The sequence below is a fragment of the Arachis hypogaea genome, chromosome 17, assembly GCF_003086295.3.
Source record: "Arachis hypogaea cultivar Tifrunner chromosome 17, arahy.Tifrunner.gnm2.J5K5, whole genome shotgun sequence".
In the NCBI taxonomy this organism is placed as follows: domain Eukaryota; kingdom Viridiplantae; phylum Streptophyta; class Magnoliopsida; order Fabales; family Fabaceae; genus Arachis; species Arachis hypogaea.
In genome coordinates this window covers 69,983,079-70,055,167 of record NC_092052.1, presented here as the reverse complement: position 1 = coordinate 70,055,167, position 72,089 = coordinate 69,983,079, and the positions used below count along the sequence as shown (strand labels likewise).

The 72,089-nt window shown below is 38.0% G+C and overlaps 1 long non-coding RNA gene and 3 other non-coding genes across 4 annotated transcripts; 3 read left to right on the top strand and 1 right to left on the bottom strand.

Annotated features, from left to right (window-relative positions):
- Window positions 1–5,981: 5,981 nt before the first annotated feature.
- LOC112768258 (small nucleolar RNA R71) lies at window positions 5,982–6,089 on the bottom strand. Its single transcript, XR_003185695.1, has one exon. It is a non-coding gene; the product is annotated as a small nucleolar RNA R71 (small nucleolar RNA).
- Window positions 6,090–36,408: 30,319 nt separating this feature from the next.
- LOC112767633 (small nucleolar RNA R71) lies at window positions 36,409–36,516 on the top strand. The gene has a single exon (XR_003185074.1). It is a non-coding gene; the product is annotated as a small nucleolar RNA R71 (small nucleolar RNA).
- A 6,403-nt stretch (window positions 36,517–42,919) lies between these two features.
- Window positions 42,920–44,920, top strand: LOC140180810 (uncharacterized). The gene is made up of 4 exons (XR_011874789.1): window positions 42,920–43,099; window positions 43,258–43,341; window positions 44,285–44,388; window positions 44,505–44,920. It is a non-coding gene; the product is annotated as an uncharacterized lncRNA (long non-coding RNA).
- Window positions 44,921–69,058: 24,138 nt separating this feature from the next.
- LOC112767981 (small nucleolar RNA R71) lies at window positions 69,059–69,166 on the top strand. The gene has a single exon (XR_003185421.1). It is a non-coding gene; the product is annotated as a small nucleolar RNA R71 (small nucleolar RNA).
- Window positions 69,167–72,089: the final 2,923 nt, after the last annotated feature.

The following is a 72,089-nucleotide window of genomic DNA, read 5'->3' as shown; positions in this document are numbered from 1 at the left end:
CAAGACACTTTGTTGAAATTCCTAGGGAGAACGACCCGAGGTTCAATACTTCGATTTATAAATTTAGGGGTTTGTACTAGTGACAAACACAATTTTTGTATGAAAGGACTATTGCTTGGTTTAGGAACTATATTACAACGAGCTTTCAATTGTGAATTCTAAACCACACAAAAGTCTAATCATCAAAATGGCGCCGTTGCCGGGGAATTACAATGGTGTTGTGTTATTGGTTATTGTATATATGTGAATATTGTGAATATGTTTTTCTTTTGCTTCTTTGTTAGTTCTTGCTAGTTTTAGGATTTGGTTTCCTTTGTTTTCTTATTTGATTTTATTTTTATTTTCTCTTGCTATTATGAATTCTCACTTTGGCTATGAGTGTGATTACAACTTTGTTGTAAGTAATAGGAGCTACCATGAGGATGTGTATCAAGGAAGGGATAATCAAAGGTGGAGGAGCCATATGCATATGATCAATCTTCATGGCAACAACCTCCACCAATGCACTATGAAGAAGAGCCATTCTATGATGCATATCAATCCAATAGCTATGGTGAATCTCCTTGTGACTTTCAAGAACCACCACCATATGCCTTTGAGTCATATCCTCAACATGAACCTCAACCACACTCACAAGCCTATTTTCACCAAACACCTCCATGTGACCTTAATCTATATCCATCCTACCAACCACTTTTTGAACCATATGAGCCATACATGGAACCACCATTCCAAGATCACTACTCCCAAGAACCACTTCAATATACACCACCACTTTACCAAGAAGAATCACCTTCCTATTATGAATCCTTTCTCCAAGACAATGAACCCTCCTATCCACTCCAATCCTCAATGAATGAAATCCTTAGCCTTATACTTCAAGGGTAAGGAGAAATGCAAAGGGAGACACTAGAATTTGTGGCTACCTTGACCAAGGTGGTAAGCACTCTAGCCTCCCAATACTTGAGCGCTCAAAGCACTCCCATGGTCACATGTGGAGAATCAATTGAAGAGCAAAGCATGAAGGAGAGATTGGAAACTCCGGTGGAGAATGAGGAATGCCACTTTGTGTTAGAACAATTGGAGGAGCCTATGATCATTGAAGAACAGGAAGAAGTGGTTGAAGACTTCGGGGATGCGGAACCTCCTTGGGAACCTAGAGTTGAAGAGAACCTCTCCAAGAAGAGTGAATTTGATGTTGAGGAAGAATGTGCACAACCTCCAAGGCATATTCCATATGAAGACTTGGAAGGAGTGGAGCAAGAATTGAGTTCCCTTGGTGATGAAGATCATGCATCCAACCTTCTTGGTGGTGAATCCTTTGAATTTGATGAACCTTCTCCCAATGAGATAGAAAGCAATGTGGAGGTAGATTTTTCTCTTCCTCCCATTTATGATTTGAGTGATGGAGAAGAGTGGGATAAAATTGATAAAATAAAGATTGGAAGTGAAGAAGCTTATGAAGAGGTGGAGATTAACAAGGAAGAACACAAGGGAGTAAAGCTTGCTAGCACATTAGAGATACCTCTCCCCAAGCCACCACCATTCATTCTTTCATTCAAGTGGGTGAATTCCTTATACTCAAGCTTTATTATTCCCCTTGAATATGGTTTGCTTGAAACGGATGGTCAACTTAGACATATTTGTGGCTTTAAGAGCAAAAGGGAGATGGCTAGTGGTTGGAAATATCATTCTAGGTGCATGATGGCTACATGTTCAAAGCTTAATTGCAATGGTTGGTGTAGAACTAGATTACTTGGGTCTAGGATGTTGTTTGGTTGCTTAAATGAGAATTCCAAAACTATGGCACCCTGATGAGCGGATAATTTATACGCTTTTTGGCATTGTCTTTAGTATGTTTTTAGTAGGATCTAGTTACTTTTAGGGATGTTTTCATTAGTTTTTATGTTAAATACATTTCTGGACTCTACTATGAGTTTGTGTATTTTTCTGTGATTTCAGGTATTTTCTGGCTGAAATTGAGGGACTTGAGCAAAAATCAGATTCAGAGGTTGAAGAAGGACTGCTGATGCTGTTGGATTCTGACCTCCTTGCACTCAAAGTAGATTTTCTGGACCTACAGAACTCAAAATGGCGCGCTTCTAATTGTGTTGGAAAGTAGACATCCAAGGCTTTCCAGAAATGTATAATAGTCCATACTTTAGCCAAGTTTAGATGACGCAAACTGGCGTTCAACGCCAGCACTCTGCCCAAATCTGGCATCCAGCGCCAGAAAAGGATCCAAAACCAGAGTTGAACGCTCAAACTGGCACAAAAGCTGGAGTTGAACCCCAAGAAGGACCTCTACACGTGCAACACTCAAGCTCAGCCCAAGCACACACCAAGTGGGCCCCGGAAGTGGATTTATGCATCAATTACTTATTTCTGTAAACCCTAGTAGCTAGTTTATTATAAATAGGACATTTTACTATTGTATTAGAGATCCTGAGTTTTATCTTTGGACGCCTGGTTCTTAGATCAGAGGGGCTGGCCATTCGGCCATGCCTGGACCTTTCACTTATGTATTTTTAACGGTAGAGTTTTTACACTCCATAGATTAAGGTGTGGAGCTCTGCTGTTCCTCAAAGATTAATGCAAAGTACTACTGTTTTCTATTCAATTCATCTTATTTCGCTTCCAAGATATTCATTCGCACTTCAACCTGAATGTGATGAACGTGACAATCATCATCATTCCCTATGAACACGTGCCTGACAACCACTTCCGTTCTACATTAGAATTGAATGAGTATCTCTTAGATCTCTTAATCGGAATCTTCGTGGTGTAAGCTAGAATGATGGCGGCATTCATGAGAATCCGGAAGGTCTAAACCTTGTCTGTGGTATTCCGAGTAGGATTCAATGATTGAATGACTGTGACGAGCTTCAAACTCGCGATTGCCAGGCGTAGTGACAGACGCAAAAGGATAGTAAATCCTATTCCAGCAGGATCGAGAACCGACAGATGAATAGCCGTGCCGTGACAGGGTGCGTTGACCATTTTCACTGAGAGGATAAGATGAAACCATTGACAAGGGTGATGCCTCCAGACGATTAGCCGTGCCGTGACAGGGCATTTGGATCATTTTCCCGAGAGAAGACCGAAAGTAGCCATTGACAATGGTGATGTATCACATAAAGCCAGCCATGAAAAGGAGTAAGACTGATTGGATGAAGACAGCAGGAAAGCAAAGATTCAGAGGAACGAAAGCATCTCTACACGCTTATCTGAAATTCTCACCAATGAATTACATAAGTATTTCCATCCTTATTTTATTATATTATTTTCGAAAACTCCATAACTATTTTATATCCGCCTGACTGAGATTTACAAGGTGACCATAGCTTGCTTTATACCAACAATCTCCGTGGGATTCGACCCTTACTCACGTAAGGTATTACTTGGACGACCCAGTGCACTTGCTGGTTAGTTGTGCGAAGTTGTGAACCATGGTATTGGCATCATGTTTTTGGCGCCATTACCAGGGAAAGAAAGAGTGATGAATTTTACATAATTAAAGTGTAATCACAATTTCTGCGCACTAGGTTTTTGGCGCCGTTGCCGGGGATTGTTCGAGTTTGGACAACTGACGGTTCATCTTGTTGCTAAGATTAGGTATTTTTCTTTTTGTTTTATTTTCAAAAATTTTTCGAAAATATTTTAAAATTTTCTCACCTGTTTTCAAAAAAAAAAAAAATTAGATTCAAAATTTTTAAGAATGAATTCTAGTGTTTCATGAAGCATGTGAAGCCTAGCTGGCTGCAAAGCCATGTCTAAATTCTTTTGGACTGAGGCTTCCAAACCATCAGCATAGAGGCAAGTTACATATTTGATAAGTAATGAGCAGTATATTCTGATATCTTGCTGAAGCTTGGCTGGCCATTGGCCATGTCTAGTGTTTTGGACTGGAGCTTTCATTGAAAGCTTGGCTGGCTAGTGAGCCATGTCCAATTCCTGGACTGAAGCTTTAGACTAAGAATGCAAGATTCCTGGAATTCATATTAAAAATTTTGGAATCCTTATTTTCCTTTTTCAATTAATTTTCGAAAAATCCAAAAAAATTAGAAAATCATAAAAATAAAAAATATTTTTCTGTTCCTTGTTTGAGTCTTGAGTCATGTTATAAGTTTGGTGTCAATTGCATGTGCATCTTGCATTTTTTTTCGAAAATAATCATACATTCATAGTGTTCTTCATGATCTTCAAGTTGTTCTTGGTAAGTCTTCTTGTTTGATCTTTGCATTTGCATGTTTTGTGTCTTTTCTTGTTTTTCATATGCATTCTTGGATTCTTAGTGTCTAAGCATTAAAGAATTCTAAGTTTGGTGTCTTGCATGTTTTCCCTGCATTAAAAATTTTTTTCAAAAATATGTTCTTGATGTTCATCATGACATTCAAAGTGTTCTTGGTGTTCATCTTGACATTCATAGCATTCTTGCATGCATCACATATTTTGATCTAAAATTCTCATGCATTGCATCATTTTTCTTGTTTTTCCCTCTCTTCATTAAAAATTCAAAAATCAAAAGAAATATCTTTCCCTTTTTCTCTCATAAATTCGAAAATTAGATTTGACTTTTTCAAAAATTTTTAAAATTTAGTTGTTTTTATGAGTCAAATCAAATTTTCAATTTAAAAATCTCATCTTTTTCAAAATCTTCTTCAAAAATAAAATCTTTTTCAAATTTCTTAGTTATTTTCGAAAATTCCAAAAATGTTTTTCAAAAATGCTTTTCTTATTTTTTATATCAAATTTTCGAAAATAACAATACCAATTAATGTTTTGATTCAAAAATTTCAAGTTTGTTACTTGCTTGTTAAGAAAGATTCAAACTTTAAGTTCTAGAATCATATCTTGTGATTTCTTGTGAATCAAGTCATTAATTGTGATTTTAAAAATCAAATCTTTTTCAAAACTAATTTCTATCATATCTTTTCAAAAATATCTTCTCATCTTATCTTTTTCAAAAATTTGATTTCAAAATATCTTTTCTAACTTCCTAACTTCTTATCTTTTCAAAATTTGTTTCAACTAACTAACTAACTAACTTTTTGTTTGTTTCTTATCTTTTTCAAAACCACCTAACTAACTCTCTCTCTCTAATTTTCGAAAATATCTTCCCTCTTTTTCAAAATTTCTTAACTAATTATTTCAATTTTTAAAATCTTAATTTTCGAAAATTACTAACATTTTTCAAAAAAGTATTTTCGAAAATTACTAACTCTTTTTCAAAAATTATTTTCGAAAATTCCTTCTCTCTCATCCCCTTCCATTTATTTATTCATCTACTAACATCTCTTCCTCACACCACCAAAAAATCCGAACCCTCTCTTTCTCTAAGTTCAGATTTTTTCTTCTTTTCTTCTACTAACACAAGGACCTCTATATTGTGGTATAAAGGATCCATATTATTATTTTTTTTTCTGTGCCCTCTTCTTTGTCATATGAGCAGGAGCAAGGACAAGAATATTCTTGTTGAAGCAGATCCAGAACCTGAAAGGACTCTGAAGAGAAAACTAAGAGAAGCTAAAATACAACAATCCAGAGATAACCTTTCAGAAATTTTCGAACAGGAAGAGGAGATGGCAGCCGAAAATAATAATAATAATGCAAGGAGGATGCTTGGTGACTTTACTGCACCTAATTCCAATTTACATGGAAGAAGCATCTCCATTCCTGCCATTGGAGCAAACAACTTTGAGCTGAAACCTCAATTAGTTTCTCTGATGTAGCAGAACTGCAAGTTTCATGGACTTCCATCTGAAGATCCTTTTCAGTTCTTAACTGAATTCCTGCAGATATGTGATACTGTTAAGACTAATGGAGTAGATCCTGAAGTCTACAGGCTCATGCTTTTCCCTTTTGCTGTAAGAGACAGAGCTAGAATATGGTTGGACTCTCAACCCAAGGACAGCCTGAACTCTTGGGATAAGCTGGTCACGGCTTTCTTAGCCAAGTTTTTTCCTCCTCAAAAGCTGAGCAAGCTTAGAGTGGATGTTCAAACCTTCAAACAGAAGGAAGGTGAATCCCTCTATGAAGCTTGGGAAAGATACAAACAGCTGACCAAAAAGTGTCCTTCTGACATGCTTTCAGAATGGACCATCCTGGATATATTCTATGATGGTTTATCTGAGCTATCAAAGATGTCATTGGACACCTCTGCAGGTGGATCCATTCACCTAAAGAAAACGCCTGCAGAAGCTCAAGAGCTCATTGACATGGTTGCTAATAACCAGTTCATGTACACTTCTGAAAGGAATCCTGTGAGTAATGGGACGCCTATGAAGAAGGGAGTTCTTGAAGTTGATACTCTGAATGCCATATTGGCTCAGAACAAAATATTGACTCAGCAAGTCAATATGATTTCTCAGAGTCTGAATGGAATGCAAGCTGCATCCAACAGTACTCAAGAGGCTTCTTATGCAGAAGAAGCTTATGATCCTGAAAACTCTGCAATAGCAGAGGTGGATTACTTAGGTGAACCTTATGGAAACACCTATAATCCATCATGGAAGGATCAAAATCATCAACAAGGCTTTAATAATGGTGGAAGAAACAGGTTTAGCAATAGCAAGCCTTTTCTATCATCTACTCAGCAACAGACAGAGAACTCTGAACAAAATACTTCTAACTTAGCAAATCTAGTCTCTGATCTATCTAAGGCCACTGTGAGTTTCATGAATGAAACAAGGTCTTCCATTAGAAATTTGGAAGCACAAGTGGGCCAGCTGAGTAAAAGAATCACTGAAATCCCTCCTAGTACTCTCCCAAGCAATACAGAAGAGAATCCAAAAGGAGAGTGCAAGGCCATTGACATAAGCACCATGGCCGAACCTGTAAGGGAAGGAGAGGACGTGAATCCCAAGGAGGAAGACCTCCTGAGACATCCAGTGATCAATAAGGAGCTTCCCTCTGAGGAACCAAAGGACTCTGAGGCTCATCTAGAGACCATAGAGATTCCATTGAACCTCCTTATGCCCTTCATGAGCTCTGATGAGTATTCCTCTTCTGAAGAGAATGAGGATGTTACTGAAGAGCAAACTACCAAGTTTCTTGGTGCAATCATGAAGCTGAATGCCAAATTATTTGGTATTGAGACTTGGGAAGATGAACCTCCCTTGTTCACCAATGAACTAAGTGATCTGGATCAACTGACATTGCCTCAGAAGAAACAGGATCCTAGAAAGTTCATAATACCTTGTACCATAGGCACCATGATCTTTAAGGCTCTGTGTGACCTTGGTTCAGGGATAAACCTCATGCCCCTCTCTGTAATAGAGAAACTGGGAATCTATGGTGTGCAAGCTGCTAAAATCTCATTAGAGATGGCAGATAATTCCAGAAAACAGGCTTATGGACAAGTAGAGGACGTGTTAGTAAAGGTGGAAGGCCTTTACATCCCTGCTGATTTCATAGTCCTGGATACTGGAAAGGAAGAGGATGAATCCATCATCCTAGGAAGACCTTTCCTAGCCACATCAAGAGCTGTGATTGATGTGGACAGAGGAGAACTAGTCATTCAATTGAATGAGGACAACCTTGTGTTTACAACGCAAGGATCTCTCTCTGCATCCATGGAGAGGAAGCATAAAAAGCTTCTCTCAAAGCAGAGTCAAACAAAGCCCCCACAGTCAAACTCTAAGTTTGGTGTTGGGAGGCCACAACCAAACTCTAAGTTTGGTGTTGAACTCCCATATCCAAACTCTAAGTTTGGTGTTGGAGAGTCTCAACAATGCTCTGCACATCTGTGAGGCTCCATGAGAGCCCACTGTCAAGCTATTGACATTAAAGAAGCGCTTGTTGGGAGGCAACCCAATTTTTATTTATCTAACTATATTTTTCTTAGTTATATGTCTTTATAGGTTCATGATCATGTGGAGTCACAAAATAAACAAAAAAATTAAAAACGGAATCAAAAACAGCAGAAGAAAAATCACACCCTGGAGGAAGCATCTACCTGACGTTCAACGCCAGAACAGAGCATGGTTCTGGCGCTGAACGCCCAAAATGGGCAGCATCCTGGCGCTGAACGCCCAGAACAAGCATGGTTCTGGCGTTCAACGCCAGAAATGGCTAGTAAATGGGCGTTGAACGCCCAAAATGGGCACCAACCTGGCGCTGAACGCCCAGAGTTGTGTGCAAGGGCATTTTACATGCCTAATTTGGTGCAAGGGTGTAAATCCTTGAACACCTCAGGATCTGTGGATCCCATAGGATCATCTCAGGATCTGTGGACCCCACAGGATCATCTCAGAATCTGTGGACCCCACAGGATCCCCACCTACCTCCACTCACTTCTTCTCACCTCTCTTTCACACAATTCCATAAACACCCTTCCCCAAAAACCCTTCACCAATCACCTCAATCTCTCTTCCCCATCACCTCTTCACCACTCACATCCATCCACTCTTCCCCATAGACCTACCTCATAAACTCCACCTACCTTCAAAATTCAAAACCAATTTCCCACTCAAACCCACCCTAAATGGCCGAACCTTAACTCCCCTCCCTCCCCTATATATAGCCCTCCATTCTTCCTCATTTTCACACAACACAACCCTCTCCTCTCTACTTGGCCGAAACACACTTCACCCCTCTTCTCCATATTTTCTTCTTCTTCTTCCTCTATTCTTTCTTTTATTGCTCGAGGGCGAGCAATATTCTAAGTTTGGTGTGGTAAAAGCATAAGCTTTTTGTTTTTCCATTACCATTGATGGCACCTAAGACCGGAGAATCCTCTAGAAAGGGAAAAGGGAAGACAAAAACTTCCACCTCCGAGTCATGGGAGATGGAAAGGTTCATCTCCAAAGCCCATCAAGACCACTTCTATGATGTTGTGGCCAAGAAGAAGGTGATCCCTGAGGTCCCTTTCAAACTCAAAAGAAATGAGTATCCGGAGATCCGACATGAAATTCAAAGAAGAGGTTGGGAAGTTCTAACAAATCCCATCCAACAAGTCGGCATCCTAATGGTTCAAGAGTTCTATGCCAATGCATGGATCACCAAGAACCATGATCAAAGTAAGAACCCGGATCCAAAGAAATATGTTACAATGGTTCGGGGGAAATACTTAGATTTTAGTCCAAAAAATGTGAGGTTGGCGTTCAACTTGCCAAACATGGCAGAGAACGCACGCCCCTACACAAGGAGAGTCAACTTTGATCAAAGGTTGGACCAAGTCCTTATGGACATATGTGTAGAAGGAGCTCAATGGAAGATTGACTCCAAAGGCAAGCCGGTTCAACTAAGAAGATTGGACCTCAAGCCTGTAGCTAGAGGATGGTTGGAGTTCATTCAATGCTCAATCATTCCCACTAGCAACCGGTCTGAAGTTACTATAGACCGGGCCATCATGATCTATAGCATCATGATTAGAGAAGAGGTGGAAGTTCATGAGATTATACCTCAAGAACTCTACAAGGTGGCTGACAAGTCCTCCACTATGGCAAGGTTAGCCTTTCCTCACCTCATTTGCCACCTATGCAATTCGGCTGAGATTGACATAGAGGGAGATATCCTTATCAAAGAGGACAAGCCCATCACTAAGAAAAAGATGGAGCAAGCAAGAGAGCTCATTCATGGAGCTCAAGAGGCGCAAGAAGCTCATCACCATGAGATCCCGGAGATGCCTCAAATGCACTTTCCTCCACAAAACTATTGGGAGCAAATCAACACCTCCCTAGGAGAATTGAGTTCCAATATGGGACAACTAAAGGTGGAACATCAAGAGCACTCCATCATGCTTCATGAAATAAGAGAAGATCAAAAAGCAATGAGGGAGGAGCAACAAAGACAAGGAAGAGATATAGAAGAGCTCAAGGACATCATTGGTTCCTCAAGAAGGAAACGCCACCATCACTAAGGTGGATTCATTCCTTGCTCTTAATTCTTCTGTTTTTCGTTTTCTATGTTATGTGCTTATCTATGTTTGTGTCTTCATTACATGATCATTAGTAGTTAGTAACTTTGTCTTAAAAGTTATGAATGTCCTATGAATCCATCACCTCTCTTAAATGAAAAATGTTTTAATTCAAAAGAACAAGAAGTACATGAGTTTTGAATTTATCCTTGAACTTAGCTTAATTATATTGATGTGGTGACAATGCTTCTTGTTTTCTGAATGAATGCTTGAACAGTGCATATGTCTTTTGAAGTTGTTGTTTAAGAATGTTAAATATGTTGGCTCTTGAAAGAATGATGACTAGGAGACATGTTATTTGATAATCTGAAAAATCATAAAAATGATTCTTGAAGCAAGAAAAAGCAGCAAAGAACAAAGCTTGCAGAAAAAAAAAAAAATAGGCGAAAAAAAAAAAAGAAAAAGCAAGCAGAAAAAGCCAAAAAGCTCTTAAAACCAAGAGGCAAGAGCAAAAAGCCAATAACCCTTAAAACCAAAAGGCAAGGGAAATAAAAAGGATCCCAAGGCTTTGAGCATCAGTGGATAGGAGGGCCTAAAGGAATAAAATCCTGGCCTAAGCGGCTAAACCAAGCTGTCCCTAACCATGTGCTTGTGGCGTGTAGGTGTCAAGTGAAAACTTGAGACTGAGCGGTTAAAGTCAAGGTCCAAAGCAAAAAAAGAGTGTGCTTAAGAACCCTGGACACCTCTAATTGGGGTCTCTAGCAAAGCTGAGTCACAATCTGAAAAGGTTCACCCAATTATGTGTCTGTGACATTTATGTATCCGGTGGTAATACTGGAAAACAAAGTGCTTAGGGCCACGGCCAAGACTCATAAAATAGCTGTGTTCAAGAATCATCATACTGAACTAGGAGAATCAATAACACTATCTGAACTCTGAGTTCCTATAGATGCCAATCATTCTGAACCTCAATGGATAAAGTGAGATGCCAAAACTATTCAAGAGGCAAAAAGCTATAAGTCCCGCTCATTTGATTGGAGCTATGTTTCATTGATAGTTTGGAATTTATAGTATATTCTCTTCTTTTTATCCTATTTGATTTTCAGTTGCTTGGGGACAAGCAACAATTTAAGTTTGGTGTTGTGATGAGCGGATAATTTATACGCTTTTTGGCATTGTCTTTAGTATGTTTTTAGTAGGATCTAGTTACTTTTAGGGATGTTTTCATTAGTTTTTATGTTAAATTCACATTTCTGGACTTTACTATGAGTTTGTGTGTTTTTCTGTGATTTCAGGTATTTTCTGGCTGAAATTGAGGGACTTGAGCAAAAATCAGATTCAGAGGTTGAAGAAGGACTGCTGATGCTGTTGGATTCTGACCTCCCTGCATTCAAAGTGGATTTTCTGGAGCTACATAACTCGAAATGGTGCGCTTCCAATTGTGTTGGAAAGTAGACATCCAGGGCTTACCAGCAATATATAATAGTCCATACTTTGGCCAAGTTTAGATGACGCAAACTGGCGTTCAACGCCAGCTCTCTGCCCAAATCTGGCGTCCAGCGCCAGAAAAGGATCCAAAACCAGAGTTGAATGCCCAAACTGGCACAAAAGCTGGTGTTCAACTCCAAGAAGGACCTCTACACGTGCAACACTCAAGCTCAGCCCAAGCACACACCAAGTGGGCCCTGGAAGTGGATTTATGCATCAATTACTTACTTCTATAAACCCTAGTAGCTAGTTTATTATAAATAGGACATTTTACTATTGTATTAGAGATCCTGAGTTTTATCTTTGGACGCCTGGTTCTTAGATCAGAGGGGCTGGCCATTCGGCCATGCCTGGACCTTTCACTTATGTATTTTTAACGGTAGAGTTTCTACACTCCATAGATTAAGGTGTGGAGCTCTGCTATTCCTCAAAGATTAATGCAAAGTACTACTGTTTTCTATTCAATTCATCTTATTTCGCTTCCAAGATATTCATTCTACTTCAATCTGAATGTGATGAACATGACAATCATCATCATTCCCTATGAACGTGTGCCTGACAACCACTTCCGTTCTACATTAGAATTGAATGAGTATCTCTTAGATCTCTTAATCGGAATCTTCGTGGTGTAAGCTAGAATGATGGCGGCATTCATGAGAATCCAGAAGGTCTAAACCTTGTCTGTGGTATTCTGAGTAGGATTCAATGATTGAATGACTGTGACGAGCTTCAAACTCGTGATTGCCAGGCATAGTGACAGACGCAAAAGGATAGTAAATCCTATTCCAGCAGGATCGAGAACCGACAGATGAATAGCCGTGCCGTGACAGGGTGCGTTGACCATTTTCACTGAGAGGATAAGATGAAACCATTGACAAGGGTGATGCCTCCAGACGATTAGCCGTGCCGTGACAGGGCATTTGGATTATTTTCCCGAGAGAAGACCGAAAGTAGCCATTGACAATGGTGATATATCACATAAAGCCAGCCATGGAAAGGAGTAAGAATGATTGGATGAAGACAGCAGGAAAGCAGAGATTCAGAGGAATGAAAGCATCTCTACACGCTTATCTGAAATTCTCACCAATGAATTACATAAGTATTTCTATCCTTATTTTATTATATTATTTTCGAAAACTCCATAACTATTTTATATCCGCCTGACTGAGATTTACAAGGTGACCATAGCTTGCTTCATACCAACAATCTCCGTGGGATTCGACCCTTACTCACGTAAGGTATTACTTGGACGACCCAGTGCACTTGCTGGTTAGTTGTGCGAAGTTGTGAACCATGGTATTGGCATCATGTTTTTGGCGCCATTGCCAGGGAAAGAAAGAGCGATGAATTTTACATAATTAAAGTGTAGTCACAATTTCTGCGCACCACACCCATATGGATCAATGAGAATCAACTTCAAGACGGGTGTGAAAATAAGGTGTGGGATCCCGGATTACAAGAAGAGGATCAAATTTGGGAGCCCCAAGCTTGTGAAGAACTCCATCAACACTTGGTGCAACAAATAAGAAATCTTGGGGAACAATGGTGAACCAAGCATTGGTGGGAGTTTCAAGATGAATTCAAGCACAAGCCACCTTGAGAAGAGCTCCCCATAAGTCCAACTTAAGGACAATAAACAAAAGTACTAGGTGGGAGACACCCCACCATGGTAACTTCTTTTCATTTTCTCTTTTTGTACATATTGGTAATTAGTTTAAATTCATGTTTTTAGTTGATTTGTTGAGTATAATTGATAGTTTAGTATCTTAAATAAGGTTTTATGGTGTTTTGGTAGCTGTTTGGAGGTTTGGAATGCTTGGATTGGTGCAAAAACATAAAATTTTTTTTGAAAAAATAGAGCACCATCCGTGTGTACGTGCACTGCGCGCGTACGCGTGCATCAAGCATTTTCGCCTACCCATGCGGATGCGCGATGTACGCGTACGCGTGGATTGAGAAATTCCACCCCTAAGCCAAAAACACGAGAGTTGTGCGAACGTTGCGCGCGCATTGTGCCTTTCGCACAAACCAACTCGCGCGTACGCGCACATGACGCGTACGCGTCACTCTCGAAATAAAGCATCGACGCGGACGCACCATGTACGCGTATGCGTCCGTCCATTGCACCACCATCCACGCACGCGCGCCATGCGTGCGTACACGCAGATGTCCTTCCTTCAACACATTTCTTTTCTTCTCCTCTTTCCATTTCTTTCCTTCTCCTTTCTTCTTCCCTTCTTTTACCCCTCATCCAACACTCCCAAACACCATTGATAACCATTTATTTTAGTTAACTAATTAGTTAGTTAGTTATTTAATTAGTTAGTTTTAGTTAGTTTTCATTTCATTTTCTCTTTTTCATTGTAAGTGTTAGATTGTTATTCTTGTTTACCATTAATTGCTGCTGAGTATTAAAAAGGGATGTTATCTTAACATCATTATGTTTATAATCTTTGTTGGATTCTATTGTTGAGGTTATATTTTGCTACTTGGTTTTGAGTTTTTCATGCTTACCTTTTAAGAATACCAAGTGATGAGAATTGCCTTCAAGCTTGTAACTCTTCTTGAATTGCATGATTTGGCCACCATGAGATTTGAATCCTATTCTTTGATTAGGCAATCTCTCGACATTGGATAGTGTGCATTTACCCTAATTCATTGTAGTTAATGATCATATGCAACCATATGCTTATAGCTTGAATGCTTTCATGCTTCTTTAATACTTGTTTTACCTTACAAGTTTACTTAAAGCATCTCAAGCACATTAGAATGAGTAAATTGCATGCTTCTTTTGTGACATCGCTTTTTATGCTAATGTGTGTTCTAAAAGGCACAATTTAGAATTCACACACCTCTTTGTCATTAATGTCCCACTAACTCACTCACTCAATCCTAGTGATTAATACCTCATCCCAACAACATATGCTTCCTTGCTTTGTCTTTTCTTATCTTATGGTGTTATTTTATCCTTTTCATGAATGATGCACCGCAAGCAAAAATGGAAGTGGAAGAAAGAACGCGCAGCAACCGGTTGACCTACCAGCTGAAGGTAGCAACCCGGAGAGTCGCCGTACCCCCTTGCTCATCTTTAAGTGCACCGAGGACGGTGCAAACTTTTAAGTGTGGGGAGGTCGTCCGACCGATCGGCGATTTTGGGTGACAAGTTTCTAATCTCAACACTTTTGCATTTCATTTTTAGGTTTTTACTTGCACTTTCTTATTTTGCATACATATACACAATAAGCTTAATCAAAATAATGAGATTTTTCAAGATTTCTATCTATAGGGCACCAATTGATTTGAGTGAAAACTTTTCATAGAACTTGCATGAATTATTTATATTGTGGATCATGTTTTTGAGCTAAGAACACAAGCTTGTGAGATTTGAGCCTAATGGTGTGGTTACATCTTATAACCACTTATTTTTCTTCTTGTGTGCATTATTCTCTTTCTATGATTGCAATCCTTGATTTGTTTGATTCTTTATGTCCATTATTTTGTGTATTCATGCATTTATATGATTAAGGCCATCATTTCATGTAGCTCACTTACCCAAATAGCCTTACCTTTTATCTTCCATTGTTAGCCAATTTTGAGCCTACGATTAACCCACTTGTTCTTAATTTAGCACATTACAAGCCTTGAAGCGAAAAAAAATAAATGTCCTCTATTTGGATCTTTGATTAGCTTAGGCTAGTGTGTGTGTGTAACATTCAAGTGTGGGAAAACTTGGGATATTGGTTGAGAAAAATGGTAGTTTTGTATTTTTGTTATAAATATTAGGAATTGGGTGTATGCTCATGTATTAATCAAATGTAAAACCTTATGCATTGATATTCTTGTATATAGTTTGAAAAAAAATGAGAAAAACAAAATAAAAAAAAAGAAAGAAAAAAATTTATATAGAAAAGAAATAAAAATAGAAAAAAAATAGAAAAAGAAAGAAAAAAAGAAGAAAAAGAAAGAAATAAAAAGGGGACAAAATGCCCCAAAGCAAAGTAAAGCTCAATAAAATCAATGCATATGAGTTATAATCAAGAAGAGAATGCATGAGTATGTGAAAAGTGGAAAAAATGGGTAGTTAGGTTAGTTTTGAATTGTATAGGATGTCATAGGTTAGGTGGGAAGTTTATGCATATCAAAGATTCAAATTTCAAGTCCACTAGACCAAATATGCATCCTACCTTAACCCTAACCCCATTATAACCAATGAAAAGACCTCATGATAATTGTGTGCATGCATAAAATATATGTTGGTTGTTAGAAGAAAAACAAATCTTAGAAAGCATGAAATAGGGGAGAATTGAGTGAATCAACCCTACACATTTGAGCGAATAGAGTGCAAACACATCCGGTGAGGGTTTGATGCTCAATTACATGTTTTCACCTATGATCATCATTCTTCATGCAAGTTTATAAAAATACTTAATAGCTCAATTCGATTGTGGTTTGGCACGGTTGTTAATACCTTTAGCCCTTGTGTATATATATGCTTCTTGGGAATTGATTTATTTTGACTAAGCAATTACATTCATTTAGATAGTTGGATATAGGTAGATTGCATTTAGTTAGATTTCATTGAATAAATGTTGATCCCTATGCTTTCTCTTGGTTCAAGCATGAGGACATGCTTGGTTTAAGTGTGGGGAGGTTGATAAACTCCATTTGGAGGGTTTATCTTGTGTTGAATTTAGAGGATTTTATAACCTTTTAACCCACATTTATCCAATGAAATAGCATGGTTTTATAACTTCTCCTTTAATTGTGCTTAAGAGTGAAAACATGCTTTCTAGGTCTTTAACTAGCTAAAATTAATTCACCTTTTGATTCCATTAGATGACTTGATATGTTTGTTAAGTAATTTCTGATTTAGGAGGCAAAGATTGGATCAAGGAAATGAACGAAAAGCATGTAAAAATGGAGAACTCATGAAGAAATGAAGGAATCGCAAAAGCTGTCAAGCCGACCTCTTCGCACTTAATCAGCCATAACTTGAGCTACAGAGGTCCAAATGATACGGTTCCAGTTGTGCTGAAAATCTAACATCCGGGGCTTCGAAACGATATAAGATTTGCCATATTTTCTAGACGTATGGTTAGGTGTAAGCACAATGTACGCGCACGCGTCGTTGCTGCCATATGATCCACTTAAAGCAATACGTGGCTAGCGAATTCTAAAGCCTTGTGGGACCAATCTAACTCATTTCTGATGCTATTTAAGCCAAGGATTGAAGGGGAATCAATGTACTTTACATACTTTCACACACTAGTTTAGTTTAGGTTAGTTTTAGAGAGAGAAGCTCTCACTTCTCTCTAGGATTAGGATTAGGTTTTAGATCTAGATTAGGAACTCTTAGATCTAGTTTAATTTCATGATTTGATTTACTTTTCTCTTTGCAATTCTTCTTCTTCTACCTTTTCTCTCTCTAGTTTAGAATTTAATTCATGTAATTCTCTACTTTTATATTGATGCACTTTTGTTCTTCTATTTTCATTTCAATGCAATTTATGATTCATGTCTCTTTATTGTTCATTTGATTTGTTGTGTTTAATTTCTTGCAATTGAGTAGTGTAGATTTACTTTCCTTGCACTCTTTACTATGCTTTCTTTTTATGCCTTCTAAGTGTTTGATAAAATGCTTAGTTGGATTCTAGAGTAGATTTTAGTGGTCTTGGCTTGGGAAGGTAACTTAGGAACTCTTGAGTTACTAATGTGCAAGTGATTGACGGTTGGGAGCCATTAACTCTAGATCTCACTAATTGATTTAGTTTAGAACTAGGACTTATGGTCTTGGATTGACATAGCTCACTTGACTATCCTTTATTAGTTAGAGGATGACTTAGTGGGGTTGATCCTTGCCAATTTTCATGTTGTGGTTAGTGATTAGGATAGAGATCCTTGACCACCAACCCTTGCCAAGGCCTTTGTTAGTTGTTAGTTTATTTTCATTGCATTTTACATTTCTTGTCTATAATCCCCAAAAACCCCAAACATAACTCATAACCAATAACAAGACACTTTATTGCAATTCCTAGGGAGAACGACCCGAGGTTCAATACTTCGGTTTATCAATTTAGGGGTTTGTACTAGTGACAAACACAATTTTTGTATGAAAGGACTATTGCTTGGTTTAGGAACTATATTACAACGAGCTTTCAATTGTGAATTCTAAACCACACAAAAGTATAATCATCAAAATGGCGCCGTTGCCGGAGAATTGCAATGGTGTTGTATTATTGCTTATTGTATATATGTGAATATTGTGAATATGTTTTCCTTTTGCTTCTTTGTTAGTTCTTGCTAGTTTTAGGATTTGTTTTCCTTTGTTTTCTTATTTAATTTTATTTTCATTTTCTCTTGCTATCATGAATTCTCACTTTGGCTATGAGTGTGATTACAACTACGTTGTATGTAATGGGAGCTACCATGAGGATGTGTATCAAGGAAGGGATAATCAAAGGTGGGAGGAGCCATATGCATATGATCAATCTTCATGGCAACAACCTCCACCAATGCACTATGAAGAAGAGCCATTCTATGATGCATATCAATCCAATGGCTATGGTAAATCTCCTTGTGACTTTCAAGAACCACCACCATATGCCTTTGAGTCATATCCTCAACATGAACCTCAACCACACTCACAAGCCTATTTTCACCAAACACCTCCATGTGACCTTAATCTATATCCATCCTACCAACCACCTTCTGAACCATATGAGCCATACATGGAACCACCATTCCAGGATCACTACTCCCAAGAACCACTTCAATATACACCACCACTTTACCAAGAAGAACTACCTTCTTATTATGAATCCTTTCTCCAAGACAATGAACCCTCCTATCCACTCCAATCCTCAATGAATGAAATCCTTAGCCTTATACTTAAAGGGCAAGGAGAAATGCAAAGGAAGACACTAGAATTTGTGGCTACCTTGACCAAGGTGGTAAGCACTCTAGCCTACCAATACTTGAGTGCTCAAAGCACTCCCATGGTCACATGTGGAGAATCAATTGAAGAGCAAAGCATGAAGGAGAGATTGGAAACTCCGGTGGAGAATGAGGAATGCCACTTTGTGTTAGAACAATTGGAGGAGCCTATGATCATTGAAGAACAGGAAGAAGTGGTTGAAGACTTCGGGGATGCGAAACCTCCTTGGGAACCTAGAGTTGAAGAGAACCTCTCCAAGAAGAGTGAATTTGATGTTGAGGAAGAATGTGCACAACCTCCAAGGCATATTCCATATGAAGACTTGGAAGGAGTGGAGCAAGAATTGAGTTCCCTTGGTGATGAAGATCATGCATCCAACCTTCTTGGTGGTGAATCCTTTGAATTTGATGAACCTTCTCCCAATGAGATAGAAAGCAATGTGGAGGTAGATTTTTCTCTTCCTCCCATTTATGATTTGAGTGATGGAGAAGAGTGGGATGAAATTGATGAACAAAGGATTGGAAGTGAAGAAGCTTATGAAGAGGTGGAGATTAACAAGGAAGAACACAAGGGAGTAAAGCTTGCTAGCACATTGGAGATACCTCTCCCCAAGCCACCACCATCCATTCTTTCATTCAAGTGGGTGAATTCCTTATACTCAAGCTTTATTATTCCCCTTGAATATGGTTTGCTTGAAACGGATGGTCAACTTAGACATATTTGTGGCTTTAAGAGCAAAAGGGAGATGGCTAGTGGTTGGAAATATCATTCTAGGTGCATGATGGCTACACGTTCAAAGCTTAATTGCAATGGTTGCTGTAGAACTAGATTACTTGGGTCTAGGATGTTGTTCGGTTACTTAAATGAGAATTCCAAAACAATGGCACCCATATGGATCAATGAGAATCAACTTCAAGACGAGTGTGAAAATAAAGTGTGGGATCCCGGATTACAAGAAGAGGATCAAATTTGGGAGCCCCAAGCTTGTGAAGAACTCCATCAACACTTGGTGCAACAAATAAGAAATCTTGGGGCACAATGGAGAACCAAGCATTGGTGGGAGTTCCAAGATGAATTCAAGCACAAGCCACCTTGAGAGGAGCTCCCCATAAGTCCAACTTAAGGACAATAAACAAAAGTACTAGGTGGGAGACACCCCACCATGGTAACTTATTTTCATTTTCTCTTTTTGTAAATATTGGTAATTAGTTTAAATCCATGTTTTTGGTTGATTTGTTGAGTATAATTGATAGTTTAGTGTCTTAAATAAGGTTTTATGGTGTTTTGGTAGCTGTTTGGAGGTTTGGAATGCTTGGATTGGTGCAAAAACATAACTTTTTTTTTGAAAAAACAGAGCACCATCCGTGCGTATGCGCATTGCGCGCGTACGCGTGCATCAAGCATTTTCGCCTACCCATGCGGACGCGCAATGTACGCGTACGCGTGGATTGAGAAATTCCACCCCTAAGCCAAAAACCCGAGAGTTGTGCGAACGTTGCGCGCGCATTGTGCCTTTCGCAAAAACCAACTCACGCGTACGCGCACATGACGCGTACGCGTCACTCTCGAAATAAGGCATCGACGCGGACACACCATGTACGCGTACGCGTTGCGTCCATTGCACCACCATCCGTGCGTGCGCGCCATGCGTGCGTACGCGCAGATGTCTTTCCTTCAACACATCTCTTTTCTTCTCCTCTTTCCATTTCTTTCCTTCTCCTTTCTTCTTCCCTTCTTGTACCCCTCATCCAACACTCCCAAACACCATTGATAACCATTTATTTTAGTTAACTAATTAGTTAGTTAGTTAGTTGATTAGTTAGTTTTCATTTCATTTTCTCTTTTTCATTGTAAGTGTTAGATTGTTATTCTTGTTTACCATTAATTGCTGCTGAGTATTAAAAAGGGATGTTATCTTAACATCATTATGTTTATAATCTTTGTTAGATTCTATTGTTGAGGTTATATTCTGCTACTTGGTTTTGAGTTTTTCATGCTTACCTTTTAAGAATACCAAGTGATGAGAATTGCCTTCAAGCTTGTAACTCTTCTTGAATTGCATGATTTGGCCATCATGAGATTTGAACCCTATTCTTTGATTAGGCAATCTCTTGACATTGGATGGTGTGCATTTACCCTAATGCATTGTAGTTAATGATCATATGCATCCATATGCTTATGGCTTGAATGCTTTCATGCTTCTTTAATACTTGTTTTACCTTACAAGTTTACTTAAAGCATCTCAAGCACACTAGAATGAGTAAATTGCATTCTTCTTTTGTGACATCGCTTTTTATGCTAATGTGTGTTCTAAAAGGCACAATTTAGAATTCACACACCTCTTTGTCATTAATGTCACACTAACTCACTCACTCAATCCTAGTGATTAATACCTCATCCCAACAACGTATGCTTCCTTGCTTTGTCTTTTCTTATCTTATGGTGTTATTTTCTCCTTTTCATGAATGATGCACCGCAAGCAAAAATGGAAGCGGAAGAAAGAACGCGCAGCAACCGGTTGACCTACCAGCTGAAGGTAGCAACCCGGAGAGTCGCCATACCCCCTTGCACATCTTTAAGTGCACCGAGGACGGCGCAAACTTTTAAGTGTGGGGAGGTCGTCCGACCGATCGGCAATTTTGGGTGACAAGTTTCTAATCTCAACACTTTTGCATTTCATTTTTAGGTTTTTACTTGCAATTTCTTATTTTGCATACATATACACAATAAGCTTAGTCAAAATAATGAGATTTTTGATGATTTCTATCTATAGGGCACCAATTGATTTGAGTGAAAACTTTTCATAGAACTTGCATGAATTATATATATTGTGGATCATGTTTTTGAGCTAAGAACACAAGCTTGTGAGATTTGAGCCTAATGGTGTGGTTACATCTTATAACCACTTATTTTCCTTCTTGTGTGCATTATTCTCTTTCTATGATTGCAATCCTTGATTTGTTTGATTCTTTATGTCCATTATTTTGTGTATTCATGCATTTATATGATTGAGGCCATCATTTCATGTAGCTCACTTACCCAAATAGCCTTACCTTTTATCTTCCATTGTTAGCCAATTTTGAGCCTACGATTAACCCACTTGTTCTTAATTTAGCACATTACAAGCCTTGAAGCGAAAAATAATAAATATCCTCTATTTGGATCTTTGATTAGCTTAGGCTAGTGTGTGTGTGTGTGTGTAACATTCAAGTGTGGGAAAATTTGGGACATTGGTTGAAAAAAATGGTAGTTTTGTATTTTTGTTGTAAATATTGGAAATTGGGTGTATGCTCATGTATTAATCAAATGTAAACCCTTATGCATTGATATTCTTGTATATAGTTTGAAAAAAAATGAGAAAAACAAAAGAAAAAAAATGAAAGAAAAAAAAGAAGGAAAAAAAAATTTATATAGAAAAGAAAAAAATATAGAAAAAAATAGAAAAAGAAAGAAAAAAAGAAGAAAAAGAAAGAAATAAAAAGGGGACAAAATTCTCCAAAGCAAAGTAAAGCTCAATAAAATCAATGCATATGAGTTATAATCAAGAAGAGAATGCATGAGTATGTGAAAAGTGGAAAAAATGGGTAGTTAGGTTAGTTTTGAATTGTATAGGATGTCATAGGTTAGGTGGAAAGTTTAAGCTTATCAAAGATTCAAATTTCAAGTCCACTTGACCAAATATGCATCCTACCTTGACCCTAGTCCCATTACAACCAATGAAAAGACCTCATGATAATTGTATGCATGCATGAAATATATGTTGATTGTTAAAAGAAAAACAAATCTTAGAAAGCATGAAATTGGGGAGAATTGAGTGAATCAACCCTAAATACTTGAGCGAATACAGTGCAAACACATCCGGTGAGGGTTTGATGCTTAATTACATGTTTTCACCTATGATCATCATTCTTCATGCAAGTTTATAAAAATACTTAATAGCTCAATTTGATTGTGGTTTGGCACGGTTGTTAATACCTTTAGCCCTTGTGTATATATATGCTTCTTGGGAATTGATTTATTTTGACTAAGCAATTATATTCATTTAGATAGTTGCATATAGGTAGATTGCATTTAGTTAGATTTCATTGAATAAATGTTGATCCCTATGCTTTCTCTTGGTTCAAGCATGAGGACATGCTTGGTTTAAGTGTGGGGAGGTTGATAAACTCCATTTGGAGGGTTTATCTTGTGTTGAATTTAGAGGATTTTATAACCTTTTAACCCACATTTATCCAATGAAATAGCATGATTTTATAACTTCTCCTTTAATTGTGCTTAAGAGTGAAAACATGCTTTCTAGTTCTTTAACTAGCTAAAATTAATTCACCTTTTGATTCCATTAGATGACTTGATATGTTTGTTAAGTAATTTCTGATTTAGGAGGCAAAGATTGGATCAAGGAAATGAACGAAAAGCATGTAAAAATGGAGAACTCATGAAGAAATGAAGGAATCGCAAAAGCTGTCAAGCCGACCTCTTCGCACTTAATCAGCCATAACTTGAGCTACAGAGGTCCAAATGATACGGTTTCAGTTGCGTTGAAAATCTAACATCCGGGGATTTGAAAACATATAAGATTTTCCATAGTTGCTACACGTATGGTTAGGCGTACACGCAATGTACGTGCACGCGTCGATGCTGCCATATGATCCACTTAAAGAAATACGTGGCTAGCGAATTCTAAAGCCTTTTGGGCCCAATCTAACTCATTTCTGATGCTATTTAAGCCAAGGATTGAAGGGGAATCAATATACTTTACATACTTTCACACATTATATTAGTTTAGGTTAGTTTTAGAGAGAGAAGCTCTCACTTCTCTCTAGGATTACGATTAGGTTTTAGATCTAGATTAGGAACTCTTAGATCTAGTTTAATTTCATGATTTGATTTACTTTTCTCTTTGTAATTCTTCTTCTTCTACCTTTTCTCTCTCTAGTTTAGAATTTAATTCATGTAATTCTCTACTTTTATATTGATGCACTTTTGTTCTTCTATTTTCATTTTAATGCAATTTATGATTCATGTCTCTTTATTGTTCATTTGATTTGTTGTGTTTAATTTCTTGCAATTGAGTAGTGTAGATTTACTTTCCTTGAACTCTTTACTATGCTTTTCTTTTATGCCTTCTAAGTATTTGATAAAATGCTTAGTTGGTTTCTAGAGTAGATTTTAGTGATCTTGGCTTGGGAAGGTAACTTAGGAACTCTTGAGTTACTAATGTCCAAGTGATTGACGGTTGGGAGCCATTAACTCTAGATCTCACTAATTGGTTTAGTGTAGAACTAGGACTTATGGTCTTGGATTGACATAGCTCATTTGACTTTCCTTTATTAGTTAGAGGATGACTTAGTGGGGTTGATCCTTTCCAATTCTCATATTGTGGTTAGTGATTAGGATAGAGATCCTTGACCACCAACCCTTGCCAAGGCCTTTGTTAGTTGTTAGTTTATTTTCATTGCATTTTACATTTCTTGTCTATAATCCCCAAAAACCCCAAACATAACTCATAACCAATAACAAGACACTTTATTGCAATTCCTAGGGAGAACGACCCGAGGTTCAATACTTCGGTTTATAAATTTAGGGGTTTGTACCAGTGACAAACACAATTTTTGTATGAAAGGACTATTGCTTGGTTTAGGAACTATATTACAACGAGCTTTCAATTGTGAATTCTAAACCACACAAAACTATAATCATCAAAATGGCGCCGTTGCCGGGAAATTGCAATGGTGTTGTGTTATTGGTTATTGTATATATGTGAATATTGTGAATATGTTTTCCTTTTGCTTCTTTGTTAGTTCTTGCTAGTTTTAGGATTTATTTTCCTTTGTTTTCTTATTTAATTTTATTTTCATTTTCTCTTGCTATCATGAATTCTCACTTTGGCTATGAGTGTGATTACAACTACGTTGTATGTAATGGGAGCTACCATGAGGATGTGTATCAAGGAAGGGATAATCAAAGGTGGGAGGAGCCATATGCATATGAGCAATCTTCATGGCAACAACCTCCACCAATGCACTATGAAGAAGAGCCATTCTATGAGGCATATCAATCCAATGGCTATGGTAAATCTCCTTGTGACTTTCAAGAATCACCACCATATGCCTTTGAGTCATATCCTCAACATGAACCTCAACCACACTCACAACCCTATTTTCACCAAACACCTACATGTGACCTTAATCTATATCCATCCTACCAACCACCTTTTGAACCATATGAGCCATACATGGAACCACCATTCCAAGAACACTACTCCCAAGAACCACTTCAATATACACCACCACTTTACCAAGAAGAACCACCATCCTATTATGAATCCTTTCTCCAAGACAATGAACCCTCCTATCTACTCCAATCCTCAATGAATGAAATCCTTAGCCTTATACTTCAAGGGCAAGGAGAAATGTAAAGGAAGACACTAGAATTTGTGGCTACCTTGACCAAGGTGGTAAGCACTCTAGCCTCCCAATACTTGAGCGCTCAAAGCACTCCCATGGTCACATGTGGAGATTCAATTGAAGAGCAAAGCATGAAGGAGAGATTGGAAACTCCGGTGGAGAATGAGGAATGCCACTTTGTGTTAGAACAATTGGAGGAGCCTATGATCATTGAAGAACAGGAAGAAGTGGTTGAAGACTTCGGGGATGCGAAACCTCCTTGGGAACCTAGAGTTGAAGAGAACCTCTCCAAGAAGAGTGAATTTGATGTTGAGGAAGAATGTGCACAACCTCCAAGGCATATTCCATATGAAGACTTGGAAGGAGTGGAGCAAGAATTGAGTTCCCTTGGTGATGAAGATCATGCATCCAACCTTCTTGGTGGTGAATCCTTTGAATTTGATGAACCTTCTCTTAATGAGATAAAAAGCAATGTGGAGGTAGATTTTTCTCTTCCTCCCATTTATGATTTGAGTGATGGAGAAGAGTGGGATGAAATTGATGAACAAAGAATTGGAAGTGAAGAAGCTTATGAAGAGGTGGAGATTAACAAGGAAGAACACAAGGGAGTAAAGCTTGCTAGCACATTGGAGATACCTCTCCCCAAGCCACCACCATCCATTCTTTCATTCAAGTGGGTGAATTCCTTATACTCAAGCTTTATTATTCCCCTTGAATATGATTTGCTTGAAACGGATGGTCAACTTAGACATATTTGTGGCTTTAAGAGCAAAAGGGAGATGGCTAGTGGTTGAAAATATCATTCTAGGTGCATGATGGCTACATGTTCAAAGCTTAATTACAATGGTTGGTGTAGAACTAGATTACTTGGGTCTAGGATGTTGTTTGGTTGCTTAAATGAGAATTCCAAAACTATGGCACCCATATGGATCAATCAGAATCAACTTCAAGACGAGTCTGAAAATAGAGTGTGGGATCCCGGATTACAAGAAGAGGATCAAATTTGGGAGCCCCATGCTTGTGAAGAACTCCATCAACACTTGGTGCAACAAATAAGAAATCTTGGGGCACAATGGAGAACCAAGCATTGGTGGGAGTTCCAAGATGAATTCAAGCACAAGCCACCTTGAGAGGAGCTCCCCATAAGTCCAACTTAAGGACAATAAACAAAAGTACAAGGTGGAAGACACCCCACCATGGTAACTTATTTTCATTTTCTCTTTTTGTACATATTGGTAATTAGTTTAAATCCATGTTTTTGGTTGATTTGTTGAGTATAATTGATAGTTTAGTATCTTAAATAAGGTTTTATGGTATTTTGGTAGCTGTTTGGAGGTTTGGAATGCTTGGATTGGTGCAAAAACATAAATTTTTTTTTGAAAAAACAGAGCACCATCCGCGCGTACGCGCACTGCGCGCGTATGCGTGCATCAAGCATTTTGCCAACCCACACGGACGCGCGATGTACGCGTACGCGTGGATTGAGAAATTCCACCCCTAAGCCAAAACCCAAGAGTTGTGCGAACGTTGCATGCGCATTGTGCCTTTCGCACAAACCAACTCGCGCGTACACTTACATGACGCGTACGCGTCACTCTCGAAATAAGGCATCGACGCGGACGCATCATGTATGCGTATGCGTCGCGTCCATTGGACCACCATCCGTGCGCGCGCCATGCGTGCGTACGCGCAGATGTCCTTCCTTCAACACATTTCTTTTCTTTTCCTCTTTCCATTTCTTTCCTTCTCCTTTCTTCTTCCATTCTTCTACCCTTCATCCAACACTCCTAAACACCATTGATAACCATTTATTTTAGTTAACTAATTAGTTAGTTAGTTAGTTGATTAGTTAGTTTTAGTTAGTTTTCATTTCATTTTCTCTTTTTCATTGTAAGTGTTAGATTGTTATTCTTGTTTACCATTAATTGCTGCTGAGTATTAAAAAGGGATGTTATCTTAACATCATTATATTTATAATCTTTGTTAGATTCTATTGTTGAGGTTATATTTTGCTACTTGGTTTTGAGTTTTTCATGCTTACCTTTTAAGAATACCAAGTGATGAGAATTGCCTTCAAGCTTGTAACTCTTCTTGAATTGCATGATTTGGCCACCATGAGATTTGAACCCTATTCTTTGATTAGGCAATCTCTTGACATTGGATGGTGTGCATTTACCCTAATGCATTGTAGTTAATGATCATATGCATCCATATGCTTATAGCTTGAATGCTTTCATGCTTCTTTAATACTTGTTTTACCTTACAAGTTTACTTAAAGCATCTCAAGCACACTAGAATGAGTAAATTGCATGCTTCTTTTGTGACATCGCTTTTTATGCTAATGTGTGTTCTAAAAGGCACAATTTAGAATTCACACACCTCTTTGTCATTAATGTCACACTAACTCACTCACTCAATCCTAGTGATTAATACCTCATCCCAACAACGTATGCTTCCTTGCTTTGTCTTTTCTTATCTTATGGTGTTATTTTCTCCTTTTCATGAATGATGCACCGCAAGCAAACATGGAAGAGGAAGAAAGAACGCGCAGCAACCGGTTGACCTACCAGCTGAAGGTAGCAACCCGGAGAGTCGCCGTACCTCCTTGCTCATCTTTAAGTGCATAGAGGACGGTGAAAACTTTTAAGTGTGGGGAGGTCGTCCGACCGATCGGCGATTTTAGGTGACAAGTTTCTAATCTCAACACTTTTGCATTTCATTTTTAGGTTTTTACTTGCAATTTCTTATTTTGCATACATATACACAATAAGCTTAGTCAAAATAATGAGATTTTTGAAGATTTCTATCTATAGGGCACCAATCGATTTGAGTGAAAACTTTTCATAGAACTTGCATGAATTATATATAATGTGGATCATGTTTTTGAGCTAAGAACACAAGCTTGTGAGATTTGAGCCTAATGGTGTGGTTACATCTTATAACCACTTATTTTCCTTCTTGTGTGCATTATTCTCTTTCTATGATTGCAATCCTTGATTTGTTTGATTCTTTATGTCCGTTATTTTGTATATTCATCCATTTATATGATTGAGGCCATCATTTCATGTAGCTCACTTACCCAAATAGTCTTACCTTTTATCTTCCATTGTTAGCCAATTTTGAGCCTACGATTAACCCACTTGTTCTTAATTTAGCGCATTACAAGCCTTGAAGTGAAAAACAATAAATGTCCTCTATTTGGAACTTTGATTAGCTTAGGCTAGTGTGTGTGTGTAACATTCAAGTGTGGGAAAACTTGGGATATTGGTTGAGAAAAATGGTAGTTTTGTATTTTTGTTATAAATATTGGGAATTAGGTGTATGCTCATGTATTAATCAAATGTAAAACCTTATGCATTGTTATTCATGTATATAGTTTAAAAAAAATGAGAAAAACAAAAGAAAAAAAAAGAAAGAAAAAAATTTATATAGAAAAGAAAAAAATATAGAAAAAAATAGAAAAAGAAAGAAAAAAAGAAGAAATAAGAAGAAATAAAAAGGGGACAAAAAGCCCCAAAGCAAAGTAAAGCTCAATAAAATCAATGCGTATGAGTTATAATCAAGAAGAGAACGTATGAGTATGTGAAAAGTGGAAAAAAATAGGTAGTTAGGTTAGTTTTGAATTGTATAGGATGTCATAGGTTAGGTGGGAAGTTTAAGCTTATCAAAAATTCAAATTTCAAATCCACTTGACCAAATATGCATCCTACCTTGACCCTAGCCCCATTACAACCAATGAAAAGACCTCATGATAATTGTATGCATGCATGAAATATATGTTGATTGTTAGAAGAAAAACAAATCTTAGAAAGCTTGAAATAGGGGAGAATTGAGTGAATCAACCCTAAACACTTGAGCGAATAGAGTGCAAACACATCCGGTGAGGGTTTGATGCTCAATTACATATTTTCACCTATGATCATCATTCTTCATGCAAGTTTATAAAAATACTTAATAGCTCAATTTGATTGTGGTTTGGCACGGTTGTTAATACCTTTAGCCCTTGTGTATATATATGCTTCTTGAGAATTGATTTATTTTGACTAAGCAATTATATTCATTTAGATAGTTGCATATAGGTAGATTGCATTTAGTTAGATTTCATTGAATAAATGTTGATCCCTATGCTTTCTCTTGGTTCAATCATGAGGACATGCTTGGTTTAAGTGCGGGGAGGTTGATAAACCCCATTTGGAGGGTTTATCTTGTGTTGAATTTAGAGGATTTTATAACCTTTTAACCCACATTGGTCCAATGAAATAGCATGGTTTTATAACTTCTCCTTTGATTGTGCTTAAGAGTGAAAACATGCTTTCTAGGTCTTTAATTAGCTAAAATTAATTCACCTTTTGATTCCATTAGATCCCTTGATATGTTTGTTAAGTAATTTCAGATTTAGGAGGCAAAGATTGGATCAAGGGAATGAACAAAAAGCATGTAAAAATGGAGAACTCATGAAGAAATGAAGGAATCGCAAAAGCTGTCAAGCCAACCTCTTTGCACTTAATCGGCCATAACTTGAGATACAAAGGTCCAAATGATTTGGTTCTAGTTGTGTTGAAAAGATAACATCCAGGGCTTCGAAACAATATAAGATTTGCCATATTTGCTACACGTATGGTGAGGCGTACGTGCAATGTACGTGCACGCGTCGTTGTTGCCATATGATCCACTTAAAGCAATACGTGGCCAGCGAATTCTAAAGCCTTGTGGGCCCAATCTAACTCATTTCTGATGCTATTTAAGCCAAGAATTGAAGGGGAATCAATATACTTTACATACTTTCACACATTATTTTAGTTTAGGTTAGTTTTAGGGAGAGAAGCTCTCACTTCTCTCTAGGATTAGGATTAGATTCTAGATCTAGATTAGGAACTCTTAGATCTAGTTTAATTTCATGATTTGATTTACTTTTCTCTTTGTAACTCTTCTTCTTCTACCTTTCCTCTCTCTAGTTTAGAATTTAATTAATGTAATTCTCTACTTTTATATTGATGCACTTTTGTTCTTCTATTTTCATTTCAATGCAATTTATGATTCATGTCTCTTTATTGTTCATTTGATTTGTTGTGTTTAATTTCTTGCAATTGAGTAGTGTAGATTGGTGCACGAAATTGTGATGTCCAGGCTCAAACAATCCCTGGCAACGTGAGCAACTTGGTGCGCTGATCTCAATACATAATTGTCACAACTTCGATACAACTAACCAGCAAGTGCACTGGGTCGTCCAAGTAATACCTTACGTGAGTAAGGGTCGAATCCCACGGAGATTGTTGGTATGAAGCAAGCTATGGTCACCTTGTAAATCTCAGTCAGGGAGATATAAAGTGATAATGGTGTTTTCGAATATTATATAATAAAATAGGGATAGGGATACTTATGTAAATCATTGGTAGGAATTTCAGATAAGCGAATGGAGATGCTTTTCGTTCCTCTGAACCTCTGCTTTCCTGCTATCTTCATCCAATCAGTCTTACTCCTTTCCATGGCTGGCTGTATGCAAGGGCATCACCGTTGTCAGTGGCTACATCCCCTCCTCTCAGTGAATAATATGCTCACGCACCCTGTCACGGCACGGCTATTCATCTGTCGGTTCTCGATCATGCTGGAATAGGATTCACCCTCCTTTTGCATCTGTCACTAACGCCCAGCACTCGCGAGTTTGAAGCTCGTCACAGTCATTAAATCATTGAATCCTACTCAGAATACCACAGACAAGGTTTAGACCTTCCGAATTCTCTTGAATGCCGCCATCATTCTAGCTTACGCCACGAAGATTCTGGTTAGGAGATCTAAGAGATACTCATTCTAGCTTAATTCATGTAGAACAGAAGTGTTTGTCAGGCACGCGTTCATAAGGGAGAAGGATGATGAGCGTCACACATAATCATCACCTTCATCACGTTCTTGGGTGCGAATGGATATCTTAGAAGAGAAATAAGAAGAATTGAATAGAAAACAGTAGTACTTTGCATTAATCTTTGAGGAACAGCAGAGCTCCACACCTTAATCTATGGAGTGTAGAAACTCTACCGTTAAAAATACATAAGTGAAAGGTCCAGGCATGGCCGAGAGGCCAGCCCCCAAAATGTGATCAAAGGATCATAAGGTAATCCAAAGATTGTCAAAAAGACTAGTAAAATGTCCTATTTATAATAAACTAGCTACTAGGGTTTACATGAGTAAGTAATTGATGTACAAATCCACTTCCGGGGCCCACTTGGTGTGTGCTTGGGCTTGGGCTTGAGTGTTACACGTGTAGAGGTCCTTTCTGGAGTTGAACGCCAGCTTTTGTGCCAGTTTGGGCGTTCAACTCTGGTTTTGGCTCCTTTTCTGGCGCTGGACGCCAGATTTGGGTAGAAGGCTAGCGTTGAACGCCAGTTTACGTCGTCTATTCTTGGCTAAAGTATGGACTATTATACATTGCTGGAAAGCCCTGGATGTCTACTTTCCAACGCAATTGGAAGCGCGCCATTTTGAGTTCTGTAGCTCCCGAAAATCCACTTTGAGTGCAGGGAGGTCAGAATCCAACAGCATCAGCAGTCCTTTTTCAACCTCTGAATCTGATTTCTGCTCAAGTCCCTCAATTTCAGCCAGAAAATACCTGAAATCACAGAAAAACACACAAACTCATAGTAAAGTCCAGAAATGTGAATTTAACATAAAAACTAAGGAAAACATCCCTAAAAGTAACTAGATCCTACTAAAAACATACTAAAAACACTGTCAAAAAGCGTATAAATTATCCGCTCATCACAACACCAAACTTAAATTGTTGCTTGTCCCCAAGCAATTGAAAATCAAATAGGATAAAAAAAAGAGAATATACTATAAATTCCAAACTATCAATGAAACATAGCTCTAATCATATGAGCGGGACTTATAGCTTTTTGCCTCTTGAATAGTTTTGGCATCTCGCTTTATCCATTGAGGTTCAGAATGATTGGCATCTATAGGAACTTCAGATTTCGAATAGTGTTATTGACTCTCCTAGTTCAGTATGATGATTCTTGAACACAGCTTCTTTATGAGTCTTGGCCGTGGCCCTAAGCACTTTGTTTTCCAGTATTACCACCGGATACATAAATGCCACAGACACATAATTGGGTGAACCTTTTCAGATTGTGACTCAGCCTTGCTAAAGTCCCCAATTAGAGGTGTCCAGGGTTCTTAAGCACACTCTTCTTTTGCTTTGGACCTTGACTTTAACCGCTCAGTCTCAAGTTTTCACTTGACACCTACACGCCACAAGCACATGGTTAGGGACAGCTTGGTTTAGCCGCTTAGACCAGGATTTTATTCCTTTAGGCCCTCCTATCCACTGATGCTCAAAGCCTTGGGGTCCTTTTTATTTGCCCTTGCCTTTTGGTTTTAAGGGTTATTGGCTTTTTCTGCTTGCTTTTTCTTTTTCTTTCTAATTTTTTTTCGCCTATTTTTTTTTTCTGCAAGCTTTGTTTTTTTGCTGCTTTTTCTTGCTTCAAGAATCATTTTTATGATTTTTCAGATTATCGAATAACATGTTTCCTAGTCATCATTCTTTCAAGAGCCAACATATTTAACATTCTTAAACAACAACTTCAAAAGACATATGCACTGTTCAAGCATACATTCAGAAAACAAGAAGCATTGTCACCACATCAATATAATTAAACTAAGTTCAAGGATAAATTCGAAACTCATGTACTTCTTGTTCTTTTGAATTAAAACATTTTTCTTTTAAGAGAGGTGATGGATTCATAGGACATTCATATCTTTAAGACAGAGTTTACTAACTACTAATGATCATGTAATGAAGACACAAACATAGATAAGCACATAACATAGAAAATGAAAAACAGAGAAAGCAAGAACAAGGAATGAATCCACCTTAGTGATGGTGGCGTTTCCTTCTTGAGGAACCAATGATGTCCTTGAGCTCTTCTATGTCTCTTCCTTGTCTTTGTTGCTCCTCCCTCATTGCTTTTTGATCTTCTCTTATTTCATGGAGCATGATGGAGTGCTCTTGATGTTCCACCCTTAGTTGTCCCATATTGGAACTCAATTCTCCTAGGGAGGTGTTGATTTGCTCCCAATAGTTATGTGGAGGAAAGTGCATTTGAGGCATCTCAGGGATCTCATGGAAGTGAGCTTCTTGCGCCTCTTGAGCTCCATGACTGGGCTCTCTTGCTTGCTCCATCTTTTTCTTAGTAATGGGCTTGTCCTCTTTGATGAGGATATCTCCCTCTATGTCAATCCCAGCCGAATTGCATAGGTGGCAGATGAGGTGAGGAAAGGCTAATCTTGCCATAGTGGAGGACTTGTCAGCCACCTTGTAGGGTTCTTGAGGTATAATCTCATGAACTTCCACCTCTTCTCCAATCATGATGCTATGGATCATGATGGCCCGGTCTATAGTAACTTCAGACCGGTTGCTAGTGGGAATGATTGAGCATTGAATAAACTCCAACCATCCTCTAGCTATAGGCTTGAGGTCCAATCTTCTTAGTTGAACTGGCTTGCTTTTGGAGTCAATCTTCCATTGAGCTCCTTCTACACATATGTCCATAAGGACTTGGTCCAACCTTTGATCAAAGTTGACTCTCCTTGTGTAGGGGCGTGCGTTCTCTTCCATGTATGGCAAGTTGAACGCCAACCTCACATTCTCCGGACTAAAATCTAAGTATTTCCCCCGAACCATTGTAACATAGTTCTTTGGATCCGGGTTCTTACTTTGATCATGGTTCTTGGTGATCCATGCATTGGCATAGAACTCTTGAACCATTAGGATGCCGACTTGTTGGATGGGATTTGTTAGAACTTCCCAACCTCTTCTTTGAATTTCATGTCGGATCTCCGGATACTCATTTCTTTTGAGTTTAAAAGGGACCTCAGGGATTACCTTTTTCTTGGCCACAACATCATAGAAGTGGTCTTGATGGGCTTTGGAGATGAACCTTTCCATCTCCCATGACTCGGATGTGGAAGCTTTTGTCTTCCCTTTCCCTCTTCTAGAGGATTCTCCAGTCTTAGATGCCATCAATGGTAATGGAAAAACAAAAAAGCTATGCTTTTACCACACCAAACTTAGAATATTGCTCGCCCTCGAGCAATAAACAAAAGAATAGATGAAGAAGAAGAAGAAATATGGAGAGGGAGATGGAGATGAGGTTTCGGCCAAGAGGAGTGTAGAGGGGTGTGTTGTGTGAATTTGATGAAGAATGGAGGTCTTTATATAGGGAAGGGAGGTGGGGTATTGGTTCGGCCATATGGGTGGGTTTGGGTGGGAAATTGGTTTTGAATTTTGAAGGTAGGTGGAGTTTATGAGGTAGGTTTATGGGGAAGAGTGGGTGGATGTGAGTGGTGAAGGTTTAGTGGGGAAGAGAGATTGAGGTGATTGGTGAGGGGTTTTTAGGGAAGAGTGTTTATGGGGTTGTGTGAAAGAGAGTGGTGAGAAGAAGTGAGTGGAGGTAGGTGAGGATCCTGTGGGGTCCACAGATCCTGAGTGGATCCTGTGGGGTCCACAGATCCTGAGTGGATCCTGTGGGGTTCACAGATCCTGAGTGGATCCTGTGGGGTCCACAGATCCTGAGTGGATCCTGTGGGGTCCACAGATCCTGAGGTGTTCAAAGATTTACATCCCTGCACCCATTAGGCATGTAAAAATGCCCTTGTACCCAACTCTGGGCGTTCAGCGCCAGGTTGGTGGCCATTTTGGGCGTTCAACGCCCATCTGTATGCCATTTCTGGCGTTGAACGCCAGAACCATGCCTGTTCTGGCGTTCAGCGCCCAGAAGCTGCCTATTTTGGGCGTTCAGCGCCAGAACCATGCTCTGTTCTGGCGCTGAACGCCAGACAGATGCTCCTCCAGGGTGTGATTTTTCTTCTGCTGTTTTTGATTCCGTTTTCAATTTTTATATTTATTTTGTGACTCCACATGATCATGAACCTAAGAAAACATGAAAAACAATAAAAATAAGAATTAGATAAACATTGGGTTGCCTCCCAACAAGCGCTTCTTTAATGTCAATAGCTTGACAGTGGGCTCTCATGGAGCCTCACAGATGTGCAGAGCTTTGTTGAGACTCTCCAACACCAAACTTAGAGTTTGGATATGGGAGTTCAACACCAAACTTAGAGTTTGGTTGTGGCCTCCCAACACCAAACTTAGAGTTTGACTGTGGGGGCTCTGGTTGACTCTGCTTTGAGAGAAGCTTTTCATGCTTCCTCTTCATGGTTGCAGAGGGAGATCCTTGAGCTTTAAACACAAGGAAGTCCTCATTCCATTGAAGGACTATTTCACCTCTGTCAACATCAATCACAGCTCTTGCTGTGGCCAGGAAAGGTCTTCCTAGGATGATGGATTCATCCTCTTCCTTTCCAGTATCCAGGACTATGAAATCAGCAGGGATGTAAAGGCCTTCAACCTTTACTAACACGTCCTCTACTTGTCCATAAGCCTGTTTTCTAGAGCTGTCTGCCATCTCTAATGAGATTTTAGCAGCTTGCACCCCATAGATTCCCAGTTTCTCTATTACAGAGAGGGGCATGAGGTTTATCCCTGAACCAAGGTCACACAGAGCCTTAAAGATCATGGTGCCTATGGTATAGGGTATTATGAACTTTCCAGGATCCTGTCTCTTCTGAGGCAATGTCAGTTGATCCAGATCACTTAGTTCATTGATGAACAAGGGAGGTTCAACTTCCCAAGTATCAATGCCAAACAATTTGGCATTCAGCTTCATGATTGTACCAAGAAACTTGACAGTTTGCTCTTTAGTAACATCCTCATTCTCTTCAGAAGAGGAATACTCATCAGAGCTCATGAAGGGCATAAGGAGGTTCAATGGAATCTCTATGGTCTCTAGATGAGTTTCAGATTCCTTTGGTTCCTCAGAGGGAAGCTCCTTATTGACCACTGGACGTCCCAGGAGGTCTTCCTCCTTGGGATTCACGTCCTCTCCTCTCCTCACAGGTTCGGCCATGGCGCTTATGTCAATGGCCTTGCACTCTCCTTTTGGGTTCTCTTCTGTATTGCTTGGGAGAGTACTAGGAGGGATTTCAGTGATCCTTTTACTCAGCTGGCCCACTTGTGCTTCCAGATTTCTAATGGAAGACCTTGTTTCATTCATGAAACTTACAGTGGCCTTAGATAGATCAGAGACTAGATTTGCTAAATTAGAAGCATTTTGTTCAGAGTTCTCTGTCTGTTGCTGAGTTGATGATGGAAAAGGCTTGCTATTGCTAAACCTGTTTCTTCCACCATTATTAAAGCCTTGTTGGGGCTTTTGATCTTTCCATGAGAAATTTGGATGATTTCTCCATGTTGAGTTATAGATGTTTCCATAAGGTTCACCTAAGTAATTTACCTCTGCTATTGCAGGGTTCTCAGGATCATAAGCTTCTTCTTCAGAGGATGCCTCTTGAGTACTGTTGGATGCAGCTTGCATTCCATGCAGATTCTGAGAAATCATATTGACTTGCTGAGTCAATATTTTATTCTAAGCCAATATGGCATTCAGAGTATTAACCTCAAGAACTCCCTTCTTCATAGGCGTCCCATTACTCACAGGATTCCTTTCAGAAGTGTACATGAACTGGTTATTAGCAACCATGTCAATGAGTTCTTGAGCTTCTGCAGGCGTTTTCTTTAGGTGAATGGATCCACCTGCAGAAGTGTCCAGTGACATCTTTGATAGCTCAGATAAGCCATCATAGAATATATCCATGATGGTCCATTCTGAAAGCATGTCAGAAGGACACTTTTTGGTCAACTGTTTGTATCTTTCCCAAGCTTCATAGAGGGATTCACCTTCTTTCTGTCTGAAGGTTTGAACATCAGCTCTAAGCTTGCTCAGCTTTTGAGGAAAGTACTTGGCTAAGAAAGCCGTGACCAGCTTATCCCAAGAGTTCAGGCTGTCTTTGGGTTGAGAATCCAACCATGATCTAGCTCTGTCTCTTACAGGAAAGGGGAAAAGCATGAGTCTGTAGACTTCAGGATCTATTCCATTAGTCTTAACAGTATCACATATCTGCAAGAATTCAGTTAAGAACTGAAAAGGATCTTCAGATGGAAGTCCATGAAACTTGCAGTTCTGCTACATCAGAGAAACTAATTGAGGTTTCAGCTCAAAGTTGTTTGCTCCAATGGCAGGAATGGAGATGCTTCTTCCATGTAAATTGGAATTAGGTGCAGTAAAGTCACCAAGCATCTTCCTTACATTATTATTATTTTCGGCTGCCATCTCCTTTTCCTGTTCGAAAATTTCTGAAAGGTTATTTCTGGATTGTTGTATTTTAGCTTCTCTTAATTTTCTCTTCAGAGTCCTTTCAGGTTCTGGATCTGCTTCCACAAGAATGTTCTTATCCTTGCTCCTGCTCATATGACAAAGAAGAAGGCACAGAAAAATAATAATAATAATGGAGATCCTTTATACCACAGTATAGGGATCCCTGTGTGAGTGGAAGAAGAGGGGGAGATAAAGAATGTAATATAAAGGAAGAAACACAACTGTACGAATGGAAGAGATGTGAGATGAGATGTTAGGATATGAATGAATAAATAGAATGAGATGGGGGAGGGATAATTTTCGAAAATTATTTTGAAAAAGAGTTAGTGATTTTTGAAAAATGGTTTTTGAAAAATTGTTAGTATTTTTCGAAATTTTTTTTTTTTGAAATTAAGAATAAAAATGATTAGTTAATTAAAAAGAAATTTTGAAAAAGGGGGAAGATATTTTCGAAAAAATGAGAGAGAGAGTTAGTTAGGTAGTTTTGAAAAAGTTAAGAAACAAACAAAAAGTTAGTTAGTTAGTTGAAACAAATTTTGAAAAGATAAGAAGTTAGGAAGTTAGAAAAGATATTTTGAAAAGATATTTTTGAAAAAGATAAGATAAGAAGATATTTTTGAAAAGATATGATAAAATTAGTTTTGAAAAAGATTTGATTTTTGAAATCACAATTAATGACTTGATTCATAAGAAATCACAAGATATGATTCTAGAACTTAAAGTTTGAATCTTTCTTAACAAGCAAGTAACAAACTTCAAATTTTTGAATCAAAACATTAATTGATTATATTATTTTCGAAAATTTGATCTAAAAATAAGAAAAAGATTTTTGAAAATTATTTTTGGAATTTTCGAAAATAACTAAGAATTTTGAAAAAGATTTGATTTTTGAAAAAGATTTTGAAAAAGATAAGATTTTCAAATTGAAAATTTGGTTTGACTCATGAGAAACAATTTGATTTTAAAAATTTTTGAAAAAGTCAATCCAAATTTTCGAATTTGATGAGAGAAAAAGGGAAAGATATTTTTTTGATTTTTGGAATTTTTATGAAAAACATGAAAATTATGCAATGCATGAAATTTTTAGATCAAAACATGTGATGCATGCAAGAATGCTATGAATGTTAAGATGAGCACCAAGAACACTTTGAATGCCAAGATGAACATCATAGACACAATTTTGAAAAACTTTTAATGCAAAGAAAACATGCAGGACACCAAACTTAGAATTCTTTAATGCTTAGGCACTAAGAATTCAAAAATGCATATGAAAAACAATAAAAAGACACAAAACAAAAAAAATCATCAAGATCAAACAAGAAGACTTACCAAGAACAACTTGAAGATCATGAATAACACTATGCATGATATTTTCGAAAAATACTAGATGCATATGCAAGTGACACCAAAATTATGATATGATTCAAGACTCAAACAAGAAACACAAAATATTTTTGATTTTTTTGATTTTCTAATTTTTTTTTGGATTTTTTTCGAAAATAATATGAAAAAGAAAAATAAGGATTCCAAAATTTTTAATATGAATTCCAGGAATCTTGCATTTTTAGTCTAAAGCTTCAGTCCAGGAATTAGACATGGCTCACTAGCCAGCCAAGCTTTCAATGAAAGCTCCAGTCCAAAACACTAGACATGGCCAATGGCCAGCCAGGCTTTAGCATGTAGATCAGGAACAGTAGCAGGTGGATTAGCAACAACTAGCTTGCTCTTGATAACATATTGCTGCCTCAGTCCAAATAAATTTAGACATGGCTTTACAGCCAGCCAGGCTTCACATGCTTCGTGAAACACTAGAATTCATTCTTAAAAATCTTGAATAAAATTTTTGAAAACATTTTTATATTTTTCGAAAATAGATGAGATATTTTTTAAATTATTTTTGAAAGATTTTTGAAAACAAAATAAAAAAGAAAATTACCTAATCTGAGCAACAAGATGAACCGTCAGTTGTCCAAACTCAAACAATCCCCGGCAACGGCGCCAAAAACTTGGTGCTGTTGCCGGATCAAAAGGGAATCTGGCACTGATGTTACCGGACCAAAAGCTTGCTGAAGACTCAAACAATCCCCGGCAACGGCGCCAAAAACTTGGTGCACGAAATTGTGATGTCCAGGCTCAAACAATCCCTGGCAACGTGAGCAACTTGGTGCGCTGATCTCAATACATAATTGTCACAACTTCGATACAACTAACCAGCAAGTGCACTGGGTCGTCCAAGTAATACCTTACGTGAGTAAGGGTCGAATTCCACGGAGATTGTTGGTATGAAGCAAGCTATGGTCACCTTGTAAATCTCAGTCAGGCAGATATAAAGTGATAATGGTGTTTTCGAATATTATATAATAAAATAGGGATAGGGATACTTATGTAAATCATTGGTAGGAATTTCAGATAAGCGAATGGAGATGCTTTTCGTTCCTCTGAACCTCTGCTTTCCTGCTATCTTCATCCAATCAGTCTTACTCCTTTCCATGGCTGGCTGTATGCAAGGGCATCACCGTTGTCAGTGGCTACATCCCCTCCTCTCAGTGAATAATATGCTCACGCACCCTGTCACGGCACGGCTATTCATCTGTCGGTTCTCGATCATGCTGGAATAGGATTCACCCTCCTTTTGCGTCTGTCACTAACGCCCAGCACTCGCGAGTTTGAAGCTCGTCACAGTCATTCAATCATTGAATCCTACTCAGAATACCACAGACAAGGTTTAGACCTTCCGGATTCTCTTGAATGCCGCCATCATTCTAGCTTACGCCACGAAGATTCTGGTTAGGAGATCTAAGAGATACTCATTCTAGCTTAATTCATGTAGAACAGAAGTGTTTGTCAGGCACGCGTTCATAAGGGAGAAGGATGATGAGCGTCACACATAATCATCACCTTCATCATGTTCTTGGGTGCGAATGGATATCTTAGAAGAGAAATAAGAAGAATTGAATAGAAAACAGTAGTACTTTGCATTAATCTTTGAGGAACAGTAGAGCTCCACACCTTAATCTATGGAGTGTAGAAACTCTACCGTTAAAAATACATAAGTGAAAGGTCCAGGCATGGCCGAGAGGCCAGCCCCCAAAACGTGATCAAAGGATCATAAGGTAATCCAAAGATTGTCAAAAAGACTAGTAAAAGGTCCTATTTATAATAAACTAGCTACTAGGGTTTACATGAGTAAGTAATTGATGTACATATCCACTTCCGGGGCCCACTTGGTGTGTGCTTGGGCTTGGGCTTGAGTGTTACACGTGTAGAGGTCCTTTCTGGAGTTGAACGCCAGCTTTTGTGCCAGTTTGGGCGTTCAACTCTGGTTTTGGCTCCTTTTCTGGCGCTGGACGCCAGATTTGGGTAGAAGGCTGGCGTTGAACGCCAGTTTACGTCGTCTATTCTTGGCCAAAGTATGGACTATTATACATTGCTGGAAAGCCCTGGATGTCTACTTTCCAACGCAATTGGAAGCGCGCCATTTCGAGTTCGGTAGCTCCAGAAAATCCACTTTGAGTGCAGGGAGGTCAGAATCCAACAGCATCAGCAGTCCTTTTTCAACCTCTGAATCTGATTTCTGCTCAAGTCCCTCAATTTCAGCCAGAAAATACCTGAAATCACAGAAAAAACACACAAACTCATAGTAAAGTCCAGAAATATGAATTTAACATAAAAACTAAAGAAAACATCCCTAAAAGTAACTAGATCCTACTAAAAACATACTAAAAACACTGTCAAAAAGCGTATAAATTATCCGCTCATCATAGATTTACTTTCCTTGCACTCTTTACTATGCTTTCTTTTTATACCTTCTAAGTGTTTGATAAAATGCTTAGTTGGATTCTAGAGTAGATTTTAGTGATCTTGGCTTGGGAAGGTAACTTAGGAACTCTTGAGTTACTAATGTCCAAGTGATTGACGGTTGGGAGCCATTAACTCTAGATCTCACTAATTGATTTAGTGTAGAACTAGGACTTATGGTCTTGGATTGACATAGCTCACTTGACTTTCCTTTATTAGTTAGAGGATGACTTAGTGGGGTTGATCCTTGCCAATTTTCATGTTGTGGTTAGTGATTAGGATAGAGATCCTTGACCACCAACCCTTACCAAGGCCTTTGTTAGTTGTTAGTTTATTTTCATTGCATTTTACATTTCTTGTCTATAATGCCCAAAAACCCCAAACATAACTCAACCAATAACAAGACACTTTGTTTCAATTCCTAGGGAGAACGACCCGAGGTTCAATACTTCGGTTTATAAATTTAGGGGTTTGTACTAGTGACAAACACAATTTTTGTATGAAAGGACTATTGCTTGGTTTAGGAACTATATTACAACGAGCTTTCAATTGTGAATTCTAAACCACACAAAAGTCTAATCATCAGGTCTATTGTCACGGTTTTTTACAGTGACCAAAAAGGGACTATGGTTACGGTTTTTCAAAAAATGGTGACCTAAAAGGGTCTATGGTCATAGTTTTGGGGGGGTGACCTAAAGGGGTCTATGGTAACGGTTTTGGGGGTGGCCTAAAAGGGTCTATGATCACAGTTTTGGGGGGTGGGCTGAAGGGGTCTATGGTCACGATTTTGGGGGGTGGCCTAAAAGGGTCTATGGTCACGATTTTATGGGTGACCTAAAGGGGTCTATGGTCACGGTTTTTTACAATGACCAAAAAGGGACTATGGTCACAGTTTTTCAAAAAAGGGTGACCTAAAAGGGTCTATGGTCACGGTTTTGGGGGGGTAACCTAAAGGGGTCTATGGTCACGGTTTTGGGGGTGGCCTAAAAGGGTCTTTGGTCACGGTTTTGGGGGGTGGCCTAAAGGGGTCTATGGTCACGGTTTTAGGGGGTGGCCTAAAAGGGTCTATGGTCACGGTTTTAGAGGTGACCTAAAGGGGTTTATGGTCACAATTTTTTATAGTGACAAAAAAGGGGTTATGGTCACTGTTTTTCAAAAAAGGGTGACCTAAAAAGGTCTATGGTCACGGTTTTGGGGGTGACCTAAAGGGGTCTATGGTCACAATTTTTGGGGTGGCCTAAAAGGGTCTTTGGTCACGGTTTTGGCGGGTGGCCTAAAGGGGTCTACGGTCACGATTTTAGGGGGTGGCCTAAAAGGGTCTATGGTCACGATTTTAGAGGTGACCTATAAGGGTCTATGGTCACGATTTTTTACAGTGAGAAAAAAGGGGTTATGGTCATGGTTTTTCAAAAAAGGGTGACCTAAAAGAGTCTATAGTCACGGTTTTGGGGGGTGAACTAAAGGGGTCTATGGTCACGATTTTGGCGGTGGCCTAAAAGGTTCTCTAGTCACGGTTTTGAAAAGTAGCCTAAAAGAGTCTATGGTCACAATTTTTTATAGTGACCAAAAAGAGTCTATGGTCATGATTTTTTACATCCTCATCGCTCAGAAAGTTGTCTTTACTGAAATTTAAATAAATCCAAGTTATGAAATTTTGAATTTTAAGTTAGTTTGAATTTATATAATTTTCAATTACAATTAGATATTTTTGTTAATTTAAAATTAATAATTTAGATTTTTGCTTAATTAAAATTTAAAATTTTAATAATTAGAAATAAAAAAAATTTATATATAATTTAAATTAAATAATTAAAATTTTTAATTAATTTTATAAATAAAAAATTATTTAATTACCTCAACTTTTAAATTAAAATATTTATTTAAAAAATCAATTAAATAAAATAATATTTTAAAATAATTTTATTGAAATAGAGTTTAACTTTTAATAACTACTCTATTTTCCAATGTTTATTAAAATTACTCAAATTCTTATTTCCAGATTAAAACCTACAAACCCTAATCATAAGTCATAACTCTCTTTACTGCCCTTCAGCCGCCACCCCTCTCCCTCACCCGCGAAGCACTCACCCACTCCGAGAGAGAAGAGAAGAACGGAGGGGGGGAGAAGCTGTTCAGCCGCCGTCGTCGTCCATGGAGCTGTGAAGAGCTTTGTTGCTGTCGTACGCCAGAGGAGAGGAAGAGAGATCGGAAAGAGAGAGGACAGGGGGAGAAGGAAGCACGCGACGGAGAAGGGGGCGCTGCTTGCCCGCTACACCTCGTCGTCGTCGCTGTTGGGGCTGCTGCAGGGTGTGCCGTCACCATCGAACTTGGTGGCTAACATATAATGGTCAGAATTCATTATTACATTTTTACAAGCTTTTCTTATCATCTTATGTAGTTCATCTACAATCGCTATATGGCTGAAACTTGAAAGTCTTTACAATTGAAATAGCATAAGCCAGGACCTGTTAGAAGAACAATTTTTTCTTTCTACTGGACCTGTAGGTATATCCATTGCTTAACTGATAGATGGTGAACTGAAGGAATTCGGTCAATTGCATCCACGATTCCAAGGAGTGGAGACTTTAGGTAAATATTTATTATAAAGCAAAAGCTGAGGAGTATAGCTAATTATTTGACGATCTTTATATTATGTGATCAAAAAAGTATTTCCTTCCAAAACGAGTATGAAATTTAGTGCAAGGAAAATGATGCACATAAAGTATAATATGCAATTTGTTCTTTAATTTGCAGAAATGCATTATATAAATCCTTCTACTCTTCTAGTATTGGATGTCTTAGGAATTTCCAACAAAATACCAAAAAGGAGTATAGCTAAACAATAGCTTTAATTTGCAAGAGTTTCTAATTCTTTTATATTTACCAATATGGGTGTGTGTATATCTTCCTCAAAGAATGGAAAAGATTGAAAAGCTGACATATTTTCCTTCACTCTAATTCTACCCAATAATTGAAAAAGGTTCAAGTGTAAATAATCAATAGCTTAATTTAAGGGATCAAATACTTAACATGGATGGCCTATACATATATGCATGGTTAGACAAACACTCACCATCATATCTTTGGTTGGTGCTTGCTATCATGTGTTATATATATATATATATATATATATATATATATATATATATATATATATATATATATACACACATTAATGCCTTTAATTTGGGGATGGAGGCTTAGCTGTAAGACAACAACAAAATTTTTAGGCCACAATATATTATATGTTAAGTGTTAGTGTTATATGTCATAACCCTATTTTTCATCATAATTAGTGTAATTATCCTTTTTTTTTTCAATAAAAGTTATCATTTTCAATAAAATAAGGGGCCGGTTAGCATGCACATGGGTTCTTCAATTTTGACTTTTGATCATAGTTATATCTTTTTGTCAAATATGCGCTCTTTGGTTTTCCTTCTGCTTTCTAATCAGAATACAAATTGTTAGGTATTGGATAATGTATTGCTCTGTTTGTGAAAATTAACACGTGATTGGGTTTGACACATGACAGGAACAAGATATAGCTCATCAATTTTCCCTAACTGGGCTCCACCTGGACAGCTTCTACTATTGAATTTCATTGGAGGAGCTACCAATCCTGGAATGTTAACAAAGGTTTGATAATTTTTTTATATTCAAACAAGTTCCATATGACCATTTTTGTCTGATTACAAGATTTATTTCTTTTCCCTAGTTCCTTTTGATACCTAAAGCCTCTTGTTCAATGACAGATGGATAGTGAACTCATTCAAGTAGCTGATCGAGATTTGCGAAAAATCCTTATAAACCCAAATGCCAATAATCCAACTGTATTAGGTGTGAAACTGTGGCCTAAAGCTATTCCACAGTTCTTAATTGGCCATGTTAAGCTACTAAATGTTGCTAAAGCTGCTCTGAAAGACACCGGCTTTGCGGGGATGTTCCTTGGGGAAAATTATATGTCTGGTGTGGCCTTGGGAGCATGTGTTGAAGGAGCCTACGAGTTAGCTACCAAAGTAAATGATGTAGCCAGCAACGGATCCACACTTTGTCGACAGAGAGGAACGCGATGGCCAGAGAGGAGAAGGAGTGTTTCGTGAGGAGAAGGAGGCACTGCCCGCACCGCCGTTCATACCTGTCATTTCTCGAGCTCGCCGTTGCTGCGTCTTCAAGAAGTAGGTTTCGTGCATGAAATTTTGATTAAGTGAAGTGACTGAAAATTAATATTCTATTGCAATCCAAATTCAATACGCAAAGTTTATTTATTTAATTGACACAATCCTTAAAGTTTGTTGAACAATTTTGTATGTTCAAGTATGCTATGTTTAGTTTCTTATGTTAAATACTGCACATATAGACAACTAAGTTAATTTCAGTCTGCAAATTCTTTCTTTTTCAATATTGTTTGCTGCTTTGGATTGAAAAATTATAGTTGAGTTTGTTGTTAAAAATGATCAATGAGCATAATTTGTTGGTAGAAGTAGAATTTGTTAGCTCATATCTTAGTCGGTGCTTGTTTTTTCAGTATGTAGATGTGGGGTAAAGATCTTTTGATTTCTCTATTGTTTTAGCATGTGTCATTGATGCTTCGTATTGGTAAGAAGTTAAGAGATTAGGAATTCTTTTATTGTGGTAGTTGTCTCTCCTCTGTAACTTTGCCTCTAATTATCTATGAACTTTATACAATTTACAGATCTACCTTTTCATCTTATTATTAATAAAAGACAATTTACACTCAATTCACCGTACACACACGCTGTCTATATATTGTGTTTGTTGGATAAATTAGTTGTTGATAGGAAGAAAGCTTAGCTTTTTGTTTACTTGATGCGGTATATACTTAGTACTAGCAATGAGTGAAGTTCATTATTATAGGATATTGTGAGGTGTAGTTGATTTATTAAGGTCCTTCTATGCCATCTAAGTCTGCATATTTGCATCTTGAGCATAAAATATTTTCATATTCTCTTTTATTTTATCATTTATTTTCAGTGTGCTGGCCATTTTTAATAACATGAAATGAAATTATCCCAAGTAGCATGATCCTACTTTTTTGGCACATGAATGTTTTAAGGTAGGGTAATTTATTTTTCTAGAAACAGAATCTGAAGCTTGTTTCTTTTGTGATTTCGTTCTCTTTTATTTTAGCAAAATTTTGGAAATAGCAAAAAAGGAGGAAATGTAAACAGAAACTAATAGTGTACACTTTTTTGTGCATTTGGTTATTTGTTATTATGTTCTTTATTGTCGCTTTCAGATGTACAATGTTCTTTGGTCTAACATGTTTATTTCTTTTGCTACCAGGAGGACATAATATGAAGAAAATATTTTCCGTAGCAATATGAGATGGGATGGGTCTCATATATATATATATATATATATATATATATATATATATATATATATATATATTAGTTATCTAAATGTAATATTTTAATGTGTTCTGTACTTTTTGTAAACAGATTTTACCTGGTATTAGATGTAATGGATAAATTACACTCTATTTTTATTTGTGTTGTTTGGACTAAAAATATATCTAGCTTAAAATATTATTTTTATGATTTAGATATCTTGAGTTTTTCATTTTTAGATTTATTTTGTGATTATCATAAATTTGGGATGTGATATGCTTTAAAAAAAAATAAATCTAATAAAACAAAATAGGCTATGGTCACGGTTTTAAAGAGGGATGACCATAAAGGCTATGTCCACGGCAAAAACCGTGACCATAGATAAGGCTATGGTCACGGTTTTAAGGTGGGGTGACCATAGAGGCTATGGCCATGGCAAAAACTGTGACCATAGATAAAGCTATGGTCACGGTATTAAGGAGGGGTGACCATAGAGGCTATGGCCACGGAAAAAAACGTGACCATAGATAAGGCTATGGTCACGGTTTTAAGGTGGGGTGACCATAGAGGCTATGGCCACGGCAAAAACCGTGACCATAGATAAGACTATGGTCATGGTTTTAAGGTGGAGTGACCATAGAGGTTATGGTCACGGTAAAAACCGTGGCCATAGATAGACCTATGGTCACAGTTTTAAGTGGGGTGACCATAGAGGCTATGACCACGGCAGAAATCGTGACCATAGATAAGGCTATGGTCATGGTTTTAAGGTGGGGTGACCATAGAGCTATATTCAGGGCAATAACCGTGACCATAGATAAGGCTATGGTCATGGTTTTAAGGAGGGGTGACCATAGAGTCTATGGTCACGGCAAAAACCGTGACCATAGATAAGGCTATGGTCACGGTTTTAAGGATGGGTGACCATAGAGGCTATGGTCACGGTTTTTACGCGTGACCATAGATTAACCTATGGTCACGATGAAAAAACGTGGCTTAAAGTGTTAGAATTTGAAAATTAAAACCGTGACCATAGAAACCGTGACCATAGATAAAAAAACCGTGACCATAGACCTATGGCCACGAGAGAATAGGCCACGGTAAAAAACCGTGACCATAGGTCCAAAACTGTGACCATAGATCTATGGTCACCCTTTTTACTGGCTATGGTCACGGTTTTTTGCCGTGACCATAGGCCTTTTTTTTGTAATGCATACAATGACTTTCTCAGATCTTTAATCAATCCAACTTTTGTCCTTTTTGGTGTGGCATTTAGTATAAACCTCCTCTAGAGAAGCTTTTACTCCCGTAGCTTTCTCCTATAATATTATAGTTTTAATCCACAGGAAAAAAAAGAATAAGAAAACATTACAAATAATAAGAACATGACTAAAATTAAACTATTTTTATCTTACCATTTTGCGTGCATGTTCACCCATCGATATGGAACCACCATTGTGCATGAAACTTCCAGCATTTGATGCTCAATTCACAGTATTTGCTGCCGACCAGTTCTTAAAATACGGATCTGTAGCCCAGTAATGTAATAGTTGACGCAAAACTAGTGCAAGAGTATATTTTGGTACATAGTTAGAGTCTTTTGAATAATTGACTCTCTCGTGTTTCATCAACCCTCTTAATTGAGCACTCCCTTTAATCTAAAAAATTTGACGAACTCTTGCATTATGTTGAGGATCCTACATATGTAAGAACCGCGACTAATTACCCGTTTAATTTAATAATTAATATTGCCCAAAATAGGATCCAAAACTTTAGAATGAGAATTGGAGGATTTAAATATGATTTTTGGGCTCAGTAGATTTTTCTGAGTCAGAAAATGATTTTCTGTGAAAAACCGAGTAAACCCGCGAACCGGCAACTGAACCGGTCAAACCGGTTTAAGTCTGTCCAGTACTGTATGAGAAGAATTAAAAACAGTGGAAAACCTCAAGAAAATATTTAAAGTAAAAAACCGAGCGTTAATTATAAAGGTTTGGCCCAAAGTTGGGCCAAACGGGCTAAAAATGCTAACGGGTTGGATCGGGCCCAAGTTGGGCCCAAGCCCAACATATATAACACTCCATTAATGAATCCATCAGCCATAAACACACAGACACACACACACAAGGTGAGTGGCTGAAGTGAAAGGTAAAGGAAGAAAGAAAAGTTACTATTCACACACAACTTCAATCCATCATATCTTGAGTTACAATTCTCCGATTCGCGTGCCATCGGCGGCTACGCGAAGCTCTCACCTACACGAAGCTCTCGCCGAGCCCGTCACTTCTAGTTAAGCCTTGTGGTAAGTTTCTCAAAATTCTCTGTCCAGTTTCCTGCCCTATGAATTTTGAGTTTTTGGGTTTTGTGTTGAGTGAAATTTTGTGATTTTGGGTGTTTAGGTACACTCTAGCACTTGATTACTATTGGATTTTTGCCCCAATCATCATTGGATAAGGTGAACAATTCAAATCTCTTGTAATTTTATGGATTCGATGAATCCTAGGTTGAATTGTTGTAAAATATGTGTATATAGATTGAGATTGTGATTATTGGCTCTTAATTGGAGCTTTGGGGTAATTGTTGATGCTTGTTGGAGTTGGTTGGTGACTTGGTTGTGGTTGGAAGCTTAAATTGGAGTACAATTTTGGGTTTTGGCATATTGGGAATCGGCCAAGGTATGGTTTCGGTTTCCTCTATGTAATATATAATATTTTTAGACACTTAGGCTAGTGACCCATAGGATAGGATTGGATTGTATTGGTTGTTTGATTTGTTGAGATATGATGTATGATGAATTGATGAGTTTTACATATTTTGATGAATTGTGATGTTAATGTTGATAATATGATGTTGAAGAGTGAGATTGGGGTTGAATGAGTTTAATCATGATGAATGTTAGTGACATGATGATGATGGCTAATTGTGTGGATTGAAAAATGGTATTAGTGTGATATATTTGATGTTTGAGGTTGATGATATTGTAATGTGAGTGGAAAATTGGTATGAAGGGTGAATTATGATACAAAAAGGTAGATTTTGATGTAAGTTGGAATTTGGGATGGTTTGATTTGGTTTTGGCTATATATTTCAAGGAATTGAGAAATTTGTGCCTTTTGGTAAAAATGAATTTTTGGTAAACTTTGACGGATCATAACCTGAGCCTCAATTTTCAAAATTTGTTGAAATTGTTTTAAATTAAATTTCATTGAAAAATCTTTAAATAGATATAAAGTTTGTAAAATTAGATTTTTGTAGTGAAAGTTATGATCATTCAAAGTTTGGTGTCAAAATATGAATTCTGTGAATGCTGCAGAATTTGTGATTTCTGGTTTGTGTGCGCACGCACAACCTTGTGCGCACGCGCACCCCGTGAATTTTTGAACCTGTGCGCACGCACACACGGAGACATGGCTACTGATGGGAGCGCTAGCATGCCCTGTGCGCACACACAACCAACGAAGTTTGGCAAGCTGCGCGCACGCACAGCCCTGTGCGCACGCACACGTTGGAAGGTGCATTCTGTTGAAGGCGTTCACATGCCTTGTGCGAACAAACAGAATTGGAAAATTTTACAGCTGTGCGTACGCACACATTTTGAAAATCCTCTTGGGCGTGCGCACACACACCCCTGTGCGTACACACCTGCACTGTTTTTCAACTAAATTCTTGTTTTTAACTGTTTCACCTTCCCAACAAGCTTGTAAACTTCTGTGACACCTATTTAAGAATCTTTGGCTTATTTTCGGTTATCAAAACATGGGAAAAGGTCCTCATAGATTTAATTTGGTTATGCCTTGAAAAGTTAGAGAACGGAGGCTTAGGTTTCTTGTATACTGAAGGTGGGTTTGGTGGAGTGAGAAGGGAGAGAGATATATGAATTGAGAACTGATAAATAAATGAGTTCGGGGAAATTGTGAATTGACAGTGGTTGAGATGAGTCGAGGACTCGGAGTTTGAAACGATGAATTATTGATATAATGAAATAATGAATTTTTCAGAACCACTGATGTAACATTTTAAAATTGAGATTGTTGAGACGCTATGCGCCCGGCAGGGACGGCGGTTGGATCCCGCCTGTCGAGGTAGCGGCGGCAGTGTAAGTGCGGTAGTTTGTCCCGCTTACGTTGAGATGTGAGGTCCGTGGCAAGAGTATCCCGCTCACATCCCTTCGGATCACTAGAGTGCGCAGGCACAAAATCCTGGACGGTGTTCTGAGCACCATATCTCGGGGGTTCCCATTATGATTTCGAAGGGCGACATTTCCATGGAGATGTGTCGGGTTGGCAGTTGAACCAACATTGTGATATCACAGCCAGTAAGACAGACATTCATCATATGCATCTTCTATCTTTTTGTTTGCTTTGCCGACTTGAAATTGCTTGCCTATTTGTATAATATGCCTAATTGCCTATTTGACTTACTTGATATATATGCCTATACTTGTGTTTTACTTGCATTGTATTAGTTGTGTATTCTACTGGGATTGAGGAGGTTCGGAAGGCGGTGACGATGGGATCGCATGGAGGATAGGTTGGTGACGGCTGTGGGACAGTGGAGAGTTGTTAGTTAGAAAATCACTAAGTTAGATTACCCCTTTTAAATATGTTAAGGTTTTAAGTTATGCTTTACTGTTTTAGTTATGCTTTAAGATGAATATTGTGAAGGATATGATCTTCTAGGATTGCCTCTAGCGTCCCGGAGTCTTATATCTTACATCACTGGGTACTGTTACCATACTGAGAACCTCCGGTTCTCATACCATTGACGATCGGTTTTTCTATCGGTAAAGAAATATAAAAATATGATCGCGTTGTAAGTATAGTTTCTAAACCAACAGAAAATCCTTTCGTACAAACGTTTTGGTTGTCACAAGTAATAAACCCCTTTAAAATTGATAACCGAAGTATTTAAACCTCGGGTTGTCTTCTCAAGGAACTGTAGGGAGGTATGTTCTTATTAATGGTTATGAGTTTTGTAAATTGGGGGTTTTAAAGGTAAGGAACAAGTAATTTAAATGACAAATAAAATAAATAAATAACTGTAAAATAAACTCTTGGCAAGGTATGAAAATTCGGAAGTCCTATCCTAGTTACTCCTATGAGAATGGAAGTTAATCCCACTTAGTTAACCCTTATGAAAGCAAGGGAAAGTCAAGTGAACTAATTAGTTAGATTCCCAAGTCCTAGCCAACACCTAAGGAAATACTAGAGTTAGTAGAATACCAGTCAATTTAGCTGACATAACAACCAATCATAGATAGTTGATAACTCAAGAGCTTCCAGTTAATCAATTAAAGCCAATAATATAAAAAGTTAAATAAGAATCTTGGATCTGAAATACCTCAATTGCATTAAATAAGAGAAAATCAATCTAAACATAAAGAGTTTATAAGCTAATCTGGCAACATAAGTAATTAAAGGATAGCATTAAAGTATCTGAAAGTAAAAGAGAAATATAATGTAAAAGAAATATTGAACCTGATGAAGAGTTGAAATTCTAAATCCTTAAAAGGAATCCTAATCCTAAAACCTAAGAGAGAGGAGAGAACCTCTTTTTCTAAAAACTACATCTAAACTATGAAAAGTAAATAATTGAAGGCTCTCTATGAATGGATACATTCCCCCACTTTATAACCTCTAATTTGTGCCTTCTGGACTTGGTTCTGGGCTAAAAAGGGTTTCAGAAATCGCTGGGAGCGTTTTCGGCAATTTCTGGTGCGTGGCGTCTGTCACGCATCCGCGAGGGTCAGGCGGTCGCGTCATCTCGGAGTTTTCCTTATCATGCGTTCGCTTCGTTCATGCGTACGCATCATCTGTATTCTACTCAAGGCGCGCATCCGCGTCAGTCATGCATTCGCGTCGCTGCCTTTTCGCGCTAGGCATACGGCCGCGTCGTTCATGCGTTCGCGTTGCTGCCAGTTTCTTCAAAAACTCCATTTTGTGCTTTCCTTCCATTTTTGTATCTTTCCTTTTCCATCCTTTAAGTCATTCCTGCCTTAGAAGATCTAAAACTACTCAACACACAAATCACGGCATCGAATGGTAATAAAAGGTAATTAAAATAATTATTTTTAAAGCATAGGAAACATGTTTTTCACATATATCACATAATAAGGAAGGGAAAGTAAAACCATGCAATTTACATGAATAAGTGTGTGAAGGGTTGAATAAATCACTTAAATTGAGTATAATATATATCATAAAATATGGGTTTATCAACCTCCCCACACTTAAACAACAGCATGTCCTCATGCTAAATCCAAGATAAAGAGTAAGATAAGGTTAAAGTGGTGGAATCTCATGCAATGCAATCTATTCTAAATGCAACTACCTAAATGAATCATGCAATTCTAATTGTTATTCACTTGTATATAAAACTTACATGTAGTCAAATTAATTCACATCCTCAAGGAATCATATATGCATAGCCAAACCCTAGATAATTTTAAAGCACTTTTACAATTGAGATGGGTAAAAATATTTTACAAACTTGCAAGAAAATTAACAATTTAAGCAGAGATATATGGTGATGAGCTATTGAATCCTCACTGGATTTTGTGTTTACTCTCTAGTCACTCAGTGTTTATTGGGTTAATCACTCTATTCTTCTTTTTATCCTTACTTTCTATAACTTTGTTCTTCATGTAACCAATCAACAATTATAGAATACAGACATACAAAAATCATGAGGTCTTTTTCAAGATTGTAATGGGGCCAAGGTAAAGGTAAGGGTATATGTATAAGGCTAAGTGAGCTAATAAGTGAATCCTTGATTAGTCTAAGATCTCACCTAACATACATATTTTATAAATCAAAGTTTCTTAACCTATTTGCCCAAAATTTTTTTTCCACTTTGCAGTGCAAATTCATGCATTAATTTTAACTTTGTCCCATGTGCATTGATTCTTTTTATTTTGCAATTGGGGAATTTTTGTATCCCTTTATAAATTAAATTTTTTTTTCAATGCATCTGGTAATTGTTTTGATTTCACATGAGCATGCTTCCCAAATTTTTATTTTGAAACATCTTATCCCCTTTTAAATTCCTACTTTGTTTCTATCATCCCATGTTCCCATAAAAGTTCCCCACAGTTAAAGAATACATAATTTCTATCTTAAGCTAACCAAGGATTCAGCTTGGGATTTTTATTTTGTTTTTCTGCTTAAGGCTTGTAATGTGGTTATAGAATAGAAGGGGATTTAAAAGCTCAAGGGGGCTAACAAGGGTGATGTAAAAAGGTAGGCTAATTTGGGATAAGTGAGGAAAAATTCAAATGATGGCCTCAATCATCTCTTAGTATGTATCTATATTCTATAATTGGACATATAGATTAAAACAAAGTAAAGAACATCAGAATAAAAAAGAAGGGCAAAACATACAGGAATAAAATTATGGTTTGAATGTAAACATACAATTAAGCTCAAAACTCACAGGCTGTGTGTTCTCCAGCTCAAAAAGCATATATCAGTTGTACATGTCATGCAAGTAAGAATTAAGAGTTCCCATTATTCTCAATAAAAATTTTTTGGGTGGCTTTAAAGTTTTAGTATTGTTCATTGATGAATTGTTGTTAATTAACTAACATGTAATGCTATATATACAAGGTGTGTGGATTGTTTTGATTATGTTAAAGTCTCCAGTTTACTTCCTTTTTATATTTAATTTAAACCAAACTATCATATGCTAAAAAGGTAAACCATACTAATTAATCCACATTTTCTATAACTAATAAGTTAGAATTGCAACTAAACTAACTGGCTAAGGTATAAACTAAAGTGCAAAATGCGGAAATAGAGTAAAAATACAGCAAAAGAACAGTGTGCAAGTACTGAAAAAAAAAAACAAAGATAAAAATACAGAAAAATAAACAAGATAAGATAAAAAGAGTCTGTAGTGGTTCACCAAAAGGATATGCCAGGGATGGCTACCTCCCCACACTTAAAACAAAGCATCGTCCTCGATGCTCACTCAAGCTGGGTGTGAAGGAGTGTCATCACCGGAAGGATGGGCTGCTGGAGTCTCTGTGGTGGCCTGAGGGTCTGCAGACTGGATGAGGGTAGGAGAGAAGGAAAGAGAAGGGGGGAGAAGGAAGAAGGAGGGGGGTGGTCGTGGTGGTGGGTCTGGGTGGTTGAGGGTAGTGGTGGTGGTAATGGGTGGTGGGGGCAGAGAGGGAGCAGTGGGGGGGGGTTTGGGGGAAGAGAATGGGGTGCGATGGGGGTAGGGTATCGCGTCACTAGGGTTAATGGATTTGAATCCACGCGAACGCGTGGGACACGCGATCGCGTGGCTAGGGTGGAATGGGGTTGACGTGATCGCGTGAGTGACGCGATCGCATGGAATGGGTAAAAGGATGAATGACGCAGTTGCGTGAGGCACGCGAGCGCATTGCTAGAAATTGTGCTAAACGCACAATTCCATCGTCGTTTCAGCGCAACTCTCTGTCTCCATTGGGCTGCCATAATATCTATGCGACGCGAACGTGTCGCTCACGCTTTCGCGTGGGATGGGTGTTTTGCAAGTGACGCGTTCGCATCAGGGATGGGAACGCGTGGGCCATTTTGTGCTAAACGCACACCAGCCGCACGATTCCAGCCCAGATTTCTGGGCGTTAGATTTTTACGCCGATTTCCAGATCACGCGTTCGCATGATTGACGCGAACGCGTGGGAGGTGTTTTTCGCTACTGATGCGAACGCGTTAGCAACACGGTCACGTTGCACCCCTTTTTTTTTATGCAATTATGCAATTATGTAGTATGCAATGCTTATGAATAATATTCAGGTTCAATAAAAATAATATAATATAAAAATAAACAAAACGAAATAAAACTGAAAAAGAAACGACCATACTATGGTGGGTTGTCTCCCACCTAGCACTTTTAGTTAAAGTCCTTAAGTTGGACATTGGATGAGCTGTTATGGTGGCTTATGCTTAAATTCATCCAGAAATCTCCACCAATGTTTGGAATGCCAACAGCCTCCGGGGTCCCAAACTAGGCATGTAAAGCTTTTGAGCAGCTTCAAACAGATTCTCAGGCTCTCGGGGTGACGAATGTCAGAATAGATTCCAGGATTCCAAACTTTGCCTTTAGATCTGCCGTTGTCTTGATCTATACTCTTCGATCCGGGTGGTTTAGAAATTGTATTCTCACCAAGATGACCAAACGTCTTCCGAGACCCATTCAATTGAAGTTGGTACCAATCCGTGCACTTCAAATTGAAGCGTGGAACCTTATTGAATCTTGTACACCAGCTCTGAGTACGAGCCATTTCTCTCTTGCTCTTAAAGCCGCAGAGAGCTCCAAGCTGGCCATCTATTTCAAGCAAACCATATTCAAGTGGAAAAGTAAAGATAAAGGTTAAGGATTGTACCCACTTGAAGCTTGTATTAGGTGGTAATGGCCTTGGGACAGGTGTTTCCAGTGGTTCTGTAAGCTCTACTCCCTTGTATTCTTCTGTGAATTCCTCCACTTCTTTGCAAAACTCTTCAACTGCAACTGCGCCTGATCAAAGTCTTCTATGTCTTCCTCATCACTTAAGTCATACGTCGGAGGTTGAGAGAAATCTACCACGACGTCATCTTCGTATTCACTTGGATAAGGTTCTTCAGGCTCAAGGAATTCAATTGCGGATGCAAGTTCATGACTAGGAGAGCTTGATCCATGATCATCACTGCCCATGGAATCAACTTCTTGGTCTGTTCCGTCCAATTTTTCACAAGGTATATGCATTGGAGGTTGTGCACTGTCCTCCTTGGCATCAATTTCGGACTTCTCAGCGGAATCCTTTACAGTTCTTGATTCCCATGGAGGTTCAGCATCTCCTAAATCTTCAACCACTTCTTCCTCTATAGCTATCATGGCTTCCTCTACTTGTTCCAATACAAAGCCATGCTCCTCATTGTCCACCGGAGTTTCTAGTGTTTCCTTAATGCTACGCTCTTCTTTTGATTCTCCACATGCAGCCATGGGAGTACTTTGAGTTCTCAGATATCGGGAGGCTATTATATTTACTACCTCGGTTAAGGCAGTAGTGAGTTCCAGTATGCCCTTTTGTATCCTTGCTTTTCCTTGAAGAAGAACACGAAGTTTGTCATTCATTGGAGGTTGGGGTGGGTATGAGGGTTCACTGGTTGAGGGAGAGGGTTCAAAATAATAATGTGGTGGTTCTTGGGAGTAATTGGATTGGGATTGTGGTGGGTAAGGGTCATATGGTGGTGAATGGTGAAAAAGAACTTGTGAGTGTGGTGGTCCAAATCTATGTTAAGAGGATGGTCTATAAGCACAGGGTGGGGCTTGTTGGTAATTTCAAGGTGGTCCACCATGTCTATTAGCTTGGTATGCATTGTATAGTGGTCCTCGTCCATGATATCTTTGAGGGTTATGTTGCCTAAAGGGTTGATCAGATCCTCTTGGCTCCATCCATCTTTGATTGCTCTGACCTTGATGCATGTTCCTGCTTTAACTTTCGTTTCCTTCAACAAATTCAGAACCAAACTCAAAGCAAGAGGGGTGAGAATTCATAGTAGCTAAAATAAAAAGGGAAAAACAAAAACAAATAAGCAAATAAAAGAAAAATATTTACAATAACCAATAATAAGGAACACGTTTGCAGTTCCCCGACAACGGCTCCATTTTGACGATTGATTTTTTATCGGTAAAGAAATATAAAAATATGATCAAATTATAAGTATAGTTTCTAAACCAACAGAAAATCCCTTTGTACAAACGTTTTGGTTGTCACAAGTAACAAACCCCTTTAAAATTGATAACCGAAGTATTTAAACCTCGGGTCGTCTTCTCAAGGAACTGCAGGGAGGTATTTTCTTATTAATGGTTATGAGTTTTGTAAATTGGGGGTTTTAAAGGTAAGGAACAAGTAATTTAAATGACAAATAAAATAAATAAATAACTGTAAAATAAACTCTTGGCAAGGTATGAAAATTCGGAAGTCCTATCCTAGTTACTCCTATGAGAATGGAAGTTAATCCCACTAAGTTAACCCTTATGAAAGCAAGAGAAAGTCAAGTGAACTAATTAGTTAGATTCCCAAGTCCTAACCAACTCCTAAGGAAAGACTAGAGTTAGTGGAATACCAGTCAATTTAGCCGACATAACAACCAATCACGGATAGTTGATAACTCAAGAGCTTCCAGTTAATCAATTAAAGCCAATAATATAAAAAGTTAAATAAGAATCTTGGATCTGAAATACCTCAATTGTATTAAATAAGAGAAAATCAATCTAAACATAAAGAGTTCATAAGCCAATCTGGCAACATAAGTAATTAAAGGATAGAATTAAAGTATCTAAAAGTAAAAGAGAAATATAAAGTAAAAGAAATATTGAACCTGATGAAGAGTTGAAATTCTAAATCCTTAAAAGGAATCCTAATCCTAAAACCTAAGAGAGAGGAAAGAACCTCTCTTTCTAAAAACTACATTTAAACTATGAAAAGTAAATAATTGAAGGCTCTCTATGAATGGATGTATTCCCCCACTTTATAACCTCTAATCTGCGCCTTCAGGACTTGGATCTGGGCCAAAAAGCATTTCAAAAGTTGCTGGGAGCGTTTTTTGTAGTTTCTGGTGCGTGGCGTCTGTCACGCGTCCGCGTGGGTCACGCGGTCGCGTCATCTGGGAGTTTTCCTTATCACGCGTTCGCTTCGGTCACGCGTACGCGTCATCTGTATTCTGCTCAAGGCGCGCGTCCGCGTCAGTCATGCGTTCGCGTTGCTGCCTTTTCGCGCTAGGCATACGGCCGCGTCGTCCATGCGTTCGCGTCGCTGCTAGTTTCTTCAAAAACTCCATTTTGTGCTTTCCTTCCATTTTTGTATATTTTCTTTTCCATCCTTTAAGTCATTCCTGCCTTAGAAGATCTGAAACTACTCAACACACAAATCACGGCATCGAATGGTAATAAAAGGTAATTAAAATAATTATTTTTAAAGCATAGGAAACATGTTTTTTACATATATCACATAATAAGGAAGGGAAAGTAAAACCATGCAATTTACATGAATAAGTGGGTGAAGGGTTGAGTAAATCACTTAAATTGAGCACAATATATATCATAAAATATGGGTTTATCAACCTCCCCACACTTAAACAATAGCATGTCCTCATGCTAAATCCAAGATAAAGAGTAAAGTAAGGTTAAAGTGGTGGAATCTCATGCAATGCAATCTATTCTAAATGCAACTATCTAAATGAATCATGTAATTCTAATTGTTATTCACTTGTATATAAAACTTACATGTAGTCAAATTAATTCACATCCTCAAGGAATCATATATGCATAGCCAAACCCTAGATAATGTTAAAGCACTTTAACAATTGGGATGGGCAAAAATATTTTACAAACTTGCAAGACAATTAACAATTTAAGCAGAGATATATGGTGATGAGCTATTGAACCCTCACTGGATTTTGTGTTTACTCTCTAGTCACTCAGTGTTTATTGGGTTAATCACTCTATTCTTCTTTTTATCCTTACTTTCTATAACTTTGTTCTTCATCTAACCAATCAACAATTATAGAATACAGACATACAAAAATCATGAGGTCTTTTTCAAGGTTGTAATGGGGCCATGGTAAAGGTAAGGGTATATGTATAAGGCTAAGTGAGCTAATAAGTGAATCCTTGATTAGTCTAAGATCTCACCTAACATACATATTTTATAAATCAAAGTTTCTTAACCTATTTGCCCAAAATTTTTTTCCACTTTGCAGTGCAAACTCATGCATTAATTTTAACTTTGTCCCATGTGCATTGATTCTTTTTATTTTACAATTGGGGAATTTTTGTATCCCCTTTATAAATTAAATTTTTTTTCAATGCATCTGGTAATTGTTTTGATTTCACATGAGCATGCTTCCCAAATTTTTATTTTGAAACATCTTATCCCCTTTTAAATTCCTACTTTGTTTCTATCATCCCATGTTCCCATAAAAATTCCCCACACTTAAAGAATACATAATTTCTATCTTAAGCTAACCAAGGATTCAACTTGGGATTTTTATTTTATTTTTCTACTTAAGGATTGTAATGTGGTTATAGAATAGAAGGGGATTTAAAAGCTCAAGGGGGCTAACAAGGGTGATGTAAAAAGGTAGGCTAATTTGGGATAAGTGAGAAAAAATTCAAATGATGGCCTCAATCATCTCTTAGTATGTATCTATATTCTATAATTGGACATATAGATTAAAACAAAGTAAAGAACATCAGAATAAAAAAGAAGGGCAAAACACACAGGAATAAAATTATGGTTTGAATGTTGGTGCACAAAATTGTGATCATCAACAATAGCACCAAAGACTTGGAGCTCTCAAATGTGAAGCACACTTTGTCACAATTCCGTACAACTAACTAGCAAGTGTACTGGGTCGTCCAAGTAATACCTTACATGAGTAAGAGTCGATCCCAGGGAGACTGTCGGCTTGAAGTAAGCTATGGTCATCTTTTAAATCTCAGTCAGGCGGATTCAAATGGTTATGGAGGATGGATAATTAAAAGATAAATAAAACATAAAGTAAAGATAAAGATACTTATGTAATTCATTGGTAGGAATTTCAGATAAGCGTATGAAGATGCTTTGTTCCTCTTGAACCTCTGCTTTCCCATTGCCTTCTTGCAATCATTCATACTCCTTTCCATGGCAAGCTTTATGTTGGGCATCACCGTTGTCAATGGCTACTTCCCGTCCTCTCAGTGAAAATGTTCTACGCACGCTGTCACTGCACGGCTAATCATCTGTCGGTTCTCGATCATGTTGGAATAGGATCCATTGATCCTTTTGTGTCTGTCACACGCCCAACAATCGCGAGTTTGAAGCTCGTCACAGTCATCCCTTCCTAGATCCTACTCAGAATACCACAGACAAGGTTTAGACATTCCGAATCTTAGGAATGGCCACCAATAATTCTAGCCTATACCACGAAGGTTCCAATCTTAGATTAGAAACCCAAGAGATACACATTCAAGCTTGTTTGCATGTAGAACGGAAGTGGTTGTCAATCATGCGTTCATAGGTGAGAATGGTGTTGAGTGTCACATAATCATCACATTCATCATGTTCTTGGATAAGAAATAGACTTGAGTTGAATAGAAAAACAATAGTAATTGTATTAATTCATGAAGAACAGCAGAGCTCCACACCTTAATCTATGGTGTGTAGAAACTCTACCGTTAAAAATACAAAAGTGATAATGGTGTAAGCATGGCCAAATGGCCAGCCTCCAAGGTTTAGGGACTAAACGTCCAAAGATGAAAATACAATAGCAAAAGGTCCTATTTATAGAAAACTAGTAGCCTAGGGTTACAGAAATGAGTAATTAATGCATAAATCTTCTTCCGAACCTAGTTGGTGTGTGCTTGGGCTGAGGATTAAAGCTCCCATGTGTAGAGACTTTTCTTGGAGTTAAAGGCCAGCTTTTGTGCCAGTTTGGGCGTTTTGACGCCAGAATTCTTTAGCTGACTTGGAACGCCTCTTTGGGCCATCAAATCTCGGGCAAAGTATGGACTATTATATATTGCTGGAAAGCCCAGGATGTCTACTTTTCAACGCAATTAAGAGCGCGCCAATTGGGTTTCTATAGCTCCAGAAAATCCACTTTGAGTGCAGGGAGGTCAGAATCCAACAGCATTTGCAGTCCTTTTTCAGCCTCTGAATCAGATTTTTGCTCAAGTCCCTCAATTTCAGCCAGAAAATACCTGAAATCATAGAAAAATACACAAACTCATAGTAAAGTCCAGAAGAGTGATTTTTATTTAAAAACTAATAAAAACATAATAAAAACTAACTAAAATATACTAAAAACATATTAAAAACAATGCCAAAAAGCGTATAAATTATCCGATCATCAAATGTAACCATACAATTAAGCTCAAAACTCATAGGCTGTGTGTTCTCCATCTCAAAAAGCATATATCAGTTGTACATGTCATGCAAGTAAGAATTAAGAGTTCCCATTATTCTCAATAAAAATTTTTTGGGTGGCTTTAAAGTTTTAGTGTTGTTCCTTGATGAAATGTTGTTAATTAACTAACATGTAATGCTATATATACAAGGTGTGTGGATTGTTTTGATTATGTTAAAGTCTCCAGTTTACACCATTTTTATTTTTAATTTAAACCAAACTATCATATGCTAAAAGGGTAAACTATACTAATTAATCCACATTTTCTATAACTAATAAGTTAGAATTGCAACTAAACTAACTGGCTAAGGTATAAACTAAAGTGCAAAATGCAGAAATAGAGTAAAAATACAGCAAAAGAACAATGTCCAAGTACTAAAAAATAAAAAACAAAGATAAAAATACAGAAAAATAAATAAGATAAGATAAAAAGAGTCTGTAGTGGTTCACCAAAAAGATATGCCAGGGATGGCTACCTCCCCACACTTAAAACAAAGCATCGTCCTCGATGCTCACTCAAGATGGGTGTGAAGGAGTGTCATCACCGGAAGGATGGGCTGCTGGAGTCTCTGTGGTGGCCTGAGGGTCTGCAGACTGGATGAGGGTAGGAGAGAAAGAAAGAGAAGGAGGGGAGAAGGAAGAAGGAGGGGGGTGGTCGTGGCGGTGGGTCTGGGTGGCTGGGGGTAGTGGTGGTGGTAATGGGTGGTGGGGGGCAGAGAGGGAGTAGTGGGGGGGTTTGGGGGGAAGAGAATGGGGCGCGATGGGGATAGTGTTTCGCGTCACTAGGGTTAATGGATTTGAATTCACGCGAACATGTGGGGCACGCGATCGCGTGGTGGTGCACGAAATTGTGATGTCCAGGCTCAAACTATTCCTGGCACGTGAGCAACTTGGTACGCGTAATCGTGATTACACATTCATAATTTGTCACAACTTCGATACAACTAACCAGCAAGTGCACTGGGTCGTCCAAGTAATACCTTACGTGAGTTAGGGTCGAATCCCACGGAGATTGTTAGTATGAAGCAAGCTATGGTCACCTTGCAAACCTCAGTCAGGCGGATATAAAATAATTATGGAGTTTTCGAATAATAAATAATAGAATAGGGATAGAGATACTTATGTAAATCATTGGTAGGAATTTCAGATAAGCGAATGGAGATGCTTTTTATTCCTCTGAACCTCTGCTTTCCTGCTATCTTCATCCAATCAGTCTCACTCCTTTCCATGGCTGGCTTTATGTGATACATCACCACTGTCAATGGCTACTTTCGGTCATCTCTCGGGAAAATGATCCAATGCCCTGTCACGGCACGGCTAATCGTCTGGAGGCATCACCCTTGCCAATGGCTTCATCTTATGCTCTCAGTGAATAATATGCTCACGCACCCTGTCACGGCAGGGCTATTCATCTGTCGGTTCTCGATCATGCTGGAATAGGGTTTACTATCCTTTTGCGTCTGTCACTAACGCCCTGCAATCGCGAGTTTGGAGCTCGTCACAGTCATTCATTCATCGAATCCTACTCGGAATACCACAGACAAGGTTTAGACTTTCCGGATTCTCTTGAATGCCGCCATCATTCTAGCTTACGCCACGAAGATTCTGGTTAGGAGATATAAGAGATATTCATTCTAGCTTATTTCATGTAGAACAGAAGTGTTTGTCAGACACGTGTTCATAGGGGAGATGGTGATGAGCGTCACACATAATCATCACCTTCATCACGTTCTTGGGTGCGAATGGATATCTTAGAAGCGAAATAAGATGAATTGAATAGAAAATAGTAGTACTTTGCATTAATCTTTGAGGAACAGCAGAGCTCCACACCTTAATCTATGGAGTGTAGAAACTCTACCGTATGAAAATACATAAGTGAAGGTCCAGGAATGGCCGAGATGGCCAGCCCCCAAAGTCTAAGAACAATGCGTTCAAAGATGATCCTAAGATCCTAAGATGATCAAAAAGATTAGTAAAAGGTCCTATTTATAATAAACTAGTCACTAGGGTTTACATGAGTAAGTAATTGATGCATAAATCCACTTCCTGGGCCCACTTGGTGTGTGCTTGGGCTGAGCTTTAAGTGTTGCACGTGCAGAGGCCATTTGTGGAGTTGAACGCCAGCTTTTGTGACAGTTTGGGCGTTCAACTCTGGTTTTGGCTCCTTTTCTGGCACTGGACGCCAGATTTGGGTAGAAAGCTGGCGTTGAACGCCAGTTTACGTCATCTATTCTTGGCCAAAGTATGGACTATTATATACTTCTGGAAAGCCCTGGATGTCTACTTTCCAACGCAATTGGAAGCACGCCATTTCGAGTTCTGTAGCTCCAGAAAATTCACTTTGAGTGCATGATGATTGGATTTTTGACGGTTTAGAATTTCACAAATGAAATCTCGTTGCAAGTATAGTTTCTAAACCAATCACTAATCCTTTCATACAAAAAGTTGTTTGTCACTAAAACAAACCCCTAAAATTTATAAACCGAAGTATTCAAACCTCGGGTCGTTCTCCCTAGGAATTGTAATGAAGTGTCTTGTTATCGGTTGTGAGTTATATTTGGGGTTTTGATATGAAGCATGAAAGGTAAATGGTAAGAAAGTAAACTAATGGCTAAAAAGGTCTTGGCAAGGGTTGGTGGGTCAAGGATCTCTATCCTAATCACTAACCACAATATGAGAATTGGCAAGGATTAATCTCATTAAATCATCCTCTAACTAGTAGTAAAGGAAAGTCAAATGAGCTATATCAATCCTAGTCCATAAGTCCTAACTCTCCACTAATTCAATTAGTGAGAACTAGAGTCAATGAATCCCAATCATCAATTACTTGGACATTAGTAACTCAAGAGTTCCTAAGTTACCTTTCCAAGCCAAGAACATAAAACTCTACTCTAAAATCCAACCAAGCATTTCATCAAACACTTGGAAGGCACAAAAGAAAAACATAGTAAATCAACAACAAGAATTAATTCTAACTACAATCAAATGTAAAGAATTAACAACAACAATTAAAGGAAACAAGATCTACATGAATTACCTCTTATTGAATTGAAAGAAAATGGAATGAACAATAGTAGATCTACAACAAAACATAAGAACAACATAAAGGAAATTACAACAAAAGAATGGAAGAAGAATGAATGTAATAACAAAGAATTGAGAGGTAGAAGGGGATGAAAGCATGAATTAAAATCTAGATCTAAGATTATTGAACTAAACCTAATCCTAATTCTAGAGAGAAGTGAGAGCTTCTCTCTCTAGAAACTAATTCTCACTACTAAACTAAGCTAAAACTAAACTAATGATAACTAACTTCTAAAGTATGAAAAGTATGTAAAAGTATGTTGATTCCCTTTCAATCCTTGGCTTAAATAGCATCAGAAATGAGTTGGATTGGGCCCACAAGGCTTCTAAAATCGCTGGCCACGTTTGCATTAAGTGGGTCATGTGCCACCATCGGCGCGTCCGCATACCGTGCGCGTGCGCGCCCCTATGCGCGATGCAAATATGGCAAATCTTATATCGTTTCGAAGCCCCGGATGTTAGCTTTCCAACCCAACTGGAACCGCATCAATCGGACCTCTGTAGCTCAAGTTATGGTCATTTAAGTGCAAAGAGGTTGGCTTGACAGCTTTCCGGTTCTTTCATTTCTTCATGAGTTCTCCAACTTTTCATGCTTTCTTTCTTCATTCCCTTGATCCAATCTTTGCCTCCTAAACCTTAAATCACTTAACAAACATATCAAGGCATCTAATAGAATCAAGGTGAAATAAATTTAGCTATTTTGAGTCCTAAAAAGCATGTTTTCACATTCAAGCACAATTAAAGGAGAATATACAAAACCATGCTATTTCTTGAATAAATATGGGTAAAAGGTGATAAAATCCCCAAAAATCGATTCAAGATAAATCCTACAAATGGGGTTTGTCAGTGCAGGGAGGTCAGAATCCAACAGCATCAGCAGTCCTTCTTCAACCTCTGAATCTGATTTTTGCTCAAGTCCCTCAATTTCAGCCAGAAAATACCTGAAATCACAGAAAAATACACAAACTCATAGTAAAGTCCAGAAATGTGAATTTAACATAAAAACTAATGAAAACATCCCTAAAAGTAACTAGATCCTACTAAAAATATACTAAAAACAATGCCAAAAAGCGTATAAATTATCCGCTCATCACAACACCAAACTTAAATTGTTGCTTGTCCCCAAGCAACTGAAAATCAAATAGGATAAAAAGAAGAGAATATACTATAAATTCCAAACTATCAATGAAACATAGCTCCAATCATATGAGCGGGACTTATAGTTTTTTGCCTCTTGAATAGTTTTGGCATCTTACTTTATCCATTGAGGTTCAGAATGATTGGCATCTATAGGAACTTTAGATTTCGAATAGTGTTATTGACTCTCCTAGTTTAGTATGATGATTCCTGAACACAGCTTCTTTATGAGTCATGGCCGTGGCCCTAAGCACTTTGTTTTCCAGTATTACCACCGGATACATAAATGCCACAGACACATAATTGGGTGAACCTTTTCAGATTGTGACTCAGCTTTGCTAAAGTCCCCAATTAGAGGTGTCCAGGGTTCTTAAGCACACTCTTTTTTTTTTTTTTTTGCTTTGGACCTTGACTTTAACCGCTCAGTCTCAAGTTTTCACTTGACACCTACACACCACAAGCACATGGTTAGGGACAGCTTGGTTTAGCCGCTTAGACCAGGATTTTATTCCTTTAGGCCCTCCTATCCACTGATGCTCAAAGCCTTGGGATCCTTTTTATTTGCCCTTGCCTTTTGGTTTTAAGGGTTATTGGCTTTTTCTGCTTGCTTTTTCTTTTTTCTTTCTATTTTTTTTCTATTTTTTTCGCCCCTTTTTTTTTTCTGCAAGCTTTGTTCTTTGCTGCTTTTTCTTGCTTCAAGAATCATTTTTATGATTTTTCATATTATCAAATAACATGTCTCATAGTCATCATTCTTTCAAGAGCCAACATATTTAACATTCTTAAACAACAACTTCAAAAGACATATGCACTGTTCAAGCATACATTCAGAAAACAAGAAGCATTGTCACCACATCAATATAATTAAGCTAAGTTCAAGGATAAATTCGAAACTCATGTACTTCTTGTTCTTTTGAATTAAAACATTTTTCATTTAAGAGAGGTGATGGATTCATAGGACATTTATAACTTTAAGACACAGTTACTAACTACTAATGATCATGTAATGAAGACACAAACACAGATAAGCACATAACATAGAAAACGAAAAACAGAAGAAATAAGAACAAGGAATGAATCCACCTTAGTAATGGTGGCGTTTCCTTTTTGAGGAACCAATGATGTCCTTGAGCTCTTCTATGTCTCTTCCTTGTCTTTGTTGCTCCTCCTTCATTGCTTTTAGATCTTCTCTGATTTTATGAAGGATGATGGAGTGCTCTTGATGTTCCACCCTTAGTTGCTTCCAATAATTGTGTGGAAGAAAATGTATTCCCTGAGGTATCTCAGGGATCTCTTGATTTGCAGTCAAATATTCTACCACTGAGCTATAGACCCTTGATGGAAGCTTTTGTCTTCCCTTTCCTCTTTCTAGAGGTTTCTCTGGCCTTAGGTGCCATCAATGGTTATGGAAAAAAAAAACAAAAAAGCTATGCTTTTACCACACCAAACTTAGAATGTTGCTCACCCTCGAGCAAAAGAAGAAAGAATAGATGAAGAAGAAGAAGAAATGGAGGAGATGGATGGGAGTGTGTATTCGGCCATATGGGTGGGATTGGGTGGGAGAGAGATGTTGAATTTTGAAGGTAGTGGGTGTATGGATGTGAGTGGTAAATGGAAAACAGAAGGGATGATCATGAATAGAAAGAGAGATGATGAGGTAGGTGGGGATCCTGTGGGGTCCACAGATCCTGAGGTGTCAAGGCATTTACATCCCTGCACTAATTTAGGCATGTAAAATGCCCTTGCACACAACTCTGGGCGTTCAGCACCAGGTTGGTGCCCATTTTGGGCGTTCAACGCCCATTTGCTGCCATTTATGGTGTTGAACGCCAGAACCATGCTTGTTCTGGGCGTTCAGCGCCAGGATGCTGCCCATTCTGGGCGTTCAGCGCCAGAACCATGCTCTGTTCTGGCGTTTGAACGCCAGACAGATGCTCCTCCAGGGTGTGATTTTTCTTCTGCTGTTTTTGATTCCGTTTTTGATTTTTTTTGTTTATTTTGTGGCTCCACATGATCATGAACCTATAAAGACATATAACTAAGAAAAATATAGTTAGATAAATAAACATTGGGTTGCCACCCAACAAGCGCTTCTTTAATGTCAATAGCTTGACAGTGGGCTCTCATGGAGCCTCACAGATGTTCAGAGCATTGTTGAGACTCTCCAACACCAAACTTAGAGTTTGGATATAGGAGTTCAACACCAAACTTAGAGTTTGGTTGTGGCCTCCCAAGACCAAACTTAGAGTTTGACTGTGGGGGCTTGGGTTGACTCTGCTTTGAGAGAAGCTTTTCATGCTTCCTCTCCATGGTTGTAGAGGGAGATCCTTGAGTTTTAAACACAAGGGAGTCCTCATTCCATTGAAGGACTATTTCACCTCTGTCAACATCAATCACAGCTCTTGCTGTGGCCAGGAAAGGTCTTCCTAGGATGATGGATTCATCCTCTTCCTTTCCAGTATCCAGGACTATGAAATCAGCAGGGATGTAAAGGCCTTCAACCTTTACTAACACGTCCTCTACTTGTCCATAAGCCTGTTTTCTTGAACTGTCTGCCATCTCTAATGAGATTTTAGCAGCTTACACCCCATAGATTCCCAGTTTCTCTATTACAGAGAGGGGCATGAGGTTTATTCCTGAACCAAGGTCACACAGAGCCTTAAAGATCATGGTGCCTATGGTACAAGGTATTATGAACTTCCCAGGATCCTGTCTCTTCTGAGGCAATGTCAGTTGATCCAGATCACTTAGTTCATTGATGAACAAGGGAGGTTCAACTTCCCAAGTATCAATGCCAAATAATTTGGCATTTAGCTTCATGATTGCACCAAGAAACTTGGCAGTTTGCTCTTCAGTAACATTCTCATTCTCTTCAGAAGAGGAGTACTCATCAGAACTCATGAAGGGCATAAGGAGGTTCAGTGGAATCTCTATGGTCTCTAGATGAGCCTCAGAGTCCTTTGGTTCCTCAGAGGGAAGCTCCTTATTGATCACTGGACGTCCCAGGAGGTCTTCCTCCTTGGGATTCACGTCCTCCTCTCCTTCTTTGGGTTTGGCCATGGTGCTTATGTCAATGGCCTTGCAATCTCCTTTTGGATTCTCTTCTGTATTGCTTGGGAGAGTACTGGAAGGGATTTCAGTGATCCTTTTACTCAGCTGGCCCACTTGTGCTTCCAAATTTCTAATGGAAGACCTGGTTTCATTCATGAAACTCACAGTGGCCTTAGATAGATTAGAGACTAGATTTGCTAAATTAGAAGCATTTTGTTCAGAGTTCTCTATCTGTTGCTGAGTGGATGATGGAAAAGGTTTATTATTGTTAAACCTGTTTCTTCCACCATTATTAAAGCCTTGTTGAGGCTTTTGATCCTTCCATGAGAAATTTGGATGATTTCTCCATGATGAGTTATAGGTGTTTCCATAAGGTTCACCTAAGTAATTCACCTCTGCTATTGCAGGGTTCTCAGGATCATAAGCTTCTTCTTCATGAGAAGCCTCTTGAGTACTGTTGGATGCAGCTTGCATTCCATGCAGACTCTGAGAGATCATATTGACTTGCTGAGTCAATATTTTATTTTGAGCCAATATGGCATTCAGAGTATCAAATTCAAGAACTCCCTTCTTCATAGGCGTCCCATTATTCACAGGATTCCTTTCAGAAGTGTACATGAACTGGTTATTAGCAACCATGTCAATGAGTTCTTGAGCTTCTGCAGGCGTTTTCTTTAGGTGAATGGATCCACCTGCAGAAGTGTCCAGTGACATCTTTGATAGCTCAGATAAACCATCATAGAATATATTCAGGATGGTCCATTCTGAAAGCATGTCAGAAGGACACTTTTTGGTCATCTGTTTGTATCTTTCCCAAGCTTCATAGAGGGATTCACCTTCTTTCTGTCTGAAGGTTTGAACATCAGCTCTAAGCTTGCTCAGCTTTTGAGGAGGAAAGTACTTGGCTAAGAAAGCCGTGACCAGCTTATCCCAAGAGTTCAGGCTGTCTTTGGGTTGAGAATCCAACCATAATCTAGCTCTGTCTCTTACAGCAAAAGGGAAAAGCATGAGCCTGTAGACTTCAGGATCTATTCCATTAGTCTTAACAGTATCACATATCTGCAAGAATTCAGTTAAGAACTGAAAAGGATCTTCAGATGGAAGTCCATGAAACTTACAGTTCTGCTGCATCAGAGAAACTAATTGAGGTTTCAGCTCAAAGTTGTTTGCTCCAATGGCATGGATGGAGATGCTTCTTCCATGTAAATTGGAATTAGGTGCAGTAAAGTCACCAAGCATCTTCCTTACATTATTATTATTTTCGGCTGCCATCTCCTCTTCCTGTTCGAAAATTTCTGAAAGGTTATCTCTGGATTGTTGTAATTTAGCTTCTCTTAATTTTTTCTTCAGAGTCCTTTCAGGTTCTGGATCTGCTTCAAAAAGAATGTTCTTGTCCTTGCTCCTGCTCATATGACAAAGAAGAGGGCACAGAAAATAATAATAATAATAGAGATCCTTTATACCACAGTATAGGGATCCCTTTGTGAGTGGAAGAAAAGAGGGAGACAAAGAGTGTGATGTAAATAAAGAAACACAACTGTGAGGATGGCAGAGATGTGAGATGAGATGTTAGTAGATGAATAAATAAATAGAATAAGATGAGAGAGAAGGAATTTTCGAAAATAAATTTTTTTGAAAAAGAGTTAGTGATTTTCGAAAATAGTTTTTGAAAAATGTTAGTATTTTTTGAAATTTTTTTTAAAAACAAAAATAAAAATAAGAATAATTAGTTAATTAAAAAGAAATTTTTGAAAAAGTGGGAAGATATTTTCGAAAATTAGAGAGAGAGAGAGTTAGTTAGGTAGTTTTGAAAAAGTTAAGAAACAAACAAAAAGTTAGTTAGTTAGTTGAAACAAATTTTGAAAAGATAAGAAGTTAGGAGGTTAGAAAAGATATTTTGAAACCAACTTTTTGAAAAAGGTAAGATAAGAAGATATTTTAGAAATTAGTTTTGAAAAAGATTTGATTTTTAAAATCTCAATTAATGACTTGATTCATAAGAAATCACAAGGTATGATTCTAGAACTTAAAGTTTGAATCTTTCTTAACAAGCAAGTAGCAAACTTCAAATTTTTGAATCAAAACATTAATTGATTATGTTATTTTCGAAAATTTGATATAAAAATAAGAAAAAGATTTTTGAAAAATATTTTTGGAATTTTTGAAAATAACTAAGAATTTTGAAAAAGATTTGATTTTTGAAAAAGATTTTGAAAAAGATAAGATTTTCAAATTGAAAATTTGATTTGACTCATAAGAAACAACTTGATTTTAAAAATTTTTGAAAAAGTCAATCCAAATTTTCGAATTTGATGAGAGAAAATGGGAAAGATATTTTTTTGATTTTTTTGAAATTTTTATGATGAGAGAGAAAAATACTAAAGAGATGCAATGCATGAAATTTTTAGATCAAAACATGTGATGCATGCAAGAATGCTATGAATGTCAAGATGAACACCAAGAACACCATGAATGTCAAGATGAACATCATAGACACAATTTTGAAAAATTTTTAATGCAAAGAAAACATGCAAGACACCAAACTTAGAATTCTTTAATGCTTAGACACTAAGAATTCAAGAATGCATATGAAAAACAAGAAAAGACACAAAACATGAAAACATCAAGATCAAACAAGAAGACTTACCAAGAACAACCTGAAGATCATGAAGAACACTATGAATGCATGATATTTTCGAAAAAAAATGCAAGATGCATATGCAATTGACACCAAACTTATAACATGACTCAAGACTCAAACAAGAAACACAAAAATATTTTTGATTTTTATGATTTTCTAATTTTTTTTTTGGATTTTTATTTCAAAAATTATATAAAAAAAAAAGAAAAAATAAGGATTCTAAAATTTTTAGCATGAATTCCAGGAATCTTGCATTCTTAGTCTAAAGCTTCAGTCCAGGAATTAGACATGGCTCATGAGCCAGCCAAGCTTTCAATGAAAGCTCCGGTCCAAAACACTAGACATGGCCAATGGCCAGCCAAGCTTCAGCATTTAACACCAGAGTATATTGCTCTTGATAACAAATTGCAAGCCTCAGTCCAAATAAATTTAGACATGGCTTTACAGCCAGCCAGGCTTCACATGCTTCATGAAACACTAGAATTCATTCTTAAAAATTTTGAATAAAATTTTTGAAAATATTTTTATATTATTTTCGAAAACAGATGTGAAAATTTTAGAGATATTTTTGAAAAATTTTTGAAAATAAAATAAAAAGAAAGTTACCTAATCTGAGCAACAAGATGAACCGTCAGTTGTCCAAACTCAAACAATCCCCGGCAACGGCGCCAAAAACTTGGTGCACGAAATTGTGATGTCCAGGCTCAAACTATTCCTGGCACGTGAGCAACTTGGTACGCGTAATCGTGATTACACATTCATAATTTGTCACAACTTCGATACAACTAACCAGCAAGTGCACTGGGTCGTCCAAGTAATACCTTACGTGAGTAAGGGTCGAATCCCACGGAGATTGTTGGTATGAAGCAAGCTATGGTCACCTTGCAAACCTCAGTCAGGCGGATATAAAATAATTATGGAGTTTTCGAATAATAAATAATAGAATAGGGATAGAGATACTTATGTAAATCATTGGTAGGAATTTCAGATAAGCGAATGGAGATGCTTTTCGTTCCTCTGAACCTCTGCGTTCCTGCTATCTTCATCCAATCAGTCTCACTCCTTTCCATGGCTGGCTTTATGTGATACATCACCACTGTCAATGGCTACTTTCGGTCATCTCTCGGGAAAATGATCCAATGCCCTGTCACGGCACGG